The following is a 72,089-nucleotide window of genomic DNA, read 5'->3' on the forward strand; positions in this document are numbered from 1 at the left end:
TAGATTCCCCACACGGATACAATGTGTGAAGCCCATTTCTGGTATCCCCCTCCGTGATTTTGCTTGAATATTGCTAAAAGCGGTATATAACCCAACTCACTCACTCATGCTTAGGAATCTGAAAATCAGTGATTTGCTGTAAGTGGTCTGGACCTGCCCCAGCAGAACACCTGTCGCCATTGGATGATGCTAGAGTTTGGGACACAGTTAGCTGCTGACAGGAAGCGGATCGAAGCATCCTCCCGGCTGATACCTTGTGATAGGTTCTTGCAGGTAACATGGAGCTTGATGACGGAGAGCTTTAAATACGAACATCAGCAGTCATATGCAGTTGAAGGTGTGGCATAACTTCTTTATACACTTGTCTTGTTTATCCTTTTCCTATATTTTCCGATTGAGATTACGTGTCACATAAGAGACCAGAGTGAGTGAGTGAGTGACAATATTCCAGCAATATAACGGTGGGGGACACCAGAAATGGGCTTCATACAATGTACCCATGTGGGGAATTGAACCCGGGTCTTCGGCGTGACGACCTATAACCACTAGGCTACCCCATAGTCCCCATAAGATATCAGAAATTCGGCCTCTGTGATTTAGCTGATGGAGTAACTACGCCACCTCTCATCGAACTCATTGGTTTTCGTTAACAATGTACCCATGCATAATGACTGATCACATGCACTGATGCGTCGACCTTCCATTAAGACTGTATTCAAGTTGTGTCCACGTTTCATAGCGCTGGATTGTCTTTCACGATATTCCCACATGTTTGCTAGAAACAATGCAAGTATTCAATGTCGTGACATCAAAAGTGAAAACAATATTCATTTCATTTATTTTATGACATGACATTTAAATGTGCTTTCCTTTGCGAAATATTCTTTCATTCATTCATTCATACATTTATTCTATTAAGGAAGCATTAAAAACAAACAGACTGGCTATATGTGCCTTCCTTTGTTAAATATTCATTCATTCATTCATTTATTCATTCAATCTATTAAGCAAGCATTAAATACAAACCAGATTGGCTACGTGTGCCTTCCTTTGTTCAATATCCATTAATTCATCCATCCATCCATCCATCCATCCATCCATTCATTCATTCATTCATTCATCCATTCAGAGGATTTAGGGTTGTCAGAAACTGGTGAGTCGAACATACATGTACAACTGAGTTGGCATTTGCTGTGTGCTATAGAAGCTTTATATTTGCACCTCGAAGAACAAAACTGGAATTTGGAAACCAGTGAGTGAGTTTCAATATCGATTTCCACATATTTCATTTATTCATTCATTCATTCAAGGTAACATTTAAAACAAACCAGATTGGCTATAGTGGCTATTGCACGCTGTGTTTTCAGTGATTTATTCAAGTGTGATAAATAACACAAAACACGTCAAATGTTGCTATGAGTAACAACTGACTAACATAGGAAACAATCACATAATATAGGTTAGTAATGGTATATTATAACATGTTATATTGCTTTCAAAAATAACACACTGTGAACGGCGGTGTCAGTTGATTTCAGATTTCTTATAATTCAGCCGTTTCAGTAAGTTCAGTCCCTCTTTGGGAGGTAAAACTTTCAAGTTGTCGTAGTCAGCATATCCGTACGACCCAGTCCCGAGACCAGCGAAGCCAATTTCCACAGTGTCAGGTACGGAGGAGACGTTGAACACCTGTTGACCATTGATTGTTCCAATCGCCATGGAACCCTGGAAATATATCTGACTATAAAACGCTGACATTGCAGTTTCAGTAACAAGGTAATAGTGTGTTCAGTTTCGTTGAATATCATGTTGAACACAGTAACTTGTGAAAAAATATGTATATTTTCAACAAGACAAGACGTTCATTATAATTTTTTTCTTAAATTCTAGTTTGGTCCGAAAATATATCACACAGAAATATATCAACCTATATGTAGCAAGGTAACAACACCTATGCGTCAACTTTACGAATTGATGAAATATTGACGATGACGATTTGGAGATTTTACGTGCGCTTTCCAACATGGTGCTTATCTCGCACATGATACATGGGCCATACTGGAACGTATACTGGTTCTCTCCCTCACCTTTACAAGTAAGCCAACATTGTTCCATTTTGTGCCACTGAATGTATTAGTTCTACCATTTATGAGTGTCTCATTTCTCTCTGAAACGGAAAATGTATTTTCGTCAACCAATAAATTGATTATATGGTAGGAATCATGCTTGGACGAAAAATATACAAAACCAACATTCGCTGTCTGTTTGTTTATTTGTTTGTTGCTTCACGCCGCACTCGGCAATATTCCAGCTACATGACGGCGGTATGTAATTAATGAGTCTGGGCCAGACAACCAAATAGTTGACATCATGGGCATTGGGTTGTTATAGGTGGCCGAATACCTCCACTTGCATTTATATAGAGCTAACTGTACATACTATACAGTATATACAATCATACTACTCACCCTTAGATTTACCCTGTCAATATTCCCAAAGGTAAATATCACAACCTCTCCTCGTTTGAAAATGTATTCTCTTCAACTAAAATCAGAAGGTATGGACCACTTTTGAACAAAACACACATCGCCAACATCCAAGAACTTAGACATTGCATTTGTATGAACCCAATTAAACAGTCATAGGTGTATACCCTCGAACAGTAATTATCTCAAACTATCTTGTCCTGTGTGTTTTGTTGCTAGGAGAGTCAGATTGTATTAAAATGTTTCAGCCCTACCACTTCCAGGGGGTAACCTACCAAGGTTTGTAGTCACTTGATATGTCCCTGCTGCAGGGTTGATAAAGAAGAAGACACCAAGAGTGTTTGGCAAATTGCACCCCCTACACTGAACCTGGTTGCAAGGAATGCTTCTTTTGCTGCCACATTCAACCCCTGATCTATGCCTATGTCAGCCTCGATGTAAATGTCGCTCCTACAAAGAAACAAAACTTAGAGCTACTGGGGAACTGAAGCATATAACATCCAGGGTGAAAAATAACAATCTGAATTATCCCACCAAAACAAATTCCACTGGGCGTGAAAGTTGAATTGCGATGAAAGTGTATATGAATCGACGACTAAAAACAATGACAGATATTTGTGCAACAGAGAATGAATGAAAGAATGAATGAATGAATGAAATATGTGGAATTCAATATTAAAACTCACTCACTGATTTCCAAATTCCAGTTTTGTTCTTCGAGGTGCAGATGTAAAGCTTCTTTAACACACAGCAAATGACAAGCCAGGTCAGTTGTACATGTACGTATGACTCACCAGTGATAGTTTCCAAATACAGCGGCTGACAACCCTAAATCCTCTGCATGACACCACACCCACTTGACCGGATGTTGTATGGTCATCTGCCGGATGACCTTGCCATGGTCACTTTGACCACTGACCACCTCGTAGCTTCCGGTCTGCTGGGCTATCATGAAGGGTTCCTCGAAATCTTCATAACCTAATCAAACACATTCCTCTCGATAATAACTAGACGTTTTGCTTTTCATCTGTTAAACTCGATCGCATATGAGGGATAACTGCATCAAAACTGAATCATCATTTGAGCAAAAAAAAGATTATGTCCTTTGGCATTGACACTAACTTTCAAAATCATCAGTGTAGGGCAACGGAAAATCCTTCGGTGGAGGAGGAGCATCCGGAAATGACCCTTTGTGACCCGTGGTCAAGGTGGTGAACGTGTAAACCTGATCTGGTAGGAGGTCGAGATATATTACTCCGTCAACAACCTGGGAAAAGTTCATAACACAATGGATTGAAACAAAGAGAGTACAATTTTCGGAATAAGGTATACAAACACCTGGAACATCACGGCGTGGGACACCAGAAATGGGCTTCACACATTGTACCCATGTGGGGAATCGAACCCGGGTGTTGGGCATGACGAGCCAACGCTTTAACCACTAGGCTACCCCACTGCCCCTATTCCTGGTAAAACCTTAATTTGCACATAATGGCCAATTCACCTGTATTGGGGGTCTCGGCTCAAATAGCACAGAAGCTCCTGTCGGCTCAGACAGTTGAGAAAACCACACGTTGAAGCTGGTCACGTTGCCCTACAAGAAATACAGTCAATGTTATGTTGAAATGGTAAAGATGCACACATAAAATATCTTACGCAACAATCAGCATCCTTATGGATAAATACCATAATTAATTAATGATTAAGCTTGTAACAAAATCAGCTGTACTCAAAACATACATAATAATAATAGCGCTGCTTTTGAATTGAATTCCTTGTCACAATGAATGAAATATATAATCAGTTAGTTTTTAGAACAAACGTGATGCCTTTTTTTCTACTGCTCTCAAGAAGATTGAAGCAGCAATTGAGCTATATATCCTTGGACTACAGCTTCAAATACGCCACAAATGAATGAACGAATAAATGAATGAATGAACCTAGAGGATACATGAGCAACATATCCTGAAACACTATGATTTTTTACAAATTGCGGTATTACTGTTACAGATACAAATATTAACACTCACCAAGGTTCCTTTTAACTGCAGAGTGACATTTTGAGGCTGAACAATAGCTTCCGGCCCCGTGTAGTTTTGTTTCTGTGGAGAGCAAATGGCACATCTTATATGTGTAAGGGAAGACCAAACTGATCTTTGTTTTCAATTCGTATGTTTTTGTTATTTCTCGTCTATCGCTTGGACACACAATGTGGCAGCAATAATAGTCCATGTGTTGCTTAAATTTATTATTTCGATTACTAAATTTAAACGTGTTATTAGAATTACTTAAAGGGGTGTGCATTTGTGATTGCTAAGTCAGAGTACATACCACAGTCTCCAGGATGATGGTGAAGTCCTTCCCATCAGGACTGACAAGGGTCACGAATGTCCCGCCTCCCGCCAACCTGTCCACCCCGGCACCGTGTCTCAAGTACTGCCAGCCTGGTTCGGTGAACTGAGCTGTATGGGCTGTGAAGGCATATTGGGACATTTATACAAGGAGATCATACTAATGTTACAATCCAACAGCCTATGCAGAGGCTAGCAAACACTTCAGTATATTTTGGTATTCCGGTCTTGCTAACATTTTAAAAGAATGTCACATTACGAAAATTCGTTTTACCTGCGAGCCAGACATACTGGGGAATTTCATAGTACCCTGACCACGGCTGCACAGCATTAAGAAGACCTGAGCCTAAGTAAGGAAGTCCTGGATACCACGCACTGATGATCGCCCATACGACGGTCCTGAAATTTGTCACAGTAAAGCCCACATTATTGGTGGTACCGCTGATAATAAGAAAAGAATATTCGTTAAGTCTATCCATTTAATTTAACATGCTGATTGTTGATTACCTTCTGTGTATGTATGCCTATGGTTTGTAATATTTTTGTGTTTAGAACTTAGTATCATCAAAGTACCTTTATTCAAAATAGAAGGAAACACTTAGTATTTTTGTAATATATTTATCATTGCTGGATCTGTACATCAGAAATATGGCATAAACCCTAATAAAATATCAAAATTGTTAGAAATATTAGGGATTTAGTTGGATACATGAAAATTTTATTTCATTTTTTCCACCGAGAGATAGTTCTGATACATTTAAAATATTAAACAGCTGGCTCAGTGGAGATTATGATGATATTACATGCAGCAATGTCCCTTATGCATCATGATATAAAGGCTGATAGAACATACCCTGTCATATATCCATTCACATAGTTTCTGTTCCATCGCTGTAACAGATCAGATGTATCATATGAAGATCTTCTTATGTCGCCGTAATAACTGCCCAGTATAAGCAGTTTGTGTATTTAATCGAGCCTGGCCCAACGTGGACGATAGCATGAGCAACGATGCAAACAATAAGTATAGTTTAAGAACACTGGGTATATATTCGAACCAGGAAGTTACTCGTTCGCCGGCTAATCTAAATGACAAACATTTACAGCGATTAAAGGGGACAATCGACACAGTCGAATAAATCAGTGGAAGATTGGTCCATGGAAATGCTTTTCAATAAAAGCATTTGATAACAATAGTAACAACATTGATTAATATGACACTAATCATTGGTAAAAACAAAGTTTAACGCTAATCAATGGTAACACTGATCATTATTATCTGGTCCAGACTCGATTATTTCGATACCGCCGCTATAGAATTGGAATAATGCCGAGTGCGGTATAAACAACAAACGAACAAACCAATCAATGGTGACCAATGGTGACATAAACCTATACGGTTGACCTGATCGATGACAAAAGTAACATTGATCAATGGTGACATAAACCTATACGGTTGACCTGATCGATGAGAAAAGTAACATTGATATATGGTGACATAAACCTATACGGTTGACCTGATCGATGACAAAAGTAACATTGATCAATGGTGACATAAACCTATACGGTTGACCTGATCGATGACAAAAGTAACATTGATCAATGGTGACATAAACCTATACGGTTGACCTGATCGATGACAAAAGTAACATTGATCAATGGTGACATAAACCTATACGGTTGACCTGATCGATGACAAAAGTAACATTGATCAATGGTGACATAAACCTATACGGTTGACATTGATGACAAAAGTAACATTGACCTGCATCGATGACAAAAGTAACATTGATCAATGGTGACATAAACCTATACGGTTGACCTGATTGATGACAAAAGTAACATTGATCAATGGTGACATCAGTGGAGACATCGCTCAATGAAGCAATGGTGGCATATAGAAATACTTACCCGTGAAGATCCGGGTTAGAATTAATCTTCAGTAGCCAATGCTTGTCGTAAGAGGCGACTAACGGGATTGGTTGGTCAGGATCGGGTGACTTGGTAAACAGATGTCATCGTATCCCAATTGTGGAGATCAGTGCTCATGCTGTTGATCACTGGATTCTCTGGTCCAGACTTGATTATTTACAGACCGCCGCCATATAGCTGGAATATTGCTGAGTACGGTGTAAAACTACACTCATTCACCCACTCACTATAGAAATACTACCACGTGTAGAAAATACATTACCATGTTTGATATCACAGCATGGTCTTCTGAAGCCCACAGTTGTTTCCCAGTATCAACAGCATACAAAGAGCTGTTTTCTTCAGGGTAGTGGACGCTGAAACACACATTCGAATTTAACGGCGTTTTGCATCTGTAAAGTATTTTAGTAGTTTGTAAGACAAGAAGGCAAGAAGCACCAAAGGCTAGGAAGAACATCAGAGCTGGATTGGTATTCTACATTTTCGTAGAAGCGACAAAAACCCTTTCCATATCCATAAGAAATATCTGCAAAAAGCAGAGTCGATTGCACAATTGTGACCATATCATGAGTTTATTATTGTTTCAGCAGTATCACAGCTTACGATGTTCCTGCAACAGGCTCCTTCTGCAGAAACACATGTGACCATGATCGTATCATCTAATCTCCCCTTAACGTTTATGTTTGTCATGTGCTCACAGTATATGTGCACGTAATGTGATTAAAGTCAAAGAATATCCTTTAGGATATCATTGCTAGTAAAACATATACAAATTGATAGTAACTTGATTGTATACTCAATTCAGTTTCACTAGTTTCCTTATAACGTATTTAGCCAGTTTTATTTTGGCACATTATATAAGTCTTGAGTTATTACCCTAATCACCGTGTCAAACCGAAACATCAGTCTCATTAACCTATTCAGACAATGACCTACTTTTCAGCCGATCCAAATTTTCGCGTGTGAAAGTAATAAGAGACACCACAAACAACTATGGTTACACTGAATTCAAATTCCTTGTTTCATAAGAACATGGTATTTGCAAGTTAATTTTAATTGTAAACTTTAATAACATCGTATTTCAATATTTTATGGCGGGGTTTAGGCAGCATGACTGGTTACACCTGTTATGTATTGTTTGCGCGTATCCATTGTAGGTTTGTAACGCACAATGTGATAGATATAATATCACGTCCGTACCAGACCGCCAAACTTTTCTAGCGCCAGAGCCTCGTTTTGAGATTTCCACGATTTCCAGATTTCCGTTTGCCAGAGCAGGCTGTACGACAGAGCACGCTGCACGACGTGTTATCAAGGATAAGAAGGAGCGTAGTGTTGCAATATACAAGTGCTTAAATGTATCAAATAATACTGATTAATATCTATGTATCCAGTTGAATGAATTGGTCTCAAAATTCTGGACTCGTTATAGTACAAAGGTGCGCAATAGGACGGAACCCAGTCAGCAGGAAACGAGACTTGTGTAATCAATGTTTTGACTTGCTTGTTTCGGATTATCTTGCCCAAAAGCATCAGCCAGTTTCGGATTATCTTGCAAAAATTGCTCAAAAGCCTGAGTCAATTTGGGATTTTCTTGCTCAAAAGCATGAGCCAGTTTCGGATTTTCTTGCTTAAAAGCGTGAGCCAGTTTCGGATTATCTGGCAAAAAATTTAGATTAACTTGCTCAACAGCATTCTGGTATTTAGTGTCAGTCACGTCCTGCTCATCTTGGATATCTCCGACAAAGTATATAACAAGTATTATGCAATTACCCAATAGCATATATAGCATCAGCCAGGACCGGGTCGGCCAGGACATCACCAGCAATGTTGTCCCAGTGGAAGTAGTCCGCTGCCACGATCTTGGTGAAGCTGCATCCGTGTGTGTCCAGCATCTTCCTCAGGACCTATGAACAGAAGGTGTTGAATAGTGTATGCCAGGTCATGCCAGTTTTGAAAGAACTATCCGACACACAGAACGACTGAGGCTGTACAACCGTACCCAAAACAAAATACACAAACTGATATGAATGCTGAATTTCGGCTAATATTAGTTCCGTTTGCAAGGGATTCACATGTATACACTGCAGCCGCCAGTCAGCTGAACACTTACTGTACCTGTTCACATTTGTAAATTATTGTTTAGGATTAGCTGTTTTCGATACTAAGATACGAACATAATTTTCATATTTCACTTCACACTGAAGAAGGGGCGGTGGGGTTGCCTAGTGGTTAAAGAGTTCGCTCGTCACGCAGAAGACCCGAGTTCGATTCCCCATATGGGCATAATGTGCGAAGCCCATTTCTGGTGTCCCCCGCCGTGATGTTGCTGGAATAATGCTAAAAGCGGCGTAAAACAATATTCACTTATTCACTCACACTGAAGCACCATGTTCATAAATGGAACCTGGTACAGTCGTCGGCAGCAAGCGAACACACAACCGACTGGCCCATGAGCAAACCGTTCACCCCTGGCGTTGTTATGGACTGGACCGAATATGTAGATCCGTGGAGTCAAATGTACATTGGTAAGTATTCTTACGTTTGCTAACCATCACAGCACAAGGCATCTGTGTGTAATGAAATGCATGAGTTCCATTTTGCGGGTGTGGACAACTGTACCTTTATGTAGGTTGTGTTATAGGGACTCTCATTCCAGATCTGAAAATGAAATACACTAATCAGATGACCCTCTTAAATAGATAATACAATAGCCTGCATGCATGTTCTGATCCTTGAGTAGTTGTTATAATGCGACGTGGGCATGAAACAGTCTTGGCGTGTATTTTTTTAATCGTTAGATTAATAATTAACAAACATATATAAATACATTCGACGAAAGTGATGCACTTGCCCCAACATAGTCAATTGTGAGATTATAGTGTGTCTTTGCTCCAATGATCCACTTCACAATGTACATGGCTGTCTGTTCTGGGTTGTCGTACACGTTCCCCGTGTCGCCTCCCACCCAGCCAGGCCACCCCAGGGGAGACCATACAGTTTGATGTTGGGGTTCCGCTGTAATATTAAAGTATATGTACATATATGTGTAACTGTTATTAAACATTAAAATGAAGCAGTATTTCAATGCAATGTTTATGTGCACATGATCAAACTGTGTACAGATCGAATGGTCTGTTTATGTTTTATAAGAGTATACTTGAAACAAACAATTTCATATCACATTTATGTGACCAAATATGTTATGCTGGACTTGATAATATTTTCAATTTATGTTTTGATGAATTAAAGATTTTCAATTAATTAAAGCAATCAAACCTTCTTCGCTTCTAGCATCAGCCACCATTCATAACCCCTCTGATAATTTTCCTCATCAGGTGTTCGCATGTGAGTTGATTCAGAACCATCTGTTGAATGTTGACAAAAGAAGTGTGTCAAATTATATCGAAACGTCAAGGTCGTCATGTCAAATTTAAAACTATACATACAATTGATGTATATCGATTTACGCTATTATGGGCCAACAATGTACGTTGAAATATCATAAACGCCTTTGTAAGTTATGAGTGAGTGAGTTTGGTTTTACGCTGCTTTTAGCAATATTCCAGCAATATCACGGCGGGGGACACCAGAAATGGGCTTCACACATTGTACCCATGTGGGGAATCGAACTCGGGTCTTCGGCGTGAAGAGCGGACGCTTTAACCACTAGGCTACCCCACCGCCCTTGTAAGTTATGAAACACAGATCCACATTACATTAAGTGTGCAGATATTATTCTATGATAGCGTGTGGATGAGACGTATGTGGGTCACAAAATCACACTGGTTTTATTCGTAAGATCGGTTCTGTGTCAAAGGTTATGTACGTGCTGGTAGATATGCGTGTCATGATTACACTCCCCTATCCTGTTGATGCCTTCTATGAAGATCACACCTGTCTCTGGTAGTATAACTTACCTGTACTCTCTGCATCTCCACCAATTTCAACCTTCAGAATGTGCACCGACGCACCAAAATTGGGCTGAAATCATTAGTAATTTTTTTAATGCTTTTCATATTTTCAATAGTAAGGCAAGTGAGGTATTGAAATTAGTATAACTCTTTTTCAAAACTATTTTGACTTAAAATCTTATGTCTCTGCTAATCGTCAATAAAATTCCCATAAATGATTAAAAAACATTAAAATATTCTTTCTTAAAATTCAATTCCATAAAACACTTACTTTGAATACATAGTCGAGGATTTCATTTCTTTGTTTCTCTGGGTAATTAACTAATAGTTTAGATGTTGCCTGTAAAGAAAACGTATGATGTTGCAAACAAACTACACAAACAAGTATACAAGAATGTATTCAACTTTAAAACGTCATATATCCATCATCTTATCCAATCATAAAAGCCGTTGTTTGGTGTTCGTAAACTAAGGAATCATTTACAAGACTGCTAAAATGGGTATTACTGCTTCACTTATACACCATCACGCGTATTAAAATGTGAAAAAACCTTGAATCACAATACAATAATGATGAGAAGAAATCTGACACAGTGACTGTATATCAGCATGAGTGAGTGGTGTTTCTTTTGTTTGTCTGTCTGTGTGTGTGTCTGTCTGTCTGTCTGTTTGTGTGTTTGTTTGTTTGTTTGTTTGTCAGCAATTTTCCATGACCTATAAATAATCGAGTCAGGATGAGACAATCCAGAGTTTGACATTACTGGCATCGATCTACTCTGATATGATGACATTAATCCAAGTCAGCGAGCCGGACCACCCGATCCTCAAGCACGAGTTGCTTAATAGGAGGTAAGAGTGATGCGAGTCCAAGCCTAGATGCAAGAGATGCATGTCTAGGCTTGGATGCAAGATATGCATGTCTAAGCTTGGATGCAAGAGATGCAAGTCCAAGCCTAGATGCAAGAGATGCATGTCTAGCTTAGATGCAAGATATGCATGTCTAAGCTTAGATGCAAGATATGCATGACTGAAGCTATGGTGCTGATAGATAAATATATAAGCGTATAATAATATAAATAAGTAGTAAAATGACGTATACTTACTCCCCCGCCGCTGATTCCTCCAATACCATCAAACATCCTCCCAAGACCATCTGAGTTGTCCAGATGGTAAAGGTCCCTCTCAGACAGGACAGGTGAAATACTCACAAGGATGGCAAATATTTTCAGCAGCATTGTTGAAGATGAACTGACGACAATGGCGATCACACCTTCTGTGAAGACACCTTTAATCTGTGCAGCCTTGAGTCATTTATCAGTTTTCATTATCAGCGTGCGTAAGATCACAAGACGTGGTCTGCTTGTGTTGATAATGTTAGGCTGGAGGGCAATGCGCCCGTATAGTCCTCTAATTGGTGGAGTGCAGATGAGAGATGTATTTCGTTCCCCCTTGATGTATTCATGTATACCACTGAGTATGTACATACTTGCACTACCGTGGTAAACGTGTGCTCACTGTGTGCACTCCTCCATCCTTGGCAAGCATGTTGTGATGATATTCCTGAACTATTGCTCAAAACAATGTCAGTCCTCCTAACTATCTCAGCAATATGCATGTTCATGTTCCATTTAACTCAGACACATTGCAGTTGCGATTTTTGAAACCAGACACAGTTTGAAACGTACTTATAATATATCAGTAGTGAATATACATATATGGAACTTAGCCTTTTGTCATTTAGCCTTAGACATAACATTGGGCGATTTGTGGTCGGTCAAGGATACCCTGACACATATGTCAAGATATCTTCAAGGCCAAATCGCACAACACAAACATCACTGGGTGATAACGAGTCCAGCCAGCTAGGATACCTTTAGATTGAGTGAGTGAGTAGTTTGGTTTTACGCCGCTTTAGCAATATTCCAGCAATATCACAACAGGGGACACCAGAAATCGGCTTCACACATTGTACCCATGTGGGGAATCGAACCCAGGTCTTCGGCGTGACGAGCGAACGCTTTAACCCCAAGGCTGCCCGAGCGCCCCATTGATTGAATTTTAAACCAAAAACGCATGAGTTATTAACATCATGATTCTCCTTCTCATATAGCAGCATATATATGTCTTCATTGAATTAAAGAGAATACGTCTCTCTTCAGAAAAATACGCAACGTGGCATTGTTTAGTTTTGTAGCGCATATCACCTGTATGATGTCTATGCGCTCACATTACATGGGCTGTGGAAATGTGTCACGTTAAATCCCCAATAGTGGAGCGGCTAAGGCCAAGTTTTCATAGAAATTGTGCATTTGATGATAAAAGCACCAAAATTGGTCATTATATAAAACAACAGATATGAAGACACCTCAAGCAGTTCAAAAAGTATTTTCAGCGTTTCCCCTTAAATCTCTAGTATTGTCATTCATTACACATCTATTACTTTCATAAATAGTGGTTTAAAGGTTCATGAAAAGACAACAAATACATCATTTTAGAATAATGCAAAACATTTCGAAACAATGATCATTCCCTCTTCCAAAAATGGCGGATGGCAGATGGCTTTTTTGGACTATTGAAATCTTTGAGAAAATGTGTGTATGCTTGGGATTTATCAGATTAAAATTGTCTGAAAATGAACATGAGCGGCAAGAGAAATGTAGCACAATAAAAAAGAGTCTTGTATATGTTTAAAATGCAGTCATTTTCCGGTGCAAATCATACTAAATTGGTTTTATTGTTTCATGGTATATGTAAATTAATTTAGTGCAAACATGCAAATTTTACCTCATCCTGACTCATACTAATTGCTTATCTCATCTCATTTCCTAATAGTAGTGGAAAATCAAGTGTTTGTGTCCCTCTTGAATAAGAAAAAAACACATCTCACCCCAACATTCCAAGCTGCGCATGTGCACCGGTTGCACGTGACCAAGCCTATGACTCAATTTACGATGATAATAAAATGCTAACTTGGTTGCCCATAACTTTCCCATCGATGAATCCTCCTCCTGAAGCAACTTTGCAAGTCAAGTCATCAATAACCAAAGCTACCAGAATGCAGGGTCTTCCCGCACCTCATGTCAACACTAAGAAGTTCGACAATGATCCACAGTCCGACAAAGAATGTATGCTTTTGTCCACCATGGTCAACCAGCAGAAGTACCAGGAGTCTATCTCCGACCAGATCAGATTAGCTCAGCATCGGCGGAACTCACCTTACTACGTAGACAAGAAAGTATTGGCCAAACTGGGACCTTCTGAAGGACCCATTCGTCACAAAAATCTTAAGGAATAGATATACCATTCCGGTGAACACGACGCCACCGCTCCAATCTATCTTCCGCAGATACATTATGCAGAAACCCTACAACCCAAGCTCACAGATGCGATAGAGTCACTTCTATCCAAAGAAGCAATAGAAGTTGTACCTCAAGAAGAGCTCGACCCGGGTTCTGCTCCCCAATTTTCTTTGTTCCCAAGAACAATTTATCAGAAACGTCCAGACTAATATGGAGAATTTCAACGATTACTCATTGAAGCCAGATAAGTTCAGAATTCTCCACCTTCTGCAGCTGAAGCAGATGATAATACAGAACACCTTTCTGGCAAGCATAGATTTAAGGGATGCATATCTGCATATGCCAATCCACCCAGGGTCCAGGAAGTATCTACGATTCCTGTTCAACCATCACAAATACCAGTGGAGGATTCTACAGTTTGGCTTTTTCATGGCCCGTGGTTACTCACACGGGTAACCAAGTCCATCGTAAGCTTCCTGCACAACAGGGTAATTAGATGCACCTTCTGCCTAGACAATATAACAAATGGGAATAATACCTTAGAACGTCGGTTACAAAACTGTATCAAACATACAAGTTGCATATTCGCAATTTTACATTCATATGCCGTATTTCTTTAAACGGTTTCAGCCATCTTAGAGAAAGAGTGAGTTCAGTTTTACGCCGCACTAGCAATATCCCAGCTATATAGCGGCGGTCTCTAAATAACCGAGTCTGGATCAGACAATCCAGTGATCAACAGCATAATCATCGATCTACCGAATTGGGATACGATGACATGTGTCAACCAAGTCAGCTAGACTGACCACCCGATCCCATTAGTCGCCTCTTACGACAAGCATGGGTTGTTGAAGATCAAATCTAACCCGTATCTTCACGGGTTCTTATGGAAAGAATGCAAACAATATACAATTGTTTTTAAATTAAGGTGAGGTCACGCTAAAATAAATTATCACTATCGCTAATACTAAATCTTCAAACATAACTTCAAGTATAATACTTGAATTTTCCAGGCGTTTTCCCAAACTCGTCCGTTTCCTTGGCGATCGTATTGAGTAATTTCAAATCTGACACATCTGCATCCTCAGCAAGATCGCCCGAAAGGCAAAATTTCCCATTCGTAGTGTCCTGACTAACGGAGTTTCGTTTGACACAAGCAGCTAGAGGTTATTTTCTAAAATATACTTGATTCTCTCCATAAAGCACAACCTGCTCAGGCCTACTGGATAAGAGTTGAAACGTGAGCACGCTCGTAAAGCAGCTAAGCCAATAAACACAGCTTACCTGAAGGCACCATTAAAGTCGGCCATGTTCGACCCTTCTTTGACATGTCCTCTGTGTAGGACACAGCTGGTAATTCTAGTCGATCACGTGACTGTGATCGTGTAACATGGTTCTAATCAACTTCGAACCCCCGATCATCAACTCTTCAGACCTGATTCGTAGCCTTCAACGAGAATGTGTTTCACTGGCTTCCGTCAGTGAAAAATAATTGTCGAAAAACAGTCACTTTCTTTTACCAGGGAGACGTCGTTATGGATAAACTATGTGATAACGTTGCTTCATATATAAACGGAATCCACTGGTGGTTGACATATATACTGGTTATGTCATCAATGGGCGTCGTTTGAAGTGATGTTTTAACGAGCGGAGACCCGTTCAGGACCTCACTTCTTCCGTCGGTATTGGCATCCGATTTATAAAATAGTGCCAATTTTAGAGTATAACAGACAAATAATGTAAATTAACACTACAAGGGGTCTGAAAAGGATATACTCGTACTCGATCTTAGTGTGATGAAACGACGAAGCTCTAAAGGTTCTAACAAACTAGTACGGCATTCGGTAGATCGTAGGAATATATGTATTTATGCCATGATCAAAACTCCGCCATGTTTAAAACTGAAATCACAGACTGACATCGACTAGTCAACGTGCACCATGTGTAATCGGTAAAGAAAGACACTAATATGCAATAGTGTTACCAGAATATGTTATTGAGTCAACAGTTAAGTATTGTTGTCTTACGCCAAGGGGGTTGTTGTGGCTGTCTTCTCACAAAAGGGTTTCACCACCATGTGTCTTGACAAGTGGCCTTGACCTTTAAGCAGCAGCGATATTTGTCATGACACTCCTCAGCGAAATCGGAAAAAGGTAACCTAACACCTTGAAATATGGGTCGTACTTAAATAATGAACTAATCTCCTATTAAAGGTTAAAGATTTTATTGTTCCATTATGAAAATAATCATTATTAGATTTAGATATCTTTATCTTACAAGCAACACTTTAACAACTTCTCAATTCAATGTTGATGTCGTTCTATTGTCATATAAAGTCAGCCTTTTCCAATTCATCTGAAACACACCACACGCAGACGTACAGCGTGTAAAAAGAAAAAGCTCAAGACTGAGAGGCATGAAAGTATTCACATAGTCTTTTAATTAAACGTAACTGTAGATTGTGTATAATCAATTCATACCTACACTTCAAGTTACACGGATGATCGAATCTCAGACACCTGAAGTCAGCGTTAGCTCAACATATTGTCACCTTGCAAAAAACACGAAACCATAATAATCACTTACTTTCAAGATTGTAACCAATGCTTGCTCGATACTCCAGAATCGATACAAATCAATCGAACTGTGGCTGGTTGGAATAAACTGCCTTTGAAATGAAGACTTGGTGTTTCGGCAATGTTATACACCAGACCTTGAAATCAACTCACTCTGTAATTACCTTTCCTAAATTAGCCTAACGTATACTTAATCGTTGACATTGAACACGTTTTGTTACAAGGTCTGGGGTAAGTCTTCACTCTCTTTGACAAGAACCTAACGAGTAAGACGCTAACAAGATCTCCTTATACCGTAGCTACAGACCATTGTACTTCCATCGATGGTCAATTCTCATTTATTCCTGACAAACTATACTTAACTGTAATTTATTTCTGTCTAAACACTGTTATTTTCCTAGCATAACTGATAATCGACCTCAGACAAAGCGCATTAGTAATATAGTATATGACTATAAATGCGATATTGTCTACAGGCAATAATAGGCAATAATAGACGTTGTTAGTTTATAAATCACAGGTTTGTAAGGGCAATGTCCATAGAGAATTGAGGTAACTATCCACAAGCCATAGGCTAGACGGTGTTGTGAAATAGATATCGGTTCATTTTGCTTCAAACGTGTATGTATGTATGTATGTATGTATGTATGTATGTATGTATGTATGTATGTATGTATGTATGTATGTATGTATGTATGTATGTATGTATGTATGTATGTATGTATGTATGTATGTATGTGCGTGTGCGTGAGCGTGAGCGTGTGTGTGCGTGTGCGTGTGTTTGCATATAATCCACGGTCAGGTTGACCCATACTTCCCTTATCGTGTCAAACAAGTCCTCTTTAGTCCTGACGTCCACTGTTCTGGTGTGGATGGCTCTTTCATTTTCAGCCAAATATCTTCCATGATGTATAAATACAGTGACTGTGTAGGCCAAGTCAGACACTTAATATTGTTCTGTTCTTTGTATTCACCAACAATACGGGAGCATTGTTATCCTGGACGCGATCATATTCGTCGGGGAAGGGCCTGCTAATACTGCCACAAAACATCATCCAGTATATCAGTATACTTTCGACAGAAATAATTCCTTCTAAAAGCACTACAGATCCTTCACCATGCACAGAGATACAACCTGCACACCATAACAGACACCAGCTACCGTCGTAATGGACACACACATTGCGGGTAGTAGACTTCGTGGGCCTTCCTCCCGATATATAAACGGTTATTTATGTCCATTACTATTTGACTGTCATCCGTAAAAATGACAGAATTCCAGTTACCTCCCACAGTCCATGTACTTATACCACGTTTCTTACGATATATTTCTCGTTCAACCACATTCTCTTCAGCAATTCGTTTTATTAAAACCTTAATTATGCAAAGTTCTCGGTACATGCCTCCCAGACACAGGATGTTCATATTCTCAGTAGTTTTGGTAGTAACGCCCGTCAAATTTGACGTACGATTAGTTTTCACTATTCGAAAATCGTTTGACAAAGATGAACGACGTCCTTTTCGAGGCTGACTTTCCACACTTCCGGTCACACGAAATCTTTCAACAACATTGTGAGTGGTAGTCCAAGAAATAACTACCTGGCAATTTTACTAAATTACTGTGCTTCCTGGTATAATCTAACAAATATATGGTTGATGTGAGTGTTGAATTTCTGAATTTTTGCAACCAATATGGACAGACAGCAAACACACCACATAACGCAAGAGCAGACGACAATTATAATTTATCACGTGATAGTCACGTGCCCAAACAACACCATCGATTTCTGTGCATTACGTCGAATTATGACTGCGCTGAACGAACAAAGACCGCAAAAACCGAAATCAATAAAGTGTTCCAACACACTCTAGACATGTCTGGACGCATAACCATCACTGACCACAGTATGCACAGCGGTGCACACCAGGAAAGACGATCGAAGAAGAAACATATATAGCCATTACCTTTAGCTTGGTAAGAAAAGTGTTGATTCATATCAAAATACGTATTTCACTCGAGGTCACAGTGACCCGAAATTTGTTAATGTGAGCCTTTGTGTGTGTGTGTTTGTGTGTGTGTGTGTGTGTGTGAAAGAGAGAGAGAGAGAGAGAGAGAGAGAGAGAGAGAGAGAGAGAGAGAGAGTATGTTGGTGTGTGTATGTGTGTTGGTGTAGGGATGTATGCATGTCTGTTTCTCTGTCTCTGTGTCTGATCGTGTATTTCTGGTAACCGATCAATAGAAATATCAAAGGCAGACATCCTGAGGATAAAATAGTCTAGTACAATATGTGTCTGCGTGTCTGTGTCTGTTTCGTCTGTGTCTGTGTGTGTGCATGCCTATGTATTTTCTGTCTGTGTGTCTGTGTGTGAGAGAGAGAGAGAGAGAGAGAGAGAGTGTGTGTGTGTGTGTGTGTGTGTGTGTGTGTGTGTTTTTGTATGTGCTCGGAGCGAGTTTTGGGGTAGGATTTCTCAGCCCTCCATAACTTCAAACCCCGCCTTGTACATAGGAATGCAGTACGACATGGATAATGTCACATCGAGTCAATAGATGAATGTAATCATTATGTAAGTTGAAACGGGTTGTTACACGCATACAATATTTCCTTATACAGCAGAAATCGATGCATGTCATGTCCTTACGTGTTGTGTGGACTACACAGTGATACTGATCTGTACGGAGCAGTGACACGATGACATGTATGTGAATGTATGCGCGTGTGCTTGTGTATGCGTGTGTGAGTCTACATGTGAATACGTGTGTGTGTGAGTGTTTATGTATGGGGTTGTGAGTGTCTCTGCACTTGTATGAGTGAGTGAGTGAGTGTGTTTTTTGAGTGAGTTTTGAGTGAGAGGGTATGTGGGCGGGTGGGTTTATGAGTGAGTGGGTGAATTTTGTGTGGGTGCGCGAGTTTTCCCTAGGTGGTGGGTCGGTGGATGGGTATGTAATTGAGTTTGTGGGTGGGTTAGTGCCTGCATGGGTGTGTGCGACCAGCGTCTTTTAAGAATCGTGATTGGTACAGGCAGAGAGCAATCAACCTGGTCACCTAATCCTTATTGGGTTTAATTGGCCTGTTTGGACAGTACAGTACAAGTGCGCCAATATAATACACTATAATGCTGTTCAGTGCAAGGTCACATCTCGACTGATTCAATCAAATTTGGTCTTAAATCTATGATAAACTATAGAGTTACGACAGATCGTAACGTTACGAACACTTTGAAGATCTGGACGCAATTTTATAAAATTGTAATTGATTTGTACGTTGGATATAGTGTTTTATTACATGATAATTCACTGATCTTCTCCTTCAGAGGGAACTAAATGGCGCCAAACGCAAGAACTGCGAATATCAAGATGTTAAATGAACTGAGAATTCGAAGTTTCATGGCCTCTAAAATGCTATACGAACAGTCAACCAGATACAGTAACTATGCTTTTTGGGCAGTGGTGGTAGCTAGTGGTCTTATGGGTGTAGCTGCTGCTAACCTATGTGATTATCTCCCCGTGGGTGATGGTCAGAACAGATGGGTTTCAGCATCTAAGATGCTCATCGGAGTGGTCTCTGGATTCGCAGTCTCATTTCAAACGGGCAGAATCTTTCTCATTGATTACTTTGAAAAGAAACAGCGAATCTATAACGAAACAGCATCAGGTTGGCAAAAGCTGGAATTGGACATTGAATTATTTCTTAACTCTATCGAGATCACAACCACAGACAGAGATATCAGAGAGTTTACAAGTGAATGTATAAAACAACGGGATTATATATGCTCCAAGTCAAAACCAGAGGAAGACATTTATCAGAAATACCATAATAACCCCGATTTAGTGATCAAGAAGTATCAGAAAAAAAACTCTGTCATTGCGTACATTCTACAAAAACTTGATCGGGAGGAAGAAGCAGAAGGAGAAGAACATCAAGAGGATCATGATGATGAATCAGACCTGGTTTGTTGGGCTTGTCTTCCCTTTGGTGTATATTTTTGTATTCTGTACAGTCCGATCAAATTCTTTATGAAGTATGTCAACGAAAGTCGATGCAATTACCACCGTGAACATTTTATTTAAGAAATCGAGTGTAAAAGGTATGCTGTGGGTCTCTATAGAAATGAGTGAGCTGGCTTTTGAGAGACAAGACAAGACAAGGGCCCAAAGGTGGAGGTACATTGGTATTCTCAAGTTACGCAACTCAGCTAATTGCGGTGCCTGAGACGACTAAACCCCACACCTCCGTTTCTCTATTTACTGCTATGGTACATAGATTGCATGTAATTGTGCATGTTATATATATTCTAACATCTCTGTTTCTGATTTATGACTTATTTATTATGACATCTCTGTTTCTGATTTATGGTATATTTATTCTAGCGACATTTCAGCGACATGGAACACCTTCTGGTGTTGTATACTATCAGTTGTATGCTTCTCTCGAGGGTAATACGGCTCGGGTGACACTGCTACAAAGAGGCGTACATCAGACCGTATTACCCGAGGGAGAAGCATACAACGTATTTAATTTACCGCCATGTTAAATGAACAAAGCATCATTTTATTTTATGCTAAATATCGCTACCGACTACAAGACATGCAAACAAAATGGCGTCTGCCTCTCGACTGGGTTTTTAGCATCAGTGAAACATATTCTGACAAGCATAAAACTGCTATAAAAATTGTCAATTATGTTTAAACTGAGTTTGCAAACCACTCAATGTATAAAATAGTTTAAATAAAGCAGTGAAAGTCGGTCAAATAAATCTGTACAAATGAACACAGAAACAGCTGATCGAACGGTTTTCGAACTCAGGGCACGGCATGCGTCATATTATGACATCATACGATTGTTAGTGCTTCAGCTTCTCGGCGGAGAGCTTGGCGGTTACCGTGGCAGCGGGTAATATTTTTTCCAACGGAAACTTGTTAAACCGTCATTGACCAATGAAATTAAAATATTTTACATAAAGGTAAGATAAATGAGTATGGAGTCCATAGAGATGACCTTGAAGGTGTGTCCTTGTGTTTGTAAGGTCCAATCTACGATTCGAACCACGACCAAAGACAAATGAACGCACCTCTGCACAGTGTTTAATGTTGCCGTAGACGAAAAGATCACACGCATCTGATTACTCATTGACAATGGGTTCAAGTCCGTAATGATGTTGTTGATAGCCGTACTCAGCAATATACCCTCTTTATGTCGTCCGTCTGTAAATATCGAGTCTTAACCAGACAGTCCAACAGTTGTCATGATGACGTTGAGCCTGACGATCCAATCCTGAGTATTTTCATGAGGCAGCGGCGGCACAGGTATATCAACATTTACCCCTCACTTACTTAATAAAACCTGAAACCTAAATATAGATGTAGATTTTGTTGGCAAAACACTAAACGTACTCGTTCGATGTTCAGTGTTGGGCGGTGGGGTAGCATAGGGGTTGAAGCATTGGCTCGTCACGCCGAAGACCCGGATTCGATTCCCCACATGGGTACAATTTTTGAAGCTCATTTCTGGTGCCCTCCTCCATGATATTGCTGGAATATTGCTAAAAGCGACGAAAAGCTAAACTCATTCACTGTTCAGTGTGGCTGAGGGACTGAGTTTCACGCCACTTTCAGCAACTTTCCTGCAATAGTTAAATGCCTTCACACATCATCCTTATGTCGGAAATCGAACCCACGACGTTAGCCACCAGACTACAAGGCTATCTATATAGCCCTCAAAGTCTATTATTACCTCATCCCTTAGTCGTCTCATAAATTGTTCTTTTATCCTTCGAGGACAAGGCGATTGTCGTTAATAGGGAGAGATGCCATACAAGTAGCTCCAAATGAGCTTCTTTGGTCCTTAACTGTTGTATCTATGCTGACAAGGTATAGATCGCCGTGAAGGGTTCGTATATTGATGTAAGATTCACTTTTACAATACTCTGTCCGACCATCCATAAATTCATCATGACAAAGTCTGAACATCTCAAACGAGATCATAGATGGCAACTTCTTCTTATACTCCTTATACTCGTCTTATATATTCACCAACTTCTAAATGCCTCTCAAGAATCTCAAGTATAAACTTGATTCCCTCGATAATATTCACTTCACGAATGATATTCCAAGAAGGGAGGTAGGTTTTGAAATACAATATTATAGTTAAATACTAATGGATATATACTCATGATATAGTCACCATTGTACAATCGAGATTTCTTACGGATGTTTTGTAAAGGGTTTTGTCGCTCTTATCATGGAAAATGTTAACTTCTTTGAGTGGCATTTTAGAAGTTGGGAAGTACAATATAGAACAAACTTTATGGATAACAACTTCTTTTTATTCGTGAGTGCGACGTTTCGATACAGATTCTTGTACCGTTGTCAAGCATAATGGAACAAGAAGAAGGGGGAAGTGTATATATACTGAATGTAACAATGTAACAAAGAAAACAACATAATTAACATAATTGGCTAGGCAGAAAGTTGATGAAGCCAGAGAGTAGACAAAGGACAGGCGTGGAAGCCAATGATGTACAAATAATAATGAGATGTTATACAGCAGAGTTTATACAGTAGATTGGGCTTGGTGGATGAGTGCATCATAAGCGGATGGAATGAAGTATCCTTGGTCTCGGTTGATGGTGGGCTTTTGGCGTTTGATGTGGATGGCTTCGGTGAGCTTGCGTTTATTATGCTTGACAACGGTACAAGAATCTGTATCGAAACGTCGCACTCACGAATAAAAAGAAGTTGTTATCCATAAAGTTTGTTCTATAATGGAAAATGTTACCTGAACATGCAGTGTCATTTTCCTCAAAATACCAGTTTTAAGAGTGTTTAGAGTGAAAAGCAAGAAAGAAGTTCATAGAGTGTTTGCTGGGTTAATATACGATGTAATATACCCAGCAGTTGATCGCCAAGTGAGGGTTTCCTGAAGGGATGTAGACAGTTTGATATGAATCATCCGAGGAAACGTAATATAAAACATGCAATACTCGACAGAATGATCTCAGCTACTATTCAGGGGTTCTTAAATCTACCAACTGAGTAATGAGCTCAAAGGGGCTTCACAGTACGAAGGAATGAGTGAGCTTAACGCCGACTTCGACACATTTTCAGTAGTCGAACTAGGGCCTTCGTCTTAGGCTACCCCAGAACAAAGAGAGAGAAATTGGGCGCTGAGAGCCTGTTCTGCCAAATGATGTCAGTAGGGCATCAATTTAGCTCAATACCCCTAAGAAAACAATTTAGTCGCCAGTGAAGTAACCTCCAAACATATTGCATGAGGGAGTAAGTGAGTGAGTTTAGTTTTACACCGCACTCAGCAATGTTCCAGCTATATGGCGGCAGTCTGTAAATAATCGAGTCTGGACCAGACAATCTAATGATCAACAGCTTGAGCATCGATCTACTTAGTTGGGATACGATGATATGTGTGAACCAAGTCAGCGAGCCTGACCACCCGATCCCGTTAGTCGCCTCTTACGACAATCATGGGTTACTGAAGATCAATTCTAACCCGGATCTTCACGGGTGTTGCATGAGGGAAGATTATGTTACTTGATAACAAGGATGCATGGGTCACACAGGGAAATCAGTAGCAAAATATAGGGGAAAAGGATAAGACGAGGAAAACACACGCGCCCTACAGAAGGAAAACACACAGAAAACCGCCTGATAACCCTATTTGGTATAAATTGTATAATTAGTTTTTGAAGTAGTCCACCAGTTGATTGATGCACCAACTTGAAGAACGTAACACCATATACTAACAGCAGGACAACCAACAGTATAACTGACAGCTAGGAGGTATACGTGAGTAACAAAGGTGCAATATGAGTTAGTAGTAGGTTCGCCAAGGTTCCTATACATGACGTCTTCTTGGTGTAGGACGTTGTTGCAGTTGGTGGTCTGAGCTCGCTTTGTGAGAGTAGCCTAGTCCGTTTGTCTTCAAATGAGAATTGAATAATATATTGTAGCTCAGAATCGTTGTCCCTGCCGCTGTGCCTCCTCCGTTGGAAACATGAACTTGTACACTTGACAATATGTTAGCTTCTGAACAGTCACTTTCCAGTCATGGGTATGAAAATAACAGACAGCAGATATTGTTGATCACAGCGCTTTGACGTGTACCATATTCACATTTAATAATCTATTCCTGATTCCGAGATATTTCGCAATTCGTCATTCTCTTTTGAAGACAAATGGTCTGGAGTAGAAGTGAGTCTGTGCTTCATTTGTTTATTATTTTAATTTTCTTTATTTATATTCATTCCCATAGTTACATAGATGCAAACATATTATTGTAACAGAAGTGAGTGAGTGAGTATAGTTTAACGCCGCTTTTAGGAACACTCCAGCAATATCATGGAGAATCAGGCCCCACACACAGTGCCCATGTGGGGAATAGAACCCGGGTCAACCACTCAACCTCTATGCTACCCTGCCGCCTCAGTAACAAGTAAAATAAGCTGACACATACCAGCTTCTATAGGGTGGTTGAACATAGTCAATGATTGAGATATGGGATGAAAGGAAACCATTTTTTCACAATTTCCACGTCATTGAATTCAAACCACGATCATATGTTTATGGAAAGCCAAAGGGGCGTAACTCTGCACGATACATGATGTATTATGCATGATTTGGCCACCGTTATCTCGCCGAATGGGGAAACTAATTCGGAAGCAACCGTTATATGCATATCGTGTACTGTTATTCAAACAACAATCGACCTTCTCTGAAATAGGAAATGAAAAGAATTATAATGTAGACGGGTAACTTTCATGTAACAGGAGACTTTAAAGGAACAACAGTGTCAAAACCAACGACAGTGTATAGTGTATATATATCTTGCAGTGAGATACATATGTGCATATGTATACAAAGCCCACAATACAATATTGCTACAATTGCACACCATGGTCCATTTGAATACAACAAATGTATATGAAAACAAAATAAAAGCCATACATATACTGAACCGCAAAAGAAACGCCACCTTTCAAAACCAAATGCAAAAGTTTGTTCTTACAAGATGGTGTTTTTATGATGATATCACATCGTCAAGACCAACAGAGTGCGCGCAACCATCTGCATGATGGCTTCACCAGAGCGACGGTAACAGCACGCCAGACCACTGGGACTCACAACAGACCCATTAGTGCAGATACAGTGCGTCGACGTTTGCACGAAAGAAACTTATGCTGTCACAGACCATATCGTGGTCCTGTCTTCGCCGCTCGTCACCGCCAAAACTGACTGCAATGGGCAACTCAGCATCGAAATTGGCGTAATCGACAATGGAGAACTGTGCTTTATTCTGATGAAAGCCGACATTGTGTTTCGACAGCCGATGGCAGAGTGAGAGTATGGCGAAGGCGTGGGGAACGGTTTTATAATGAGTGAATTGTTGAAAGAGACTGGTGGAGTGGCCCAAGCATCATGGTGTGGGGTGCAATCCGTCTGAACCAGAGAGTTGACCCCGCGGTGTTCCAGAATCTCGGTCCAGGACGAGGAAAAGGCGCGACAGCTGCTCACTATATAAGACCCCCTTCCAGCAAGACAACGCTCTTGCCCACACAGCCAGAGCAACATTGGACTTCCTGAGACAACATGGCATCCAAACCTTACAATGGCGTGCACTCAGTTCGAATTTAAGTCTAATAAAACACCTTTGGGACGAGATTCAAAGAAGACCGAATGACCTTCAACTAAGGCCGAAAACTGCGGCTGGACTCGTCCACGGAAGCCACACAATATACTGACTTTGAGATATCCTACTGGTACAATTGTTTGTGATTTTGTTTGTGAGAACTCTAGATGTGATTCTCGAAAATGTGTTAATCATAATTGTCAAGTGTGAACTCAATTAGAGCGAATTAAAGTGTGTGCTTTAAAAAACCTCTATTAGTGTGGCGTTTCCTATTAGTGCGGTTCAGTATACATGTATATACAATGTTGAAGAAACGATATCTAAGTGACAATGAAGGTGACCTTGTGAAATAATATTTATGATATGAATTTCTTCCGTGAACGTAATTTCACCAAGGACATGCCAATTACCAGTGTGATATGCGTGTGTGTGCGCGCGTGCGTGCGTGCGTGTGTGCGTGGGTATGTGTTTGCATATGATCCACGGTCAGGTTGACCCATACGTCCCATTTCGTGTCAAACAAGTCCTCTTTTGTCCTGTTGTCCACTGTTCTGTTGTGGATGGCTCTTTCATTTTGTTTCAAAACAAACAAACAAACAAACAAAAAATATACTATTGACGTCGTGTGCAATACGTCGCTCCATGACGACGCTAAACGAACATAAAGACCGCATACATTTTAATTCAGTTGATCACCATTGTGATCCAACACAATGACTGGACACATAACCCTCATTGAACACAGATTGTACACCTGGAAAGACGATCGAAGAAGAAACACATACAGCCATTACCTGAAGCTAGGTAAGATAACTGTTCCTTCATACATATCAAAATAAGTATTTAATTTAGATCACTAAACCAGATCTAGGGTCTGTGACTGAACTAAGGTGTGTGTGTGTGTGAGTTTGCGTATCTGTGTCTCTGTGTTTTTCTGGTAACCGTTCGTTTTTGTCTGGCGACCACCAATAGAAATATTCCAGGCAGACATCCTCAGGACAAAATAGTCTGGTACTCATTAATGTTGCGTGTCTGTGTGCATGCAGGTGCGTGTGTATCCTACTAATGGAATATTTTTGGGATTATACTTTCTTAGTACAGTAGAGATTCTAGCACTTTTGTTGTAATCATAGCTTTCGACCGAGGGAGCCGTGCCAATTTACACTTATCAGAGGGGTACACAAAGTCCACAGTCTAGACTACCAGTTGTCCGATTCCATTTTTGTGGAAGTCGCGGTGGCTGAGCATGATTAATGGCATTAAAGCGCTTCAACAAGCCGTTATACTCAAACATCAGTTGAATTTCAACCTACGATTGCTGCCCAACGATAGCCTAATCACTCACGAAGAGGGGCTGACTGTAACTACGACCCATCCAGAGGTTTCTAACCTCACTCATGGACCAGCAGGACTTCAGGCCACAACTACCACATCACCTACTACAGTATCTCCAATGGACGACGATGAAATCGAAGGTCTGCTAAGGGACCTTCTGTGCGAGCCAAGCTTCAACCTGCATCTGTATGTTGATGTGTCTCTACAGGGTTGGGGAGCACACCTCGACACAGATGTAACCTCAGGGCTGTGGTCTCCAGAGGAGAAGCTACTTCACATCAATCACGGAGGTTAGGCAGTTACCCGAGCCATTAACCACTGCGCCCTTCGACTGTCCAATCAGTCATTGATGACCAGGACAGCCAACTCATACAGCTGGCAGGCAATCCGGATCTAAATCTTCCAGATTGGTCAAAACTTCTCACTTCTCCTCACTGGAAGCGAAAGCATCAAAACCCGGGTGTCTTCGATCTGCACGGAGGAAACATATCAAGAAGAACTTGACCAGGTCTCTACGCAGATCAATCAGAAGCCTGTATGATGATAAGTGGAAGAGTCTTGACCAATTTGCCAGAAGCAAGGGGATTCCAGCTGATATACAACCTCAGAACCTCAAAGAATCTCAAGATTAGCACCCATCAGCTCTGTCATCACCATGGTGAAGGCTCCAAACTCCCTCAAAGTCCATGAACTGATCGCATTATTGTGTTCTTTCGGACTGGGAGATCAACAGAGGAAGTTCAAAGCCCCAGCTTGGGACTTGAATATAGTTCTTAAGCATCTCACCATCAAAGCTTATGGACCACTTGAAGAAACCGAGTCCGAACATATGACACAACAGCCGCTGTTTCTACTGGAATTAGCTACGGTTTCCAGAATGTCAGAGATCCATTCCATAGACCTCATCCTCACCAGATTTGATAATGTCCCAATGCATCAGTGTCTATTGGTCTCTGTTTGGATTTTATTGCCAAAAATCAGCCAGACCGACAGTTTGACATCCCTCCATTATCTTCAATACTTGGCAATGAAGATAAGGAAGACTTATCACTGGGTCTGGTCAGAGCCCTACGCATCCATCTATATAGAACGGGCGCCTGAAGTCAGTAGTTTAGACGACTCTTCATCCCGCTCATCAGAGATGTCACAGCAGAAGTATCCAAAACAACTCTTTCCTTCTTGATGAAATCGGTGATACTTCGAGCATACGGAGATGTAGGCTCAGAACCTCACCCAACTTCCAACCCAAACGAAGTAAGAGCACCATGTGGCAATTGCTTCTTCCCTACAATCATGGAAGGATGCTTTGAGAATATTTTTCTTTTCATGTTCAATCATTTTTATTTGAGATTATTTGCGAAGAAAAACTCAATTCATGCCATTCCATCAACACATGCAACACATCATGTCAAAAGGGCAGCTTACCAGGCAGGTGGACTCTTATACGAGGGAGAGGTGGGAGTGGGAGGCTTATTCACATTTTCATCTCCCAACGTAAGCCAATGTGTAATATCTTTCATCTACCTCATTGCAACTGGTATTTTATCGAACCTGGGGTAAGACGTCCGTCCATATCCCCCTTAAATTTACAATGAGGAACAATGTCTTTGAGTGGCACTTTTAGTAGTTGGATATGTCAGTATGTTCAGATACAATTAAAGAAACATGTTAAACTCAACCTTATCAGATGAGGGGTATATATTCAGGTGATATGATTTGACTAGAATGAAATTTAAGGGGGGATACGGGCGAAAGTCTGTCCCCGAGAGGCTGAGGATTTCACTTTCTCTCTATATACAAGGTTAGTTTATGTTTTTCTCTCATGTATGTATTTACAGATATGTCTATGTATATACTTATATATGAAATAATGCATTCATAAGATATATTTATCTGTTAAACCTGTAAATTAACTTGCAAATCAGTGTCAGTTATAGACTACATCATCTTGAATCCTTGTATAGCGCTTGTTTCCAGTATAACCAACTGCTCAAAAGTGCTTGTGAGCAATGAACTGTCCTGGGAATACACAGTGTAACAGTAGCAGACTTGAAACAAATGTGTTTTCAGCAGTGATTTGAATGATTCAAACTCAGGGGCACTTCTCATTTCAAGTGGGACGGGGTTCCATATCTGGGGGGCTGAGATTTCGAAACTTCTCTCTCCAAATGATGTACGAGCTCGAGCTGACGGAGGCTTCAAAAGACACTGGTTACAGGAACATAGAGTTCTCACAGGTTTGTATTCTTGGATGAGTTCAGAAATGTTCAGACTAGTAGTTCGTGATTAGTAAATAAGTATATTCAAATGTTTAGATATTCAACCAACTTTGAAGCTAATATAATTTCTCTTTTAATTCATGAACTTATTTCCTTTAATTTTATGCCATTTTTCCCGATTGCCTATGCGATATCACTGTTTAATATTTATAGGATATCCAGATTGAACACTGACCGCTTAATAAGCTGCCAGCTCATTGCCACACAATGGTAAGTTAGGTGTACATATTGTATATATCGACTTTATATCTTGGCAATTTGTGGAGACAGTAATGTATCGGCCTTCTAAGTATAGTTCGCACTAGTTAATCTTTTCAGTTTAACTGTAGCTACTGTTCCCTTTCTACATCATTGATGTATAATTCATAGAAATTATGTGATATGGCTGGTGTAATCTATCAGATATTTTAATAGTATTTTTGTATAATGTTTACAGAGCTGGAAACTGAAAAGTAAACTCTGTTTACTAAATAAAGCGATAGCTGTCGGCTCACGCGCATTCTAAATCGTTTTACGATGATTATTTAAAGGCGGCATGAGCCAAACTGCACTCGAAATCTAGATTAAAATGGGCGTACAATGTGTTTCACAAAAGTTCAGGGGGTTCGAACCACCCAATTTTGAAAACGACTAAAGACCACATTGAAGGTTAAGTCTCAAATGACATATATTACGTCAATTTTACCCTTCAATAATCAAACAGCCCTTCAGTTACGGTTAGCAGAAATGGCTACTACGTTTTAAACATCATCGTGGTTAGATCGCCAAAACGCACCTTTGATACGAAACTGTTATCGGAAGTAGAAAGTAACCTTTGCTCTGCTTTGTCCGATTCACATGACTGATTGAGACAGCAGACGAAATCGACGTTTTTAGTACTGTTGTGGCGTGACAACACACCATGCTCAGGCTATTTGGTGTTTTTCTTATATTGTTGCAAACAAAATTAAGTTTATCGTCTCCAGAAACCTACTATTTCACGGACAAATTCGGTCTTGGTCGATTTTTTGACGGCATTGGCGGACTTAGCGCTGGAGCGGTAAGTTTCAATGCTATTCTCAATAAGTCAATATTATGATTGTTGTAGACAAACAGCGCCTTGTCTTATGATTTCGATCGTGAGCATTATGACTATGATGTTATAGTCATATTTCCTGTGAAGCCACGTGTATCTTGTATACATTTGTGCGTGATCGTGCAGTTTAGTATTGTACTCGCAGTGTTGACCGCGTGTAACATGGTCTACACTGTGTAATGTGTGTAGGTCACCCATACTTGCATCGTTGCTTAAAAAATGTGATATACCATATTATTGGGCTCATTCCTCGTTTAAGGTACAGGGTACGTTTCTGTGTTCTGATTTTAGCTAGGGTGCGTTTCTGTACACAGAAACATACCTGGGTTATATATTTATAGTATCTGTGCCTCTTCAGCCACGCTTGGGCCGGCTATCTGGAGATCGATAGGCGTTAACAGTATCGATCGTTCATCAACAGATTTCTTGAAAGTAACTTTGAGTAAAAGTTTAAAAATAAGTCTGAAAGAAATCATCACATTTATACATAAATTACCTAAAAAAACATATACATCCTTAACATGATTTAGAATCAGATCGTGAATAAAGACCTAACTTTGTGTGGAGTAGTCTGTGAGAAAATTATAACTTTATTCATCACAATAGTTTATGTAGGGTATATATAATATAGTATTGATGACAGTTTTCATATTGATAATTATTAATAATTCTTCTCATTGACAATATCTCTGATTATCAATGTTTTCAGCCAACCCTATACAAACTGCATGATTTGTCATGCATCCTTAATTAAAAACTGTTGCACACAGAGTATAAAATAGTTTTGAAGTGTGGCTTGTCCAAGCACTGGCTGTCCAAAAAAGTGACCAGTCCCAAAACTAAAACAATCAAACATCAACATGAACAAGAACATGATTGCTAAGATGAAGTTCAAACCATGTTAAGTTGATTTTTTCAAATATTTCCTCCGACCAAAGAACGGCCATACTTATTTAATAGACCATCCTTCACAAAAATATTTTTATGCACTGCTGCACATCAATCGTTCTGAGGAAGGTACCAGGGATGGTATCCACTCACACAGTCTTATATAGTTAAAGCACACATTTCAAACAGTGCCCTGATACAGCAAAATACATAAATCTTTACAATTCTTTTCATTCAGTTGGGAAAAGTGAGTGTATGTACAGTTCTATGTTTTGTGATACCGAAAATAAATTTCAGCCAGCCATAAGGTACGATGCCTCATCAGTGAACACTCTGGCTTATAATTGTCAAAGCACATATGTATTTATTTATATGTCCTGCGCATGCTATTGCCTAACTCGAACTTAATAATCAACTCTGCAAGCCATCTCTCCACATGCAGCTCTTTATTATACGTGTGTGAGGCCATGTCAGTGTTAGATGAAGGACAAAACGTTTAATGCAAAGAGGAAAACAGCCACAATGAGCCGCTGTTTCGCTTTCCGTTTTTTTATTTCAGAAAGCGAAAGAAAATGTATCCGGGAAATAATTTTTGTCTGTTTCAGTCTTCAGTCCTGCTGAAAGGGTACCCAGCACAACAGAGAAATGAAATTCTGGACTACATGTTTAAGGTGTGTCAAATCAATATATATGTAGATTGATACTGTCTTCTGTAAGGTTTATATGCATGATGGGCTTGACACAGACACATATGAATGAAGCTTCAGTAACCCATGCTTGTCGTAAGAGGCGACTAATGGGATCGGGTGGTTAGGCTCGCTGGCTTGGTTGACACACGTCATCGGTTCCCAATTGCGTAGATTGATGCTCATGCTGTTGATCACTGGATTGTTTGGTCCAGACTTGATTATTTACAGACCACCGCCATATAGCTGGGATATTTCTGAGTAAGGTGTAAAACGTCTTGTCACGCCGAAGACTGGGTTTGATTCCCCACATGGGTACAATGTGTGAAGCCCATTTCTAGGGTCCAGGGCATTGATATTGCTGCTAAAAGCTGTGTAAAACCCAAACTCCCTCACTCACTCACTAATGCACTATCAATCAGACATCAACTGAAATGGGTATATGTGAGTTAGTGGTAAGCATAACTAATCAGATGAAATGCAAGGAGAGGAGAATGTGAAATTTTAAGTCAATGAATCTACGATTGTGTTGTGTAAGTTGCATAAGTTTTTCCCAAAAAATGTTTTAGTTACTGGCATTTTTTGTCATAATTTAACTTTGAATTTTTTTTGAAGTTTTGAAGCAAAACAGGACAATCAGAGATTAAAGCTAATGCAAAATCAGCCATTACTGATGAAAACAGAACTCTAACTTGCTAAACAGATGCAAAATAGTCAATTACCATGTCAGCCTTAAATATGCTAAAAGTGTTTCGAACAGTATTGTTACTTATTTGTTTACATTACTAGTTGCTGCACATTCAGTTCCATAGCCACAGAGTTTCCTTCAGTATAGCTTATACAACAAATATTGTCTCATCATTTATTTAAGTGGCATTTGTCTCATTATCTAAATCTTGTCAAGGTTTATTGAAGACCAAGAAGTATTTGACATAAATACACATTAGTTTTCTTTTAATAAAACATTTGTGTCGAGTATTTAAATGCTGTGAAGTATCCAGCTGTGTAAAGAAGGCTCAAACACTGAGTTATGTGAGTTTTTGTTTTCATTTTGTTTTCAGCCGAACTTCGGAGCTGCCTTTCAGATCCTGAAAGTTGAGATTGGTGGTGATGCTCAGAGTACAGGTAATATGCAGCAGGTTGTTCACTGTAAGGGGCAATGGGTTAACATAGCACTAGGTGACAATCTTCATGGATAATTTTTGCCCCACCTTGCACCTTCATTACAGAGTCCAGTCCAACCAAGAAGACCGTTTGTTCACTTGTCATTAGGGTTAGCTATATGAGATTTAGATTGTCACCATTGTGTGATGTGACTGATGATGTTCCATTTAACCATACCATGTAACTGTTGCTCATGCAATTGACCACTTGCCAAGACTTGTTTATTTACACCCTGCCCATTTCACCTCAACATAAAACAACATTCACTCATGGTGTGCAGGATTACTTGTACACTGGTATATTGTGGTGCAAATCTTAAGCACAATGTATTGCTATACATTTGTAGCAATACATTAGGGCAAATATAAATATGTATCTTATATAATATTTTTGTGTTTAATAATCAATATGGAAAATAATATCTTTCTGATTCTGCTTGACTTTGACGATCATTTTATTTATTTATTTACACATTGCTACCATGTGACCATAATATCTCACATGATTGAATGGGTGATTTCAATAGCTTTGACTAACTGTATCTGACATGTGTGTTACAGTGTGTAACTCTGATGAAGGCAAGAAGTGAAAATGTAAACTGGCAGTATATTGCAGTATGTATTGCAATACACGTTAAAGTATGGCAGTATATTGCAAAACAAAATCAGGTCTCACTCACTCACTCACTCACTCACTCACAGATGGGACTGAGTCCACCCACATGCGGACACCGGACGAGGAGAACTATGAGAGGGGATACGAGTGGTGGCTGATGCTGGAGGCAAAGAAGGTACGTCACCTTGATACTCAGGAAACACACTAACTTGAAAAGTGGTAAATTTGTTATTATCCCCTGCAACATGTTTTGGTGGTGGGTAATAAAATGCACTCTGTCCGTCCGTACGTGCACATTCGTCTTTTCTGGACGCCTTGAAATGAAGGTTTCTAGAGCTGCAGATGTTCATAATTCCTAACTGATTTTTGTTGATATACCAGACATCTTATCGCCAAGTTTTGATGAAGGTCTAACTGTTTGTTTGAATTTATAAAAGCATGCTTTATCCAGACTGGTATATGGTTTTCTTCTAGCGTAACCCCAACATCAAGCTGTACGGTCTGCCCTGGGGGTGGCCTGGCTGGGTGGGAGGGGACACGGGGAACGTGTACGACAACCCTGAACAGACAGCCATGTACATTGTGAAGTGGATCATTGGAGCAAAGACAGCCCATAATCTTACCATCGACTATATTGGGGTAAGGTGCTGCAGGAAATACACTGGTCATTGTATTGGGCATCAGACCTCTAGCGAATAGTTGTACCATAACATGTAGTAAAAGAAAATTCTTTTTAGTTTTCAGTGAATGCAAATAAATTGCAGCAAAATGTACTAACTGTTAATGCCTATCAATTATACTGACAATATGCACTTCAGTAATAAAATGCAAAAAATTATATGTATTAGGCCAGAACAATTTTATTTCTTGTTTTATGGATTTTTGTCCTCAGAAAACCTAGAGGGAGGAGGGAAAAAATAGAAATAAAAATCACCAGTGAAAGTAATATTCCTTTTAAATGCTAAAGTATTTTACTTTTGGGATTTTATGAAGTGTAGATTTTATGAAGTGAAGAGAAAATTCTAAAAACATTTTCTTGCACATTTACATTTTTGGCCAATAAAAATATTAAAATTTAATTTTTTGAGCGGGAAAATTCATTTTTATTTTTTTTCCTTATTCTTGAAAAAATATGGCTGGCGGATCCATAAAACAAGAAATAAAATTGTTCTGGCCTTATATGGTGTTAACAAGTATGTATGTTAGGGCTGCAATAGATCTACTATGAGGCGATTTTGTATCACAAATACTAGTAATGAATATGAATATTGGGTAAAGAATACAATAACAAGTCAGCAGTTGATGTATTATTCAAACATTAAAAAAATAATTTCTTGATATGTTTATCATAACAATGATAAATTACCACATTAGCATCAAATTAAATATGTAGTATACTATTATGCCGTCTGGATATATTCCAGTTTGCAAATATCACTTTGATAAATAACCCCCTAAATCTAGTAAAAACAATGCTTTCTAAAATTCATGAATTCTGGTGATTGCAAGTGATGAATTGCTCTAGATCTCTTCGACCTGAGCACAAGCATCTCTTTACCGTGTCCAGGTATAAGACAGTCACATTGGTAACAGAACCTTCGCCCAGCGCTACAGATAACTTATGGGCCATTGAGTTATGTACTTGCTTGTTTTCATCTCAATTTGGTATCCTAATTTTCCTTTGAGTAACCAAATAAATTGTACTCACCTAACTCAAACTCAATTGAGTATTTTGCCTTTTTCCATTAATTTTAGAAATATAATAAAGTTTAAATGTTAGTGTTTGTTATTTATATCTGATCTGTAGTATGAGGAACGATTAGAAAGATTGGAAGTTGTCAAGTTCATGTCTTGAAATAGAACCTTTTCAGTATACGTCAGATATTTTGTCTATCCACTGGTACGCAAGCTAATATTTGACATTTTTGTGTGTACGCATGTAAGATGACACTTACTGAGTATTTACCAAAATTCAAGCGTACTTGTATGCAATAGGCTTAATAGGAATTGAGTTTTCACATAAATATTTTCGTAATTTACGCAGATATGCAGCTTATCTGTACCTCTGTTCGCCTACACTGCCTCAACCTTATGGAATAAGCTGACTACATACCCCAAAATAGCTGAAACACTGCCTTCAAAAATAATCTACAGACTTATCTCTTTCAAAAGAATTTTCTCTAACAAACTCCTTGTCTGAGCAGTTCACAAAGCATACTGTTGTGTGAATAGATGCGCTATCAAAATGTACATACATGTATTGTTATTATTATGAAATGAATTCATGAAGGGATATGGTTCCATCTATTCAATCACAGAATATTCATATCCACCACTGTTTTTAATGGTAGAATGTTTGTAGTTTTTAGATAAATGGCTAACATTACTTACAGTCACTAGCAGCTGAAGGGATGGTATAAAACAGGTAGGGAACTGTGTCGAAAGCAGAAGTATTGGAAGTCTCCACAGTCTCTAGTATGGTGGCCTAACTAATCAGTTGCAAGAGATCTCTTGCTAATTTTTTGTCTCATATTTTAATTTTCTTTGATCTAGTTTCAACATATATGTGATAAGCTAGTAATTTTATTGTCCCCAATTGACAGGGGTTTAGAAATTATGGGTATTTATCATGAAATTAGAACTAGTTTTAGTCACGATATGTAGCTGAAATATTGCTGATGTGACTTAACATCTTATCTCACTCACTCCATCTACTGGCGAAGTGGTACAGGTGGATAGCTGATAAATGTTGCCGTTCATTGACTGCATGAGTGAATTGTATAAGCCCTAATATATATATCAAATGGTTTGATAGTGGCATTACAACTTAAAGTGGAGGAGAGCCTGAAGTGACACATGAATTTGTATGGACAAAGGTTTTCATCTTAATCTTGACAAATGATTGAACATATTGACTGTTTTACATGCTTTTTGTTGTTTTCATTCAGATCTGGAATGAACGAATGTACAACATCACATATATTAAGGTAATCAATATGATAGCAGAAATTATTTGAACTTAAAATACCTAAGATTTTATGAAAGCTAGAATATTCTAAGTATGTTGCAAATGATGCAAAAAACTTTGCAATGTGTAAAATTGAAAATGTCATGATTATTTTTTTTCTAGTTACCAAAAGCACTTACTTTGGAATCCAAGATGGATCACTCTAAATCTTTCTAGTTACCAAAAGCACTTACTTTGGAATCCAAGATGGATCCCTCTAAATTGAAAGTCACTCTGATATCGAGTATTGGTATGTTTTGTCTTCTAAATGGACATTTTGTCTGATATCCTTTAGCAATACTTCTTCTTTGATAGGGAAATACATCTTTAGAATTTTTTATATATTTTTTATCACTTTATTTCTTATTGATCTGGGTACAGCATATCATGTGCATTTAACAAGTCAGCATTTTTGTTGCTTTATATAGGAGTCAAATTACAAAGTCATTATCAATGTAAATAGATTGTGGCAAGACAACCAAAATGTAACAAAAGTGTCGTATTTGCAGTGAGAAAATATTGACTTGGTTCTCAGGCACCTGTACAAAAGCAAAATAATATCCTTATGTTATTGTACAATAGCGACAAATTGCTTGCTTGTTGTTATCAGTTTTGTAAGAGACAACCCATGAAGACCCAGGTTAGACTAGGTATTCTGTAATGCTTGTCATAAGAAGCGACTAACGAGGCTCTCTAACTTGGTCGATGCATGTCATCATGTCACAGTTGCAGACCCATGAAGGTCCAGGTTAGAATACTGATCTTCAATAACCCATGCTTGTCGTAAGATGTGACTAACGGGATCAGGTGGTCAGGATCGCTGACTTGGTTGACACATGTCATCAGTTCCCATTTGTGCACATTGATGCTCATGCTGTTGATCACTGGATTGTCTGGTCCAGACTCGACTACTTAAAGACCGCCGCCATATAGCTGGAATATTGCTGAGTGCGGCGTAAAACTAATTCACTCACTCACTCACAGTTGCAGAGACCAATGCTCATGATATCAATCACCGGATTGTCTCGTCCAGCCTTGATTATTTCTACACCACCATGATATGGCTGGAAATTGCTGAGTGAGGCATCAAACAAAAAAAGGACAAATTGTAAGAGATAGTGTGAGTAACCAGCTGTTATTCATCTTATTTGTTCCGTGTTTTGAAATGATGTAATGCTTCTTTTCCAGACCCTGAGGAAATCTTTAGACAGTAATGGTTTGCAGAGCACAAGAATCATTGCTGCGGACTATTTCGGCTGGGACACCTTGTCTGATGAAATCATAAATGATCCAGAATTATCAGCAGACATCTATGGAATAGGGTATAAATGTTTCATGAAAATCATGGGAGGGAAATGTGGAAGTATCTTTGACAATAGCTTTAAACCATTATCTGAAAGAAATTCTTTAGCATGTATGGATTTCTAGTTGAAAGTGATTAAGACTATGCCATGTATGCTTGTGATTACAATGAATACTTGCTGAATTATCAAATACTCTGTTCACCAGAATATGCATCACAATATGAAGACCTGTGTATGATTTACCAAGTTGTGAATTCTTGACACCTGTTGTACACAATCTAATGGTATTGTATATATGTCGTGTATAATACAATGGAAAAATCTCATTAGTCTGACTACAGACACAACTTGCAGTTGTTCATTTTGTGAACTGAATATCCATTCCAGTAATACAGTGAGTGAGTAAGTTGGGTTTTACACCTCTTTTAGCAATACTCCAGCAATATCAGGGACACCAGAAATGGGCTTCATACATTGTACCCATATGGGGAATCGAACACGGGTCTTCGGCGTGACGAGTGAACGCTTTCCTCTGCCCCAGTAATACAGTGAGGTCATTAGTGTGTATGGTTTAGCTGGGCAACAGATTGTGTTTCTCCAGTGTGTCTGTGATGTGTTGCCAGTGTTCACTACCCTGGAACAGTCAGCTCCCTCAAGGCCCTAGAGTCAGGCAAACAGCTGTGGGCGTCGGAGGACTACAGCACCTACGATGATTTAGTTGGAGGAGGATGCTGGGCAAGGGTATGTAGATGGATTCAGGGGAAGTGAAGGTCCTTTTGCCATTCTTGTGGAAGGAGGGCAACAAAAACCTCTGATTCAGGGGCAGAGTGCCATTTCTTGTTGGGACTGTGTGAGTGTGAGTGAGTTTAGTTTAAGCCACACTCAGCCATATTCCAGCTATATGGCAGCGGTCTGTAAATAATCGATTCTGGACCAGACAATCCAGTGATCAACAGCATGAGCATTGATCTATGCAATAGGGATACGATGACATGTGTCAACTAAGTTAGCGAGTCTGACCACCCGATCCTGCTAGTCGCCTCTTATGACAAGCATGGGTTACTGAAGATCAGTTCTACCCAGGATCTTCACGGCATTTGTGAGTGAGTAAATTTTGCTTAATGCTGCATCAGCAATTTTGCAGCAAGTTCCTTGTGGGAGGAAACACAAAGGCTGCCACATACACTGAAACCAGATTAATAATGTAACTATTTTAGCATGATAGGCTTGCTGTAGAAGCTTATGAAGTACTCAGCTGTGTAGTGTTTGTTTGTGGATGGAAATTATTTTTACAATTTACAAATTTTGAAAATGGTCATAGTGGATGTACTGATTTCTATTTCAGCATCAAATTTCAACTTTTACACACGACTAAGGTGGTGTTTTAATGCAGGTTGGTTGCTTTGTGAGATGGTGGGACAGATTGTGTTTTTGATGAGGGTTGGTTGATATGTAAACTGATGTTACAGATTATGTTTTGGATGATTTCTGGCTGCTATGTGAGCTGATGGTACAGATTTATGTTTTGGATGAGGAATGGTTACCATATTAGCTGATATTACAGTCTGTGTTTTCAGCTCCTGAACCAGAATTATGTCAATGGATTTCTGACAAGGTGAGCATTCATGAAAAGAATTCTGCCGAAATTTTTTTCATTGTTCCATTAGGCCAGACAAATTTTATTTCTTGTTTTACGGATCCGCCGGTCGTATTTTTTCAAGAATAAGAAAAGAAATAAAAAATAATTTTTCCCCGCTCAAAAAATAAAATCCTCATGTCTTTATTGGCCAAAAATGTAAATGTACAAAAAAAAATTTGATTGTTTTTGCCACATATACACTTCATAAATTGCCAAAAATAAAATACTTATAGTATTTAAAAGGAATATTACTTTGACTGGTGATTTGTATTTTTTATTTTTTTCCCTCCTGCCTTTAGGTTTTCGGAGAACAAAAATCCGTAAAACAAGAAATAAAATTGTTCTGGCCTTATGTTTGTATTCATATTACAGTTTGTATTCTTATTTCCGAGAGTTTATGATAATCAGTCTTCAAAATCATGCACACGCTTTAGTGAGTCAGCATGTACAATAGACATATTACTGTATTGCTCTAAAATAGTTGTGTATATTTCCCTAGTACAATATCCTGGGCCTTGTTAGCAAGCTGGTATGAAGGTCTGCCCTACTATGGAGACGGTCTGATGACAGCTGTAGAGCCATGGAGCGGACACTATGATCTGTCCAGTCCACTCTGGCTGACAGGTGAGTGCTACTACATGGATCAGTGTATTATATCCACATAGTGTTCCCCCTAGGAATTTAGCAGGGCGCAGCACTTTGTCCTCTTTTTTGGGCGCACTGCCCTTTTCATTTGGCACTTGCCTTTCCTTTTAATACAATAACTGATATAAACACTTGGTGGTTTATAGTCCGTCAACTTAACTTTTGGCACCCTGTTTTTCACAATTTACAGAAACTCCTGAATATTTTACAACACTGCTCTGTTCATATGGTAATTGTATACCGTGACCTAACAAGATATTGATTTAAGTAATTTTAAAACGATTATTAAAGATTTGCCTTTAAACCTGTCATATAATAATTGTAAAACTGTGGAGAGTTTTACGAGGGGTTAACGCACCTGACGGAAAAGCCAACAACACTGTAAAATGTGTGTCAGCGTGTTATGTACATGCACGGGTATTTACATTAGCACGCTTAAGTGATGTCAAAGATCGTCAACACGCACAGGTTGTAGGGAAAACGATGTTGTACAAAGATGGCCGGCAAATCATCAAAAGAGTTAACAACTTTTTCAAGTTCGAGGCAAAGCGAAAAATTCTCCAAAAGACATTTAATGCCACAAAGATCTGCAAAAGAATATTGCAAAGAGTTATCTCCCATGACACTATTTCAGAGCCTGACGATGACATGGCAGTTAAATCGGGGACCGTCTCAAAACATGCAAAGAAAACAAAGCTTGATGAATTCGATAGAAGGGTTGTGAGGGACGTCATGCGTCGGTTACATCAATCCATATTGTCAAGTAAACTGACGAATATATTGTTCAACATCATTGTATCAAAGCATACGATATGCAAGCTGTGGATATAGATACAAGCAACAGGTCTTTAAAGACTTCAATGAATCTATTTGTTTAAAATGGATTTATGATGATTAAACAGTCCCTGTAGATTTCCTTGGAGGCGTAACAATGTAACAAGATGCACGCGGTGTCACACCATGTTGTTGGGTGTCCCATCATATCATTTTACTCCCTTGTATAACTACTTCTATTTTTCATATTTTTATAAGATGGCTTCTTAAGAAGAAGCTTTAATAATTGACATAAAATTATAAAAATTAAACCTTGGATAGGTCATAAGATATAAAGAGCGTATGCACAAAAGTTGACGGACTATAGTTATATTTCATGTTCAAGTTAAGTGAAATAACTGTGCTCTTTAAGTTTTCAAGAATTATATGCATGAATAACTAAATATAATACTTGGAAATCCGTCATTGCATGCCCCTTTTGGAATAGGGGTGCCCGTTTTGAAATTCTGTCGCCCTGACCTTTTTTTGATCCTGAGGGAACCACTAACACAGCACTTGTGGATCAGCTGTAGAGTTGTGGAGTGGACACTATGACCTAGCCAGTTCTCTCTGGCTTACCTCTCAAATCATTGTAATTATTATTTCTGAACACCTAGCCGATATGAATGGTGCATTTGCTATCCATCATTAACATTCACAATTTTTCCTTGCAGCACACACAACTCAGTTCACCAGTGTTGGATGGAGGTATCTGAGTCATGGCTGGGGGGTGGGGCACCTTGCAGGTGGGGGGAGCTATGTTGCCCTGGTCAGCCCTGATGGGAAGGACTTCACCATTGTCATAGAAACCATGGTAAGACATGCAAAAGGGTCCTGCTTCATCAACGTGATACTGATACTACCCTGGGAAGTATGGGATGAAATCTCCTTTGTCTTGAGAGAGACTGTAAACTACAGGAATCACAACCCGTGAAGGTCCAGGTTAGGATATTGATCTTCAGTAACCCATGCTTGTCGTAAGAGGCGTTGAACAGGATTGGGTGGTCAGGCTCGCTGACTTGGTTGACACATGTCATCGGGTTCCCAATTGCGCAGATTGATGCTCATGCTGTTGATCACTGGATTGTCTGGTCCAGACTCTATTATTTACAGACCGCCGCCATATAGCTGGAATATTGCTGAGTGTGGCGTAAAACTAAACTCACTCACTCACAGGAATCACAGATCTTCACTTTCAGTTGAATTCTCCAATTCCAGAGGCTTTCATTTTCATTGAGATCAGGGTTTTAATCCAACTTATGCTAAACCTGAAAATTTGTCATCCGATACAACATTTATCAACAATCTTTTTGTCTAAAGAATACTTTCCATGAACGTTATGAAATGAATGTTAATTATCTGTTTTTGACATACGTTTTCTTGAAAACACTTCTAGAAAGCACTGTAGTTGATAAGCTCCTCTCTGGCCTAGTAGCTTTCTCACTGGGATACAGATAGGAAGGTTGCTAGTCTGAGTCCTTGATTTTCCATAGAATATCCCTTAGACAATCAGCTGCAGATTTTTTCATTATTCCAGCTATACCAAAGAGGTGTGGTTCATGTGTCTCAGAGTTACAAACTTATCTGTCAATGTGTCGGAATCAACAGACAAAATATCAGACAAATACAAATTCTTGAGTTGTTAAACCCCATACAGATAGGGACACAACAATTTTGCATGTTTCTTGTCACAACAAGGAACATGTTATGTTATTGCAGACTCCAGATAATAATTTCTAACATTTCCTAAGCATGGTTTTGTTCTGTACATAAAGCCAAAAGCATCATGAGAGGTTATTTATTTAATACAGATGTGTCCCAAAACAATAGATGACATCACAGGGATTTTCAAAACCTGTTTTGTTTTGAAATCTGTCACGAGGAATCCCTTGGGATTGCTGTGAAAGTGTGCAATAATAAAATGATTTTGTTTTTATTTAGAGCCACAACCACTCTGTGTGCATCAGACCAGCTTTAAAACCATACACTGTGGTCCCGCAAGATGTTAAATTTGTCTTCAATGGGAGTTTTGTGAGTTTTATAATACATGCAAGTAATGATTATTGTTTCACTTTGTTTTGAGCAGAAGTTATATGGCCTAAAACCTAAATTATTTGACAATGGTTCACAGTTGATGTACATTAAATAACGCACAAAAAAACAGATATAAAGTTTTCTTTACGATGTGCAATGACATAAATACAATAAGTATGGTAAGACCTGTTTCATTTGCTGTCTTTTCAGTCGGGTATAAGGAAGTTATATCCATGGTTTTCTCAGCTAAATTTCACGGGAGAGTCTACATTATTCCAGCAGCAAATGCCCGTTCCAGTAAGTGAATTATGCTGCAGAATTATGCTTTTAAACAAGTTACCTATAATTGCCTGTCATTGAATCCCAGTTGCATAAATTGATGCTCATGATTTCAGTCACTGGATTGACTGGACACCATGATTTACAGATGATGCCATATATATTTTAAAATGCTGGATGTGGTGTTACACACCAAAACACACAAACAAACAAAATGGTAAATCCAAATGGTTGCTGTATGTAACCTGGGTGCTGTATGTAACCTGGTTGCTGTATGTAACCTGTGTGCTGTATGTAACCTGGGTCCTGTATGTAACATGCGTGCTGTACATAACCTGGTTGCTGTACGTAAGCTGGGTGCTGTATGTAACCTGGTTGCTGTACATAACATGCCTCCTGTACGTAACCTGGGTGCTGTATGTAACCTGGGTGCTGTATGTAACCTGGGTGCTGTACGTAACCTGGGTGCTGTATGTAACCTGGTTGCTGTACATAACATTCCTGATGTATGTAACCTGGTTGCTGTACATAACATGCCTGCTGTACGTAACCTGGGTGCTGTATGTAACCTGGGTGCTGTATGTAACCTGGGTGCTGTATGTAACCTGGGTGCTGTATGTAACCTGGGTGCTGTATGTAACCTGCGCTGTAACCTGGGTGCATGCAAACCTGGCTGCTGTACATAACATGCCTGCTGTATGTAACCTGGGTGCTGTATGTAACCTGGGTGCTGTATGTAACCTGGGTGCTGTATGTAACCTGGGTGCTGTATGTAACCTGGGTGCTGTATGCATAACCTGGTTGCTGTACATAACCTGGGTGCTGTATGTAACCTGGTTGCTGTATGTAACCTGGTTGCTGTATGTAACCTGTGCTGTACATAACCTGGTGCTGTATGTAACCTGGGTGCTGTACATAATAGGTGCTGTGGGTGCTGCTGTATGTAACCTGGGTGCTGTATGTAACCTGGGTGCTGTATGCCTGTATGCTAACCTGTGCTGTATGTAACCTGGGTGCTGTACATAACATGCCTGCTGTATGTAACCTGGGTGCTGTACATAACCTGGGTGCTGTATGTAACCTGGGTGCTGTACATAACCTGGGTGCTGTATGTAACCTGGGTGCTGTACATAACCTGGGTAACCTGGGTGCTGTACGTAACCTGGGTGCTGTATGTAACCTGGGTGCTGTATGTAACCTGGTTGCTGTACATAACATTCCTGCTGTATGTAACCTGGTTGCTGTACATAACATGCCTGCTGTATGTAACCTGGGTGCTGTATGTAACCTGGGTGCTGTATGTAACCTGGGTGCTGTATGTAACCTGGGTCCTGTATGTAACCTGGGTCCTGTATGTAACCTGGGTGTTGTATGTAACCTGGTTGCTGTACATAACATGCCTGCTGTATGTAACCTGGGTCCTGTATGTAACCTGGGTGCTGTATGTAACCTGGGTGCTGTATGTAACCTGGTTGCTGTACATGTTGTATGTGTAACCTGGTTGCTGTACATAACATGCCTGCTGTATGTAACCTGGGTGCTGTATGTAACCTGGGTGCTGTATGTAACCTGGTTGCTGTATGTAACCTGGGTGCTGTACATAACCTGGGTGCTGTATGTAACCTGGGTGCTGTATGTAACCTGGTTGCTGTATGTAACCTGGTTGCTGTTATATAATATGCCTGCTGTATGTAACCTGGGTGCTGTACATGGGTGCTGTACATAACATGCCTGCTGTATGTAACCTGGGTCCTGTATGTAACCTGGGTGCTGTATGTAACCTGGGTGCTGTATGTAACCTGGTTGCTGTACATAACATTCCTGCTGTATGTAACCTGGTTGCTGTACATAACATGCCTGCTGTATGTAACCTGGGTGCTGTACGTAACCTGGGTGCTGTACGTAACCTGGGTGTTGTACGTAACCTGGGTGTTGTACGTAACCTGGGTGCTGTATGTAACCTGGGTGTTGTACATAACCTGGGTGCTGTATGTAACCTGGGTGCTGTACATAACCTGGGTGCTGTACATAACATTCCTGCTGTATGTAACCTGGTTGCTGTACATAACATGCCTGCTGTATGTAACCTGGGTGCTGTACACGTGGTAACCTGCTGTACGTAACCTGGGTGCTGTACATAACCTGGGTGCTGTATGCATGTGTAACCTGGGTGCTGTACATAACACGTAACCTGCCTGCTGTACATAACCTGGTGCTGTACATAACCTGGGTGCTGTACGTAACCTGGGTGCTGTAGTATGTAACCTGGGTGCTGTATGTAACCTGGTTGCTGTACATAACATTCCTGCTGTATGTAACCTGGTTGCTGTACATAACATGCCTGCTGTACATAACCTGGTTGCTGCATCGTAACCTGGGTCCTGTAACCTGGGTGTTATGCGTGTAACCTGGTGCTGTACGTAACCTGGGTGTTGTAAACCTGGGTGCTGTACGTAAACCTGCGTGCTGTATGTAACCTGGGTGCTGTATGTAACCTGGTTGCTGTAACCTGGTTGCGCTGTACATAACCTGGTTGCTGTAACCTGGTTGCTGTACATGTCTGCTGCTGTATGTAACCTGGTTGCTGTACGTAACCTGGCTGCTGCTGTAACCTGAACTGCGCTGCTGTAACCTGGGTGCTGTACGTAACCTGGGTGCTGTATGTAACCTGGTTGCTGGTAGATAACATGCCTGCTGTACATAACCTGGTTGCTGTACAAAATGCTGCAGCCTGGTTGCTGTAGATAACCTGGGTGCTGTATGTAACCTGGTTGCATGTGTCTGTTTCTGTTTCGAAAGCCATCAGCTACTGCTTCAGCTGACTTCACTGGCACTCATGTATATTCAAGGATGTATCTAGACCTGCTCACCCAATACTGCATGTATATGGCATTCTGTCCCCTTACTGCATTATATGTCAATAAGAAATAGTGACAGAAGTCCCAGTCGTAGTTATAGTGAAAATAATGTTTTATAGGTGATTTGTGTGACACAGATAGCAAATCTATTAAAAGAGGAAGAAGGTTTAATGCTTAGTTAAAGCATTAGTTGAGAGCAGTGGTGAAATACACCAGAATAGAAATAAGAACTGATAAACAAGGCTAAAACCTTCCCAATTATACTGCCAAGGACAGTTAGTTTGCAGTCAGCACTGTTGACTACAAAGGAATTTGACATTCACTCACTCATTAATAGTTCAAGACTCTTTTAATTTTTGACAGAGGAAGTCAGGAAATTTCAATATCTTTCCATTTTCAATGTTTATTGTTTCCAGGTGATTGATGGTCAGATAAGGTTTAAACTGGGTGTAGATCAGGTTCTTACCCTGACCACAGTTACTTCGGGAAACCGGGGACAGTATACTCCCCCTCCACCGTCCAAACCATTCCCGCTTCCATACTCTGTCAACTTTGAAGGTAAGCAGATACTTCAGTCTCTTGTGTCTTGGTGTGATGACAATACAACCTTAATCCGATGGCTTTCTCAGCTAAATTCAAATATTTTATGATGAAATGAGAAAACATGTGTTACCTGTTGTAAATTTTGATCATGCTGTCAAGTTCATCAGATACAGGCCTGTTTTGTTGGTATCTTCCCATAAGACAGACCTCCCAAAAGACAATGACCGCTTTAAAACAAAAACAAACAGACCTCCCAAAAGACAGGCCGCTTAAAACAACACATTTTATGGTTGGTTGCCTATGCTTTATTAAGCTGCACCCTTGATAATAATGGTATGTGCCCAGATAAAAAAGAAAACATTAGGTATTAACTATAGTTTTATCAATTCAAGTAATGAATTATGATTTTTAAATTAAGACATATTGCATCAACTTATATGTACATCAACATACGGTTCTCCAGTTATTTGCAAAAACTAATTAATCAACAACTGTTATAAAAACGTCCTATTCTCCATTTATTTATACTTGTATCATACTTAAATAAATACATTAATTTTGTAAGAGGTTCAAATGTGGTTCAGAGAAATTCATGTAGTGCTATTGATGATAATATTGTTATGAATAAATACACTATCAATACTGACTTTTCTTTAGCTTTTGACTTAATTTCCTATGACTTACTTTCCTCCCCAAATCTATGACTTTTTTTCCATGACTTTTTTCCTACAACCTCTAGAAGTACCTGGGGCACACCTTTCTGGGATGGGACATACTCTGCTCTTCTTAGGCCAGCCATATCGAAATAAGACAATATTGTAACCATGCACATATATATATATTATAACAAAGATATAACGCAGGAGATAGGAGTGTGTTGTTACCATACTCTGTAGTGACTCTGGATCTGGTCATTAATTAAATAGGGGTGGACAGCTTGGCTCAGCTAATTAGTGTACTCATTGAGTCTGTCTTATGGGAGGTCTGCCTTTTGGGAGGTCTGGCTTTTAAAAGTGAACCGTTTTGTTCACTGCTTCTGTGACTTAACTAGTGTTATTTCCTCCTAAAACTTCCACAGCTTATAACAACATTTCTGGTTGACTGCACACACTTCAGCATACTGATTACCCTAGTCTGTAATGGTTTAATCCATTAATCAGTACTGAATTAGTGAATACAAGCAATCACTTAGTAATAAATTATATATTTTATTTTATAAGGCAGAGTTATTAACACAAATACATATCTTTTCTAGTTACATATAACAGTCTATGTAGAACATATATATAGAACTTATGTCCTATAGGTCCAAGATTTCACCTGCACATTTGACAGTCATACCCCTGTCACCCTGTTACACTCTGCTACATATTACTTTATACTTGCAAATCAGAATTGAAAGAAATTGTTTGGCTTGTTGGCCCCTTTTAAGCAATAAATATAAAATTTCAAAACTCATTAGCCATGTTATATTATAAAACTACATATTTTAATATACATATAAATTAAATGTACATTAACCTTGCATAATTTATGTTTTGTATATTCAGAATACTATGAATGTAACCAACAACATTTCAAGATAAAACAAGAACAATTTTTTTTCTTTTTTGCCTACATGAAATATGCAGGAATTTATATCATATATATTTCAGATTTATTAACTTACTGCTCTCTTCTCAACTAAAATCTCTACTCTGCTAAGTCAGGTGATGTATCGGCCCGATGTATCATTATCTGTTGTTTCAGTTCAGTGCACTTCCTGGGCTATCCTATTACCTAAAAAGGGTGATGAGGAGTTGTTGTTTTAACAATGTGTGGTGGTATTGGGATGTGGAAGTTTTGGGATATAACCGTTTTATAGTAGATGGCATGGTAAGTTATGTAATAGCTCTATCAAAGAAGGCTGATGTTATTGCTGGGTTTGGAAACACTGTTCCTTGTAGTTGTAGATTAGGGACTTTACTAGACCAACGCTTAGTCTCTGAAAATATATAATTTTAATTGTAACAAATAAACCCATTTTAAATTGAAAAGGAGCCCCAGGGAGACCAGAGATTCAGAACCACGGCAAATCTAGACTTGCTTCATTTAGGGCTTTAACATTGCAGGGAGGGCTGGGCTGTAGGGAAAATAATATGGTTCAGTTACTGTGAGACTAGGGAATTTACTTGTACAGCTGGTGCCAGGCGGGGTCAACACAAATAGACAAACATAATACATAATCATATTCCATCCATGAGAAGATAATTTCTTATTCCATTTTTTCTCTCTTTATCTTGCAACCAAGCATTGTGGACATATTCGTCTCTTGAATCCAAAGGATCTACCACAATCAACAAGCAAAGTTCATTTCACTGTTATTGAATCATTTTTGTTTTAAGGTCACAGAGCTGATATGTGCGTTCATTCTCTTCTCCAGACACCAGTGTGTACCAGGCCCCAGGTGTGTTTGCCCAGCAGATAGGATCGTTTGAGGTGGCAGATGTAGGGGGCACACATGGCCATGTGTTGAGGCAGATGACTCGACAGAAACCTGTAGCCTGGTGTCCTGCTGACTCTATAGGCATGGGGTTCACCATCCTTGGCAGCCCCCAATGGTAAGTCACATGGTAGAGATGTCAGTAGCCTGGTGTCCAGCTGACTCTATAGGCATGGGGTTCACCATCCTTGGCAGCCCCCAATGGTAAGTCACATGGTAGAGATGTCAGTAGCCTGGTGTCCAGCTGACTCTATAGGCATGGTAGGTTCACCATCCTATAGGCATGGGGTTCACCATCCTCCCTCAATGGTAAGTCACATGGTAGAGATGTCAGTATTGGAAGAGATGTCAGTAGCCTGGTGTCCAGCTGACTCTATAGGCATGGGGTTCACCATCCTTGGCAGCCCCCAATGGTAAGTCACATGGTAGAGATGTCAGTAGCCTGGTGTCCAGCTGACTCTATAGGCATGGGGTTCACCATCCCTGGCATAGGCATGGGAGATGTCAGTAGCCTGGTGTCCAGCTGACTCTATAGGCAGCCCTTCAATGGTAAGCCCCAATGGTAAGTAACATTGTAGAGATGTCAGTATCCTGGTGTCCAGCCTCTATAGGCATGTTCAGCATCCCTGGCAGCCCCAATGGTACTCTATAGGCTCTGGCTTGGGGTTCACCATCCTTGGCAGCCCCCAATGGTAGGTCTCATGGTATTATTCATCCCCGTTAATCATCATCATCCATCCATCCATCATGAAGCCATTTATTTTCATTCTATTGTTGTTGTTACAGGAAGGACATCTATGTACAAGCAGACATCCAGGCCCCAAACAACAGTAATGTCAGTTCCATCTTCATAGCAGCACGTGTCAGTCAGGAAGGGTGTCAGTCTAACACGGCCAAAGGAGTCTTCCTGTCAATCAACCCTCAAGAGAAGGAGTATATCCTGTCAAGCTCTATCAGTAAGTTGCTGTAACCTAGTTCAGATAGACTGTGTGGATCCAAGCAGAATTTGAGAACATCCAGATTGTTGTTGAAATTGTCTGAATAGTCCCTGGGCTAGCAGTGAAGATCCGAGTTGGAATTGGTCTAAAGCAACATGCTGGTCATTAGTGTTGTTCCGATTAATTGAAATAATCGAAGATTGGTCGCAGTGACCAAACGACCAAGCAATCGATCACATTTTCTCATAATCGAACATAAACGATTTTGGAACTACTGTTTTAGTCTTTGAAATACTTGACAAAGGAACATATCTTAGAAGTTGTCAGGGCCTGGAAACGTGTTTATTTCTTAGAAAACTCACTCCACTAACTGAAAAGTCATGACTGAATATTTCTCTAAGACTCCAGGAAGTTTATGTTCATGATATGTTAGTCATCACTTTAATGTAGCAGGGTGCATCATGTTATACTTTTCTGCAGTAACAACCTGGATAGGAAAATCGATTTTTTTCGATGATTGTTCGTTGGTAATGAAGCAATAATCAATTGTGAGATTTCAACCAATTTCCAACACTACTGGTCATAAAAGGCGACTAACGGGATACAAACATTACTTGGGTCTTTGGTTAGTGACCACATCAACCTAGGTGAACCCTCCACCCTGCAGTGTGTCAACGCTGTTTAGTACTGTTAGTATTTACACTTAATTAGGGTCATATTTTCAAATGTGATTCAATGTGATATTGCCATGGCTGAGCTCATTGATAGTGATATTTGTGTATGTTCCTCCTCAGCTGTTCTTGGCATTTTGACTCAAGGAAAACTTGAAAACCTTAACAAAGACTGGAATACAGTGTCTCTCCTGGCTATGGTATGTATTTCTAGTCTGCTGGTTTTAGTAGGTTCAGTATTTTGATATTATCACAGTAGGATATGTACCTCTGTGAGGCCTGTATGTATGGCCTGTTGCAGTTGAAAAAATGTCTTAACCTACTGATAACAATAATGAATATGTGTGTAACAGGGTAACAGTGCAGAGAGATATGTTCATTCAACCTTGTGTTGTGTTACAGTGTAACAGTGCAGTGAGATCTCTGTTCACTCACCCTTTGTCAGTGTGTTACAGTGAGATCTCTGTTCACTCACCCTGTGTGTTACAGTGTAGTGCAGAGATCTCTGTTCACTCACCCTTGTTTCAACAGTGTTTAAAGTGTAACAGTGCAGTGAGTTCTGTTCACTCACCCTTGTGTTGTGTTACAGTGTAACAGTGCAGTGAGATCTCTGTTCACTCACCCTTGTGTCTGTGTGTTACAGTGTAACAGTGCAGTGAGATCTCTGTTCACTCACCCTTGTGTCAGTGTGTAACAGTGCAGTGAGATCTCTGTCTCCTGTCACTCACCCTTGTGTGTGTAACAGGGTAACAGTGTGTAACAGTGTAACAGTGCAGTGAGATCTCTGTTCACTCACCCTTGTGTCTGTGTGTAACAGGGTAACAGTGCAGTGCAGAGATTTGTCTGTAACAGTTGTAACAGTGCAGTGAGATCTCTGTTCAACCTTGTGTTGTTAAAGTGTAACAGTGCAGTGAGATTCTGTTCTCTTGTGTGTAACAGTGCAGTGGGATCTCTGTTCACTCACACTCACCAGTGAGATCTCTGTTCACTCACCCTTGTGTCTGTGTGTAACAGGGTAACAGTGCAGTGAGATCTCTGTTCACTCTCTGTTCACTCACCTTGTGTCAGTGTGTAACAGGGGTAACAGTGCAGTGAGATCTCTGTTCACTCACAGTGCAGTGTAACAGTGCAGTGAGAGATCTGTTCACTCACCCTTGTGTTGTGTGTAACAGTGTAACAGTGCAGTGAGATCTCTGTTCACTCACCCTTGTGTCTGTGTGTAACAGTGTAACAGTGCAGTGAGATCTCTGTTCACTCACCCTTGTGTCAGTGTGTAACAGGGTAACAGTGCAGTGAGATCTCTGTTCACTCACCCTTGTGTCAGTGTGTAACAGTGTAACAGTGCAGTGAGATCTCTGTTCACTCACCAGTGTAACAGTGCAGTGAGATCTCTGTTCACTCACCCTTGTGTCTGTGTGTAACAGTGTAACAGTGCAGTGAGATCTCTGTTCACTCACCCTTGTGTTTGTGTGTAACAGTGTAACAGTGCAGTGAGATCTCTGTTCACTCACCCTTGTGTCAGTGTGTAACAGGGTAACAGTGCAGTGAGATCTCTGTTCACTCACCCTTGTGTCAGTGTGTGTAACAGGGTAACAGTGCAGTGGGTTCACTCATTGTGTCTGTGTGTAACAGGGTAACAGTGCAGTGGGATCTCTGAATGGGGAGTTGATCTTCAACTACACCACCTTGCCAACCTCAGTGAAGTCTGGATTTGTTGCCATGGGAACAGGATCTCTAGACTATGGGGACTTTGATAATGTGAAGATTGCCAGTGCCAGAGATGGGCTACACTACATGAAGAACAGGAAACAAAATTTAAGATAACCAGTATTATGGATGTTTTAAGTCAACTATAACATAATTGTATTTTGATGTTTTATATTGTTAAGAATGACTGTGATGTTGAAGTCATAATAATTACTTGTAAATTATCACCATACATTCCACATATTTGTTTTGCATGAGAATTTATCACCAATTGCTCATAGACGTCTTCCAGGAAGCCAAGATATTCATCTTGGCAAGTTTTGTACATATGTTTGCAAATATTTTTCTAAAATGATGAAAAGTATATGTATATACTGAAAACTCAGTATACACCAGTCACAACCTGAAACCACGTACATGTATACTGAAAGTCATACATGTATTTGTAGCTATACTTAACTTGGACTTACAGTTTATGGTCATTGACTGTATGTTGCTAAAATCACCAAGCAGTCATCACACAATTGCCCCTTACAAAATGATAGAACCATGAAAACGGTCCTCACTTCCCTAGTCACAGGATGAAGCCCTGACATGCTGTATAGTCCTAATAAAGTACTTTGTAACCTACAGCATCATGATTATCTAATAATGGAAAAATCTTTGTATTCTTAATTTAAATTTGAAAATCAAAATTAACATTCTTGCTGCCTCAGTAGTACCTCAGCTACCTCATACAATTTCTCTTTGACATATGGATGTGTGAATGGGAAGAGGAACATTTAATACCTGAATTGTCATGTATAAGGTGAGTGAGTTTAGTTTTGCGCCGCTTTTAGCAATGTTACCGCAATATCACGGCAGAGTGACACCAGAAATGGGCTTCACACATTGTGCCCATGTGGGGAATACTACCTGTGTCTTCAGCGTGACGAGCGAACGCTTTAACCACTAGGTTACCCCAGCGCCCCTCAATTACAAAATGGTACATTGTAGGACTGGCTATTGATGTCGATCATAGAGATCAATGATCATTAATTGAAAATCCAGTGATTATCATTCAATATCGGAGAAGTAACTTCGAGTGAAAATGTCCCCAAAATCTGAAATTTTCACATCAGTGGTAAGTGGTGACATATTTCAACTTTGATTACTAACAAAACACCTTCCTGAACATAATTTAGACCAAGCCCTATGTTTTAAAGCTCCAACTTTGTGTATAGTTGGAGTGAATTAAAATGTTATTTCATCACAATTAAGTTTATGTACGATATTATCAATGACACAATATTCATATCAATAATCATTAATACTTTTCCCATCGACAATATTTCTGATGATTGTTCTTTTTAGCCAGCCCAAGTACATTCTCCTTTCGGGCAGTTGGGTCTAACAGTCTGTTTTAGCCTGGCATGTTAGCACCATTCATGATCTCACACCTGAGCAAATACTCCAAAAAATTAATCATGACATGATCTGTTTTCTAGCTGATAGCAGTATGAACTGAAGAAGAACAATTATTCTTTAATACTGTTTCATTTGTCAGGATCAGGTTAATTATAGGAAGTGTGAAAAATTTCTGTTGGCCTTGGCATTTAAATTGGGGAAAAGTCCAATATTTTGATAGATTTTGTCAGAAGTTAAAATGTTTGGAATTCAGAGAAATTGGCATTGACAAGTTCTTTCCAGTGAAACAATCTAAAACAAGCATTATATCTGAATGTTTTGTTATCAGTGAACTATAGTTGAACTTTACAAAGTGATAACATTAATTATAGACACTATGGTAGCTTAATTTGAATCAGAAGTTGTTGTATATTTAATTCCACTTCTAGAATTTCAAGTGGACTTTGAGCCTGACCTCGTATCAGTTTTTAGGTAAACCCTGGAAAGTAAAGTTAGTTGAGATGTTAAACAAAACAAGAGAAGTGTGACAATGGGCAAGTAAGTAGTGAAATACACAGGAATGGTGTATGTTTCTTGTTTGTATTAGAGAGTTTCATTTGAAAGGTGTCGGGTTATCAAAGGGTATACTGAGGGAAATAATAAATAAGGTAACACAATTTCATTGCGATGTTCTGTTATTAAGTCCTTGTTTTGAAAAATTTGGAGGATAGAGGGATCAGCATGGATATCTGTCTGTCTCTTTTCCATTTCAAAACTATTAAGTGTTACATATTTCTGGATGAAACATCCTGTACAGATCAGTCTGTCCCGTGGTGAAGTGGTGCCTTTAGATGATTTGGGCTATCTATCATTTTTCACTTGTCAATTTTCTTTATGAGGATAAATTTGACTTCACTACAATTGAACATTTTGCCTCGTTTTAGCAGTGCATGAAATAAGCCCCAAACCCAGCAAGACATCAGGGCTGGTAACTTCAAAATGTTACCAGTGCAAAATGGATTTAACCAGACCAAATATGTGACTTATTCTCAGATGTATGGAACATCAAAAAATTTACCAGACCATCGGGCTGGCTCGCTGTAAATTTAGACCGTCCATCAGAAAAATAACCATTCTCGGCCGTGCGGCCGGGCCTTATTTCATACACCGTTTTTAGTGCAGAACACCTACACAATGAATATTTCTGGATGGCTCATGCTGTAGAGATCAGTCAAGTGGTGAAGAGGTGCCTTTTAACAGTTTGTGATTTATGTTTCGTTTATATATTATGTTTCATGATGATAAATTGGACTTCGCCAAAAGCAAATGTAGTACTTGTTTTCGGAGCAAAACTATAAATCCACTGAATATTTCTGGATGAAACTTGCTATACAGATCAGTCTACTGGTGAACTGGTGCCTTTTGAGGATTTGGAATATTGGAACATAATTAACAACATCAATTTTTCTTTACTGAACTGAATCAATAGCAGGGAGCCAAAAATGGGATATAAGGTTTATACACCTATAATGACGTCACTCTATTGTCTCACCAGGTTCTCCTTTTACTGAGGGGGGGCGGTGGGGTAGCCTAATGGTTAAAGCGTTGGCTCGTCACGCCGAAGACCCGGGTTTGAATCCCCACATGGGTACAATATGTGAAGCCCATTTCTGGTGTTCCCCCACCGTAATGTTGCTGGAATATTGCTAAAAGCGGTGTAAAACCAAACTCAGTCAGTCAGTCATTCCTTTTACTGAGTTTCGCAGGCATTCTCCAAGAAATCACAGGTATTTTCTACAGAATGCCGGGGGATTTTCTGAGGAATAGCCCTTGACTTTGAATTATTTTACTTGTACAAGTTTTTAAGATTGATATAACTTTGTGTTGCTTTTACTGAATATGATTGTAAAATATCACATTATTGAAAACTTCAAATATATTGTGCCAATGCCTGGTTTCGACCCTGCAACCCTTCGCTTACTGGCTTGGCGGTTTTATCCACTAGGCTACGAAGGTTCGCTGTTGAGAAAGTGACTGTCAGTATCTCCTGAGACAGGTAGTGTGTGCAGCACACATGCAGGACACGGGTGCAATATCGGCTGCCATTCGCATCTCAGTTGATTTCAACAGTAAGGCCAGACCAGTTTTATTTCTTGTTTTACGGATCTCCCTGTCATATTTTTTCAAGAATAAGAAAAAAAATAAAAATGAATTTTCCCGCTCAAAAAATAAAATCCTAATGTTTTTATTGGCCAAAAATGTAGCCTCCAAAAAAAGGCTTTTTTAGATTGTTTTTTGCCCCATATACACTTCATAAATTGCCAAAAGTAAAATACTTTGAGTATTTAGAAGGAATATTACTTTGACTGGTGATTTAATTTTATTTTTCCGTCCTGCCTTTAGGTTTTCTGAGGACAAAAATCCGTAAAACATGAAATAAAATTGCTCTGGCCTAAATTCCAAATATTAAAATTATATCTAAAATATATTTTTGGTCGGTTCATAAGTTGGATTAAAACACCATTTCCAAACTGCATCTGACAGGGGGTTGTGCCATCTCCTGATCACTCTTGTTTGTTCACAGACTTTCACCAACAGTGCACTGAAAAGCTTGCTGTGAAACCTTGTAATGAATAACGGGACATTTGTACTTACAGGTGCTCCCTTATTTGTTTCCCTCAGTATTATATATATGCTAGTGTATTGTTGAGTGTGTCAGTAATGTTTTATGCTGCTTTAAGCAATATTGCAGCAAATGTAAAGGCAGGAGACAGAAATGGCTTTAAACATTGTCCCCATGTTGGGAATCAAACCTGGGTCTTCGGGGTGAAGAGCAAACACTTTAACCATCGGATACACTACCATCCCTTAATGTATCATTAGCTCCATGGATGTAATATGTTTTCTATCAGATTTTACAGAGGTTCAGATATATTGCAACACTTTGGTTGCTTCTATTTACAAAACTCGGGTTATGATTTACTCTTTACTTAATGTTACAATGTACCATATGTTGGTATTCATGTCCATGAAATACACAGATGTTTCATAGTCTTTTATATCAGAAGCAGACCCCTGATTCTCAGTGAAGTCTTTTCCTTAAGATATAAAGTTTCTGATTTACTGGAACAAATAGTAGAGGTATGGACTTACTGATAAAATTTCTGTGCCCTTTTCCTGCAGATAAAATAGTAGACTTAGGTTCTTACTTATAAAAATATGGTGCCTTTTCCTGCAGACAAGAAACAAAAGACAGCTTTACGATTCATAATTTACAGTACAACCAGAAATTATTGAGAATTTAAGATTGTAATTTTTTTATGTTTTTTTCGCTCATTTCTCGCGTATCAAATGTGAATATTAGCAGATTCAAATACAGGTGAACAGTTAGTATTTTGTCAAGTCACCATGGGCAGCAATGCAGGCTTCAATGCGGCTGGGCATACTACTGATCAAAGAAGTTAGAAAGTCGTGGTCCATGCTGTCCCAAAATTGGACCCCCTCTTCTTTCATTTCAGCAATATTTGTCAGATTTGTCTTATTGACTCTTTCCTTCATTAGTCCCCAACCATTTTCTATTGGATTTAGGTCAGGGCTATAGCTTGGACAATCTACTAATGTCAAATTTTGGTCCGAAACCAGGCCTGTGAATGCTTTGAACGATGTTTTGGATCGTTGTCCTGCTGGAAAATCCAACAATTTCCATAGAACACGTGAGGAGATGGAAGTAAATGTCCCTTGAGAATATCTGTGTACCGCTCACTGTTCATATTCCCTTCAAATACACAGAGGGGGCGTTGCCCCTAACACAGATATGCCACCGCACACGTTAAATTTCGGACTGTACTTTGGGCACTGATACAAAGGTTTTTCAGTTTGTTTGGTCCAGAATTTCAGTGTATTAGGAAACAGCCACAGAACTTTCATATGAGAAAATCACATTGTCCCAGTTAAAATTTCTATGCTGTAAGCACCAGTTCAACCTTCGCTCCTTTTGTTCAGGTTTCATGATCGGTGATGGAATTCCTTGACTTTTCTGCCAACCCATTGCATGCAGCTCAGTTCTAATTGTCTCCTTACAGACAACCACAGTTCCTCTATCAATCATATCCAGCCTAAAGTGACCCGTGAAGGTCCGGGTCTATTAGAATAGCCCTTCAGCAACCCATGCTTGCTCTAAAAGGCGACTATGCTTGCCGTAAAAGGCGACTAACGGGATCGGGTGGTCAGGCTCGCTGACTTGGTTGCCACATGTCATCGGTTCCCCATTGCGCAGATCGATGCTCATGCTGTTGATCACTGGATTGTCTGGTCCAGACTCGATTATTTACAGACCGCCGCCATATAGCTGGAATATTGCTGTGTGCGGCGTAAAACTCAACTCACTCACTCACTCACTCCAGCCTTAAGTTTTCTAAACTCCTTCGTTTGTTTTTAGAAACAAGAATACCAAGCGGCCTCCTGTCACCGACAGTCAATTTTCTGGGCCTACCTGCGCCACCCCGTGCTCAGTGCCATATCCATTTGCAATATTTTTCAAAACACGATAAACAGTAGACAAAAGGGATGTCTGTTCTACTTGAAATCACTTTAGCTGATCTGATGTCCATGTTATAATACTCTAAAATCAACTTCCTCTTCTCTAAATCATCCATACTGAGGATCACTGAAAATGTTGGCTGCTAGCAAGTAAACAAAGGGGGATAACCTTTTCACAAACTAATGAAAAAGGATAAACGGAGTTGTCTCTCTTGAATGAAACCAAGCACTTGATAGCTGGTCAAGGTTGTTTATACTAGAAATCCAATTAAACATATTCCTAAAATTCTCAATAATTTCTGGTCATACTATATATTTATTCACAAATAACAAAGTATCTGTTCAGGTTAGAAAACATAATGAGCTGAACATTAAATGTCAAATGCTAATCTCAAAACCAGCTGTCAAGAATAGGAGAATTTTTAGTTTGCAGTAAAGTATTTATAGTCTTCAAGCTAAGTTTGAATTTTTATCTCACCCAACTGAAAGGTGATCTTAAGTTGTAGCCCATTTGTACAGTGACTAAATATCTCTTTATCAAAGATAACGTTAACTTGGCATGCATGCTTTATTCAATGGTGAAAATGTTTTGTGCATTGCCAAATGTTTTGTGCAGTTTCAAATTGTTATGTTATTTGGTGTGTATAAGGTGATATGGTATATTGTTCAAATCATTAGCTTTTTAACTGACTTGATTTTCACTTGTTACTTCAAGGGAGTTCATGTTTGTTTCATATCACCAAAATTAGAATTTGATACAGACACTAGGTAGAAATTTTGAAATCTTCTCAAAATCCTTAAGGAATGGAAGCCAGGTACTTGATGGGTGAAATAGTCTCATTGTCTTGTACTGGGTTCGTTCAAAACATTGTGGCCATATTTAACATATACAAAATATATGTGGGTTATCAACATCCCCTTTGACCAATTGACCAATGAAACTGAAAATTCACATGCTTTTTCCCATGAACAGATGGCACACCTATTTGTTCAAGATGTTTAAATCTGTTTTTCAAAGTGGCTGCCAAAATTCACATATAAATTTGTTTTGCCTTTATGGCAAATTGTGGCCATTTCTCAAAGTAGGTTTAGAAGGTCATGAAATTTATTATTTGCAGAGTTAGAAGTGGCAGGCAACATATATGCTATTCTGAACTTTGAACTATATTGGACTTTGGGATTTCAGCCATAACGAAAGTTGAAACTTCTAACTCAGCTATTTTACTTCAAAATGTAACAGCTGTAGTTAGTAGAGGAGCTCAATATTCTGTTTGTTGAGGGTGTGTGTTTATTTAACTTTGTTTATTTCCATTGCTAAGATTTTTCTGCTAAAGAAATATGTAATGATGTTAAATTCTCTCAAAGAGCAGTTTTAGATCTGTTAACCTGGAATTCGAGGAATCTTTTGGAAGTTTTTCTTTATGGTTTTTCACTATGAAGACATATTTGTTTAGTGGTAAGGTGTTTTATGAAACAGTCGGAAAAGCTGTATTGTTTTGGTCAAAATATTCCAAATACAAACTTCATAAAATGATCATACATTTTATTCTCTCAAGAACCATACTGGGGTAAAAGCTGAACCTTTGCAGCGGGAATAATAACTGGAGGTTCAAGGCATCATGAAAGGCATTTAAGTTCTGTGGACACAAAGCAAATAACTTATTTCTAAAGGAAATTGTTGAAAATGTTTTAAGAAGTATATTTTAACATAGTTATTTATTATCAGTTATATTTTATTTGTTTTTTTTATCTTTGTAGAAAGCATATTAGCCTCAATGCTGATAGTTTTTTCAAGTGCTATCATTTTGACATTTGAATCTTCAGACTTTATGTACAATATGCATCATATATTCATGAAAGAAAAGAAGTGCATTTTGAAAATATATATTAACCTTTGAAGATTACCTTTTTACACACAAAATATATATCAGCTATAAATGTTTTGTGAAGATCATTTTTATTCATTAAATGTATATCAGATGAAGATGTATTTTGTAAAGTGTATTTTATCATCATTTGAAACAGAAATTTTAACATGTGTTTAAAACATAAAACAGTTCATCTTTAGGACTGTGTTGTGAACTGAGAACTGACCCCCTATTGTCAATAGGCCCTCATGTCTTTGCGAGGATTGAAGAATTTTTTTTAGATGACCCCGACTCTAAATGCTTCACGATGATGATCATGATTTATTGTACTGTGAAGCATTTTGAGGCAGGGGTCATGTCAAAAATATTATCTTTTTAGTCTTGATGCTCGCAAACACACGATGGCTGTCCTGTGTCAATCCAAGAAGTCACTGATGTCAAATGGGTGGTCATAGTTTGTTTGTTGTTGTTTAATGCCACACTCCAGCTATATGGAACCTGTGAAGATCTGGGTTAGAATTGATCTTCAGTAACCCATGCTTGTCATAAGAGACTGCTAACGGGATCTGGTGGTCAGGCTCTCTGCCTTGTTTGACAGGTGTCATCCTATCCCAATTGCATAGAACGTTAAAGTTAGCCCTTTTCTCTCTCCATTCTCAACATAGCTTCAATCAAAAGTGTTTAGTCTCTGTTCAGCCCGACTTGGCCCGTGATGTCGAAAACACCTTAAACCTCACACATGTATCCTGATTTCTGTCTATATCTCTAGAATAGAGTTATTTTTACCTAAGTACGTCTTTATAGAGTCTCAAAGCGTAGTATTTGAAGCAAACACCTTGCTCAAAGTGAAGCCCTATTTTCTATACATTCTCAACAACCACAAAGTATCACAGTCATGCTTTCGGTCCGCCTTGGCCCGGGCTCTTAAAAAACAACAAACCCCACACATATGTCTTGATTTGTGTTTAATTCCATAGATTGGTATTATATCTACCTAAATATCGCTGTGTGATGTTACAAATGCAACATGTAAAGATAACTGGTTCGTTAAAGTTAGCCCTTTTCTCTCTCCATTCTCAACATAGCCTCAATCTAAAGTGTTTAGTCTCTGTTCAGCCCGACTTGGCCGGTGCTGTCAAAAACACCTTAAACCTCACACATGTATCTTGAAATGTATTTAAATCCATAGATTAGTGTTATATCTACCTACATATCACTTCACAGAGTCTCAAAGCGTAGTATTTGAAGCAAACACCTTGCTCAAAGTGAAGCCCTATTTTCTATACATTCTCAACAAAGACACAGTATCACAAGCGTTCGGCACGCCTTGGCCCGGGCTCTCAAAAACATCTTAAACCCGACGCATGTATTCTGATTTGCGTTTAAATCCATAGATTAGTATTATATCTACCTACATATCACTTCACAGAGTCTCAAAGCGTAGTATTTGAAGGAAACACCTTGCTCAAAGTGAAGTCCTATTATTTTTCCTTATCCTGACTCATGCTCTTTTGCTTGTCTTCTTCTTCTTGCGAACTTAGTGGAAAGACTTGTATCTCCCTAATTGAAGCTCCCTTCAATGTAAAATCATTAATTAGTACTCACCACGAGTTACCCCCTTTCCACAAGCGCGGGAAACGAGGGCGCCACCTTCACCCATGTGCCTCACTCTCTCCTTCTTCGCCCAGTGAGCTGGACGTGAGAGCGCTTGTGTCTCCCGACACTATATCCTTTGATTTATATTTAGTTAGTTACCTCGTATAGACATCTATAGAGGTTTAGCTAGTATCCTTCAACGATTATATATTGATATTTAGTCGTTTTTCTACAGTTTATTCACGGGACGCCGTGTTTGTTTCAGTGGATTACGTTGATGAAAATTTTTGTACTATTGCAGATTACGGTTTTTATTCTGCTGCTGATCCGCTTTTAATATGCCTTAGTTGTACTGCGCCATGTTTATTTTATTCACATTGCAGTTGCGGTACTAATTTATCCAATTCTACCTTTTATTAATATTTACTTTGCGTTTGAGACGCGCAGCAGATAGGTCGCGTATGCAGAGTCTAGTATGACTGATACACCTGAACCCCTCGCCAGTCTACTGCTGTTGGCCGACCCCCCTCCCGTGTGGTGTTCCGCTAGAGTGGTGGAGAGGCGTGGGACGTAGTCCGCCATCTCCAAGAAGCGTCCTGCTTCCCCAGACATCCCATCGTCGCAGCCGTAGACTAGAGGTTTTCTACTACATCTCTACAGCCGGATTTGGGCCTGTATGATGATCAGCCGATCATCATACCTGATGTACATCAAAAGAATGACCGATGTCGGCAACAGTGATGTCAGCGCAGATCAGCATGCAGCCTGATGTACCAACGCTGATATTCGATGATCTTCCTGAGGGTCCCATCGCTACCAACACTCAACACAGACGTCGCAAACCTCACAAGACTCCGAGAAAATCAACCCATAGACAAGATTAAGAACTACAATCGTAAATTGGTTCAGTTGAATCCATGACGAGACGTATGTTCTTGGCCTAAATAGATCTAGAACGATCAATGAGACACTTATCACCAGACTTCGTAACACGACTTCTGAAGATGATAAGATGATCCACTCGGCCCTACTTATGCACCTCGTCGCAGTCCATCCCTGAGGACCTGATGCGGCAAATTATGACCATGATGGAGGATCGCTACAGACTGCAGAAGCAGGGACCGAGCCGTCGCGAAGGCTCCAACGTAGACAGCACCCCAGAGGCACCCCCCGTCAACGTAGCAGCCAGGACGATGTCACCTTCGCGAAGGAAGTCACGGACCACCTTGACGAAGGACCTAGATGTACAGCCTTCGCGAAGGCCTTCTTGACGGCGATAGATCATCACCTTCTTCGGTTTCATCCCTAGATGTGGACTCGGACCATCAGACATCACGGAAGCCTTCGCGAAGGTCATATCGTCGTTCCCCCGGACCGGACGCAGAGGAAGCTTCGCGAAGGCATTCGCGAAGGACACCTGAATCCAGATCATCATCATCTAGAAGGACATCGAGGGACTACACAAGAGCTTCGTGAAGCTATCAAGCGTTGACATCTGAGGGGAAATCAACGAAGTCTACTAGGGACTTTCTCAACCGAGATTGTTCCAGCCGCAGACCTGGACGTCTACGATGATCAGCCGATCATCATCCCCGACGTAAGAAGCGACCGGTGACAGCTACAATGACATCAGCAGAGATCACCATGCAGCCTGATGCCTCTACACTGATGTCGGATGATATTCCTGTGGACCCCTCCATTAACACCGCAGAAAGGCACCGGCTTCGCGAAGTCTCCAGAGTTCACCGAGGAAGTCTCCTCCAAGGTCTCCATATACTAGCCACTCGTCATATATAGCTACTCGTCAGTCCGTTCAAGACATCGCATAAGTTGTCTATCAACTGTATGCCAGATGCCATCTATAAGCCTACGCGAAGACAATTGCACAGGCTATTTACAACACAGAACGTCGCTGTATTAATTAGTCAACGACGTTTCATAGATCTTCACAGAAATCAACTGTTCCGTATAGATGGCTAGAATATGCAATCCCGGACGACGATACGATTATCTACATGCGTGACCATTACGCATATCTGCAGACAATTCAATATTGAAATTGAACAGCAGCCTTGTTACAGCGAGTATAACTCATAATCGTCAACTTTTCTGAGAAGAAATATGTACAACAAGTTCAGCTTTAATTCTACAATTAGGACGATACATTCATGTATACAGTCTACAAGCTGACAACTTGCAAGGTTATTGTACCTTTATATAAGGAAGTCGGAATTAGATTCAAACTGAAGTTACTTTCACACGACAGCCAGGAAAATAACCTACCCAGCATTAATATTACAGAGCGAGGTATTTCGCGCCGAAGGTTTCGCGCGTTTACCATTAACCCTCGAAACACGTGGTCACTCGGGTAACTTCGGGAAGCTACGGTGAAGACCGACGATTATGCTAATATCAACGACGGCAAGATTTTATACAAGGTTTTTTTCCTGCTACACCGGTGACATCACAGCGCGGGTATTCTACAGAATCAAAATGCCTTGTTCTGATTGGACCGCGATGGACAACGACCTACGCAGAGGTCGATCTTAATTCACAGTTCAAGACTTACGTCACAAGTGACAACTATATATCAGTGAACGAGCAAGCCTCCTTACAGTCCAGTTAACCTGAACCTTCATGATTGGGCTGCTTTCTTCAGGTTAGAGGCCTCCCCTGTCAAGTTAGGACGAGAGCACGGCAGTCAGGCGAATTTACATAAAGTTCAACGAGGACAGACACACCTGGTTGTGCACCTACATCGTCAAGAACCTCGCAGCGAATTACCTAGACGACGGGATACAAGTTGATCTAAACCCACAGCGTCTCAGACTACAGTTGAATTTAATCATCAAGCTACTAACACAACTGGATGGTTAGTAAACCTACTTAAGCTTCTGATTGGAGAATTAAAACGGAAATTCACGCTCCAACTTGGGGATCTGAATATAGTACTCCAACACCTCACAAGTGAGGTTTATGAACACGCCTGGATAACATACTTGGGCTCCATGATACGATGATTCTATCACGATGGCCAGCAAGAGCACTGTAAATTTATCTCCACCGAACCAAACAGGAAGGGAAAATGCAACAGATTATTTCCTCTATCTTCAACTTAGGCAGAATGAAGTTTCACGTACTATATCTCCGTTGGATCAGAACTGTCATACTCTGTGCATACAAGACGGATGGACCCAATCCGACCCTCCATGAGCTTAATACTCATGATATTAGAACGTTAACTTCTACAATTGATTTACACAAATGTTTTTTTGGAATAATGGAGGGTTTATTTCTGGAGATCCGATATGGTGGTTGCCAACCATTATCTGAGAGATGTCACCACCGAGGACGTCTCAGGTATCCACCAATTCGATCCCATGGTCCTCGCACAACAATTGACAGTTCCTCGGAGAAGATAAGTCAATCTTAGAGATTTCTACTTATCTTATAACAGTACTAAATAGCTACATGCTATATATAATTTGCTTAAGTTCCTTTTATCATCACAGTACTATGATTATTACATCATACAATATATAAGTTAACAACTCTACAGAGTTTGTTATTATATATTTACCTTAAGTTAATCATATCTTAAGAGTAGTACTATGGTAACATGATAATGCATTAGCTAACAAACTCTACAGAGTTTTTGGCTATTATATACGTAGCTTAAGTTATTTATATCTTAAGCATAGTACTATACACATATTATAAAAATATATTAGCTATCAAATTCTACGGAGTTTTGCTATTATATAGGTAGCTTAAACTTATTCATATCTTAAGCTTAGTAATACGTTTATATCATATAAGTATATTAGCTAACAAACTCTAAAGAGTTTTTGACTATTTGGCTTAAGTGTCATCATATTCTAAGCAATATGGTTATATTATAACATGTATTAGCTAACAAACTCTACAGAGTCTTTGCTATTATATATGTAACTTAAAGGTCACATAAACCCTAGGGGGTGAAAATACATAAATCACTAACTGGCATCGTTATAAATGAAACCCCGTCATTAAAACTACTCATTTCGACCTTTAATTGACTTAAATCGACCTTTTTGACAACAGTGCACAATTCTCACCCGCGAACGAAATTTCAACCAATCAGAGCGGCGCGCATCTGTGACGTCATATGAGGAATAGCTTTGAGGGCCGATGCAGAATTCATCTACATTTTAGGGGTTAAATTATCTTGTTTACAGGCTTGTATAAACCTGAAATCGTGACAATTGTTGTGGAAAATGAAAGCTATATGTTCTCACAATCTACTGTCATTTAGTTTTGTCTCCTGCTTTGCCTAGTTTCCGAGTTACAACTTGTTTTCATAGACGATTCTGTCAAAATCGATTGGTGTCGTTAGGCCCTATTTGTATAATGACTGATTCAAATTGATCCCATTTCTGTGTTTTTTTTTACCTCGATATTTAATCATTTCATGTAAAAATCTGTTTGTATTCTCAAAACAGTGTCGGCCCATAAGTTTTCACATGCAATACAGCAATTAATACTCCCTTGTTGTAACCCGTGTTAGGTGGTATATACCTACATATGTTATTTGTCATCATTCACTTGATGGTCAGTTAATGAATTTATAACAGGTATAATTAGTGGTAACACACTTAGATTACCCGACAAAGGTTCCCATTTGGCATTTCTTGTGTCTGGAGTAAATATTCAACATTATAAACATCGATCAAAGGATTAACCGATAACACGCTGATTGATTAATTACTTTTATCTTACACAGCGGATTTGTCAAAAGGTAGTGTTTATGTATGTAGATTTACTAATCTATATTGAATACACTCTGTCGTGTCGGTGTCTGCGTAAAAACAACGTCCTTCTTTCAAAGGATTAACCGGCAATACATTGATTGATTGCCCATTATTGGCTAACTAAATTACTGTTTTTAAAGAAAGGCGGACATTATGCAATTAGTTGCCAGGTGTGCTATCTTGGGTGACCAATGAGACTATACACCAATACCTGAAAAGATTTATCACTTTTTCGTATATTAAACTGTTAAAAGACACATCATTTGGAACAGTTTTGTGGATATTGATGGATACATTCCTCCAACAAGGTAATGGCCTGATATTGTTCCTATAACTTTAATCTGTTTTAATTTTAATATTTGCATTTTGTTTTTATTCATTTGTCGTAGCATATCAACAGAATCATTGTTTTCGCCGTGAAGTGTAATGAGACAGACAACATGCACTAGGATGTGTGTGCGAATTATGATTCACATTGGCAAACTATATAATGTCTAGATATTACAGTTCTGTTATAAATTCACTATAAGTATTCAGCAGATCGTCTGCTTTTTATTTAGTTTCAAAATGCATACAAGTATTTAATTAGGATTATAAGACCAAATATAAAGACGCACATTGACTAGTATCTACATACTGGTGAGTGGACATTAACCATGGGAATGTAGCAAGAAAGTTATCGCGCAGTATTGTGACTTCGACCCCCACCTCGCTTCCGTGGAAGAAATCGTTATGTTATAAGTTGTGTCATGCAAAATCCGTTTGGTTATGATTCCAATACATATTTAACTACGAGTAGAAAGTAGTCTTGATTTTCTAACTTTCTAACTATAACAAACTATATCTTATTAATTCTAACAGATTTTTTTATTTTTAAAAATGGCGGCGCCCTATCGGGAACATCCGCTAGTCTGAGGATAAATGGTATTTAGGTTTGTTTTTACCGAGTTACAAAATCAAAACTACTTTCTACTGGTAGTAAAATATGTATTTTATTGATGGTCAATATGATTTTGCATGACATAGCGTATAACATAACAATTTCTCCCTGGCAGCGAGGTGGGTGTCAATATAATACTACTTACAATATTATTGTTACTTCGACCACAACCTCGCTTCCGAGGAAGAAATCGTTATGTTACAAGTTGTGTCATGGAAAATCTTTATGGTCATCAATCATATGCATATTTTATTACAACTAGTAAGTAGTTTTGATTCTTTAACTTCAGTGAAGCTATCTGAACACAAGTAAGATATCGTTTCAGGCTTCCACAACGCTCGCTTCGCACTCACAAACATAACCCATTTAGCACGAACTGCGGGGTCCTGTGGAAATCTGTGCATGGGACACCATCGCCCGACCCCTAGGAGCAATTGACGACAAAGCAACGATTCGGCATGTCTTCGTTGATGTCGAGAAATCATCAAAATGATGAGCGTGCTACACATTTTCTATACAACTAACTGAAAATCGTTCCTCATATGACGTCACTGCAGTGCTCTGGCGACAGAGTTACGTAACCTGTCTGTGGTTTCGTTGGCGGGCGAGAGGGAAGCAGGCGACTTTTTGGCCACTTTTAATCGCTCGGTATTAATTAACCACAAGTTTTTAAAGAATAAATTTGGTGTTCCGCATAAGACTAACCACAAATCTTTCATATGTAATGGTTAAAAGAGTAACAAAAAACAAAGTTTAGTGGTTCTTTAAGCTTATTCATATCTTAAGCGCAGTACTATGTTATATCATATAGGTATATTAGCTATCAAAACTCTAAAAGAGGTTTTTGCTATTATATATTTGGCTTAAGTTTCATCATATTTTAAGCTTTATGGTTACATTATAACATGTATTAACTAACAAACTCTACGGAGTTTTTTGCCATTATATATGTAGCTTAAGTTTTCCTTCATAAGCTCAATACTAGGTTTATATCATATAAGTATTTTAGCTAACAAACTCTAAAGAGTTTTTTGCTATTATACAATTAGCTTAAGTTTCATCATATCTTAAGCAGTATGGTTACATTATAAAATGTATTACCTAACAAAGCTCGACGGAGTTTTGCTATTATATATATAGCTTAAGTTTAATCATATCTTAAGCTCAGTACTATGTTTATAACATAAAAGTATATTAGTTAATAAACTCTAAGGAGTTTTTACTATATACATTTAGCTTAAGTCTAAATTTATCTTAAGCTTAGTACTATAGTTACATTATAAATCTATTAGCTAATAAACTCTACAGAGTTTTTGGCTATTGTATATGTAGCTTAAGTTAATTATATCTTAAGCACAGTACTATACTCATATTGTAAAATATATATTAGCTAACAAACTCTACAGAGTTTTGCTATTATATATGTATGTAAGCTTAATTATAATTTAAGCACAGTACTATACTCATATTGTAAAATATATTAGCTAACAAACTCTACAGAGTTTTGCTATTATATATGTAGCTTAAGTTAATTATATCTTAAGTACAGTACTATACTCATATTGTAAAAATATATTAGCTAACAAACTCTACAGAGTTTTGCTATTATATATGTAGCTTAAGTTAATTATATTTTAAGCACAGTACCATACTCATATTGTAAAAATATATTAGCTAACAAACTCTACAGAGTTTTGCTATTATATATGTAGCTTAAGTTAATTATATCTTAAGTACAGTACTATATTCATATTGTAAAAATATATTAGCTAACAAACTCTACAGAGTTTTGCTATTATATATGTAGCTTAAGTTAATTATATCTTAAGCACAGTATTATACTCATATTATAAAAATATATTAGCTAACAAACTCTACAGAGTTCTGCTATTATATATGTAGCCAAAGCTTATTCATATCTTAAGCTCAGCATTATATCTATATCATATAAGTATATTAACTAACAAACTCTAAAGAGTTTTGCTATTATATATTTAGCTTAAGTTTAATCATATCTTAAGCTTAGTACTATGTTTATATCTTAAAGTATTTTAGCTAACAAACTCTAAGGAGTTTATACTAGCATATTAACAAATTTAAGTCTATCAGTCTTAAGCATTGTATTAATGTTATATATACTTTATCATAATAAGTACATTGTAATAACCTTTATATGGCAGCTGATAAGTTAGCAGCAGGAATTCATCAGTTCAGTGCCTTCATGAAGTTCCCATAGGGTTATTACAATCATCACAGATCAAATCACTAATTATTAAAATCCAAAGTATTCTATTACTCCCACCTCCGTTCCGTAGGATTCTACAAGCAAAAGAGCATGAGTCAGGATAAGGAAAAATATGTAATTTTTAGAGTAAAATTGATATTTTATACTTATCCTGACTCATGAGGTCAGCCCTCCCATCCTCCCCACATAACACTTTGGATTTCCCTGTAAATTCAAATGTTGGGCTCAGTATATGAGGAGAGAGTGGGGCACATGGGTGAAGGTGGCGCCCTCGTTTCCCGCGCTTGTGGAAAGGGGGTAACTCGTGGTGAGTACTAATTAGTGATTTTACATTGAAGGGAGCTTCAATTAGGGAGATACAAGTGTTTCCACTAAGTTCGCAAGAAGAAGAAGACAAGCAAAAGAGCATGAGTCAGGATAAGTATAAAATATCAATTTTACTCTAAAAATTACATTTCTATACATTCTCAACAAAGACACAGTATCACAAGCTTTCGGTCCGGCTTGGCCCGGGCTCTCAAACGCACCATATACCTCACAGATGTATCTTGAAATGTGTTTAAATCCATAGATTGGTATTATATCTACCTAAATATCACTCTGTAATGTTATCAAATGCAATATGTAAAGATAACTGGTTCGTTAAAGTTAGCCCTTTTCTCTCTCCATTCTCAACATAGCCTCAATCAAAAGTGTTTAGTCTCCGTTCAGCCCGACTGAGCCCGTGCTGTCAAAAACACCTTAAACCTCACACATGTATCCTGATTTCTGTCTATATCTCTAGAATAGAGTTATATCTACCTAAGTACGTCTTTATAGAGTCTCAAAGCGTTGTATTTGAAGCAAACACCTTGCTCAAAGTGAAGCCCTATTTTCTATACATTCTCAACAAAGACACAGTATCACAAGCGTTCGGTACGCCTTGGCCCGGGCTCTCAAAAACAACTTAAACCCCACGCATGTATTCTGATTTGTGTTTAAATCCATAGATTAGTATTATATCTACCTACATATCACTTCACAGAGTCTCAAAGCGTTGTATTTGAAGCAAACACCTTGCTCAAAGTGAAGCCCTATTTTCTATACATTCTCAACAACCACAAAGTATCACAGTCATGCTTTCGGTCCGGCTTGGCCCGGGCTCTTAAAAAACAACCTAATCCCCACACATATGTCTTGATTTGTGTTTAATTCCATAGATTGGTATTATAACTGGTTCGTTAAAGTTAGCCCTTTTCTCTCTCCATTCTCAACATAGCCTCAATCAAAAGTGTTTTGTCTCTGTTCAGCCCGACTTGGCCTGTGCTGTCAAAAACAACCTAAACTTCACACATGTATCTTGAAATGTGTTTAAGTCCATAGGTTTGTATTATGTCTACCTAAAAACGTCTTGATAGAGTCTCAAAGCGTTGTATTTGAAGCGAACACCTTGTTTAAAGTGAAGTCCTATTTTCTATACATTCTCAACAAAGACACAGTATCACAAGCTTTCGGTCCGGCTTGGCCCGGGCTCTCAAACGCACCTTAAACCTCAGAGATGTATCTTGAAATGTGTTTAAAGCAA

At 39.1% G+C, this 72,089-nt stretch overlaps 1 protein-coding gene, 1 long non-coding RNA gene and 1 pseudogene across 2 annotated transcripts; 2 read left to right on the forward strand and 1 right to left on the reverse strand.

Annotated features, from left to right (window-relative positions):
* Positions 1–1,337: 1,337 nt before the first annotated feature.
* Positions 1,338–11,972, reverse strand: LOC124258349 (annotated as a pseudogene).
* Positions 11,973–18,357: 6,385 nt separating this feature from the next.
* Positions 18,358–20,862, forward strand: LOC124258350. Its single transcript, XR_006893573.1, has 2 exons — positions 18,358–18,533; positions 19,871–20,862. It is a non-coding gene; the product is annotated as an uncharacterized LOC124258350 (long non-coding RNA).
* Positions 20,863–30,645: 9,783 nt separating this feature from the next.
* LOC124258336 (galactocerebrosidase-like) lies at positions 30,646–55,573 on the forward strand. The gene is made up of 18 exons (XM_046692426.1): positions 30,646–30,852; positions 32,382–32,447; positions 33,524–33,587; positions 34,328–34,416; positions 34,716–34,880; positions 37,190–37,228; positions 38,437–38,570; positions 39,176–39,293; positions 40,130–40,167; positions 40,691–40,815; positions 42,324–42,463; positions 43,591–43,680; positions 43,894–43,980; positions 47,237–47,378; positions 49,786–49,963; positions 50,632–50,801; positions 51,578–51,654; positions 53,087–55,573. Exons 1-18 carry the CDS (start codon positions 30,715–30,717, stop codon positions 53,276–53,278), a joined length of 2,052 nt encoding a protein of 683 aa, XP_046548382.1. The 5' UTR covers positions 30,646–30,714; the 3' UTR covers positions 53,279–55,573.
* Positions 55,574–72,089: the final 16,516 nt, after the last annotated feature.

Source organism: Haliotis rubra, unplaced genomic scaffold (assembly GCF_003918875.1).
Source record: "Haliotis rubra isolate DU_JTF1 unplaced genomic scaffold, ASM391887v1 Scf69, whole genome shotgun sequence".
In the NCBI taxonomy this organism is placed as follows: domain Eukaryota; kingdom Metazoa; phylum Mollusca; class Gastropoda; order Lepetellida; family Haliotidae; genus Haliotis; species Haliotis rubra.

Bases quoted from the DNA above. Each gene is read 5' to 3' on its own strand.
- LOC124258336 (XM_046692426.1), top strand. From the start codon at position 30,715: ATGCTCAGGCTATTTGGTGTTTTTCTTATATTGTTGCAAACAAAATTA. The intron at 39,294-40,129 runs GTATGTAGATGG...CTGTGTTTTCAG, and splicing joins GAGGAGGATGCTGGGCAAGG to CTCCTGAACCAGAATTATGT. The intron at 42,464-43,590 runs GTAAGACATGCA...GTTTTTATTTAG, and splicing joins CCATTGTCATAGAAACCATG to AGCCACAACCACTCTGTGTG.